Genomic DNA, 67,630 nt, shown 5'->3' on the forward strand with positions numbered 1-67,630 from the left:
TGCTGAAACAACATATCAGTATACAACATTTCATCCTATTTTCCTTCTCTCCTCAAGAACAACATTAATTGCAAGACACTGTTACAGTCGATTGATCCATAAAGTGGCCATTTAGTTTGATCCATAAAGTGGCCATTTAGTTTATACAGTGGCCACAATTGATTGCAATACTTAGTGGAAGTCCTCTTGCTTTCCGCACCCCCCCCACTCCCCGTTCGGACAATATCCTTGCAGTGTGCCAATGTACACCCAAGGAGGCTTTCTTTAAAATGTCTTTGTTTTGGATATTACCCATTTCCTTGATTTCCCATTCCCTTTTATTTATTTATATTAATTACTGTCCCTTGTTTCAATTTCCATGCAAAACTTTTCATTGCAGGTTTTTACTATCTTTTCCTAATCTTTGTGGGAATAGAAATGTTGTTTTTGCAGTGTTACGTTGTTTAGAAGGAAGGAATGTGGTATTGAGATGTGCTTACAGCGATAAGAAAGCTCAGCAGGTGACCTCGTAAAATGCAGACAACCAGCCTCCTTAGAGCAATCAGGTGAAAATCACTGTGTTAAGTCAAGCCAGATAAGGGGAGAAAACATTACCATCTCCAAAACAGGCCGGCAACTGAAGGCCAGGCATTGTCTGTGAAGCATCAGATAGATTGTGAACCTGGATTACCCACTCCAGTGGGGAAACAGGGGAGGGTCCTGTCATCAAAAAGTATATAAACTGTGTTTTGGAACTAGTAGGTGCGCTCTCCTGCTTGTGGGGCGCCCGCCATTGCAATCGCGAATAAATTACTACTTCACTGAGATCCTCGCCTGAGCCTAAGTTATTGGCTACGGAGTGTTTCTCACAATTGGTACGTTGTGAGCAGCGGGGGTCGGTCGCGGCCGATGGCTCCCCGAGAAACTCCTCGGTGCCGGCTGGAGCGTGATCAGTTCGTGAGCCACCTCAGCAGTGCCCATGAGGTCCCATCTGGGTCGCCAAAATGTTAGCGTTCATGAAGACACATAATCCACAAAGTGATTATATGAAGGTGCTTTATTAGGCGCCGGAAGTTAGGGGCATGCCTGCCCAAATCTAACTTCGTCTGATTTGTTCTCTTAGTTCTCTTTTATCTCCTAAGATATTACATATGCATTAGGTTTCACAACTCATCTATGCATATTCATTTCCTAGCTCCGCCTAGCCTCGCTTCGAATGCTAATTATCTTATCAGTCCTTCTGCGCTTGCCTACTACTCTCTGGTGGTCGTCCGGGTGGTCGTCGGGATGAGGTAAGATGTCTTCATCAGAGTTGAACTTTTTAACCTTTCCTTCTCACGCACGCTCTCTGAGCCCTTGGTCTCAGTCCAAACCGCAAGGTTGGTTTGATCCAGTTCCCAGGGTCCAAGAAGCCCCAGTTATCTAGATGTCTTGCAAATGGAGCATTCTTTTAATCCTCCTTACTCCTCCTCATGAATGGGTGCATTCTCTCATGCTGCCCTTGCACATATATTTTGTATCTTCCAAGCGCAGCCCCGGAACAGTACATCGCAAATGTAACATATTAAGCAATATTGTATTATTTCATCTTCTATTACTAACAGAGGGACTCAGCTACTTGGTTTTTCTGGTCGATTCCTTTCCTTGCACAGGCACGGGTACCGCCCAGGGGAGTTGGGTCCCGGTGTCCCAGCACTGCCAGATCCCTGGTGCCGTGGGCAGGCCCCGAGCCCCCGTGACACCCCTCTCCTTTCCCTCTCCCCTCCCCCTTTCATCTCTCTGCAGCACGGTGAGGGCGTTGGTGCCAAAGAGACTCCTCAGCAGCGGTACCAGCGGCTGCAGCACGAGGTGCAGGAGCTGGTCCGGGAGGTGGAGCAGATCCAGGTGAGCACCACCCCTGCCGTTTGGCACCTGCGGGCAGATCGTCCCCGGGGGCTGACACTGCTGCCTGTCCCCCCCTGCACAGAGCGCGGTGAAGGAGTCGGCGGCCGAGGAGGAGCTGACGCCCATGGCCTTGGCCAGGCAGGTGGAGGGCCTGAAGCAGCAGCTGGTCTCCAGCCACCTGGAGAAGCTGCTGGGCCCTGCCGCAGCCATCGACTTCGCAGACCCCGAAGGCGCGCTGGCCAAGTGAGTGTGGGCTCGTGGCCGCAGCTTGGGAAGCGGGGGGCAGCAGGGGGAGGATGCCAGCATCCCCGCGAGGCGGTACCAGGGCAGCGTGCCCACCTTTTCCCCTCGCCCAGGCGCCTGTTGCAGCAGCTGGAGGTGGCGAAGTGCAAGAAGACAGCGGCAGGGAAGAGCCCCGCCAAGGCGCCAGCCCCCACCGGGGACACGCTCACCTTTGAGCTGTACTGGAGGCCAGAGCAGGACCAGTTCTCCCAGGCTGCCAAGGTGAGCGTGCGGAGGGGGAGTCACAGCGTTTGACCCCAAAATGGGCTGTCCTGCCCTCTCAGCCCTCGCTTCCCTCGTTTCCAGATTGCGGAGCTGGAGAAGCGGCTGGCACAGCTGGAGGCGATGGTGCGGTACGAGCCTGACAGCCAGGTAAGGAGCCAGGAGCTCCAGCCCTGCCGCTCCCCTGCCCTCCATCCTGCCCCACTGATGTGATTTTCCTCCCCACAGAACCCGCTGTTGGTCGGGCTGAAGGGGACCAGCCTCGTGGTGAGTCCTAGAATCCTAGAATAGCCTGAGTTGGAAGGGACCCATGAAGACCCTTGGGTCGAACTCCTGGCTCCACACTAAGAATTAAACCATAAATCTGAGAGCGTTGTCCAAATGCTTCTCGAACACCAGCAGGCTTGAGGCCATGACCCCCTGCTTGGGGAGCCTGCTCCACTGCTCGACCACCCTCTCAGTGAAGATTTTCTGTCCTAATACCCAGCCTGAACTTCCCCTGGTGCAGCTTTAAGCCGTTCCCTCATGCCCAGGCACCCCATACACACCCTGTTCTCCTTCCCCAGGAGACCGTGCAGATCCTCCAAGCCAAAGTGAACATCCTGGACGTGGCTGTGCTGGACCAAGTGGAGGCCCGGCTGCAGGTGAGGGCCTGAGGCGGAGGGAGGTGGGGATGAGTCCCGCAGCCCCCAGCCAGCACTGGGCCCGCTGGCCCCACCAGAGGATGGCATGGGGCCATGGGAGGGCACCCGCAGAGGCTATGAAATTGGGGTGGACCCTGCTGGATTTGGGGTGTCACATCTGCTTCCCCCCCTCCGCAGAGCGTCCTGGCGAAGGTGAATGAAATCGCCAAGCACAAGGCCGTTGTGCAAGACGCTGACACCCAGAGCAAGGTAAGAGCAGCAGGGAGGGCCCCCCAAAGCAACCACAGCATGGGGGGCTTATGCGGAATCGCCCTGCAGACTGTGCTTACGCCCTCCTTTCTTGCTTTCCGCCACTTGCCCCAGATCCACCAGGTCTATGAGATGATGCAGCGCTGGGACCCCGTGGCCAGCAGCCTGCCCGATGTAGTGCAGCGACTGCTGACCCTCAGGGACCCGCACGAGCAAGGTGAGGGGCAAGGAATGGGGATGCTGGGGACAGTGGCGTGGCGTGACAAGGGAGATACTGGGGTCTGGGGGCCCTCCAGTGCTGAGTTTTCACCTCCTTCCCAGCCACACAGTTTGGGCAGGTCCTTGTGCACCTGGACACCACGCAGCAGGAGATAGCTGGTGCTCTCAAGGACAACACCGTGCTGCTGGCAGAGGTGAGTCTCAGCAGCATGTGCTGGGGTGGGAGGGGTCCCCATCCTGTCCGCCCTGCTCAATCCCTTCCCCACTGACCCCCCTGCAGGTCCAGAAGACGATGAAGGAAAACCTGGCCATTGTAGAGGACAACTTTGCTGACATAGAAGCCCGCATCAAGCGGCTGCAAAAGTGAGAGCACCCTGGAGCACCTCCCTGAGCATCTGCATTCCCCCCCCCCCCCGACATTGTGATCCCCTGGGAATCACTCCCTCTGCCTGCAAGTAGCAGTCCCTGTTTGTGTATAGCTGGCCGTGCTCCCCTGCGCAGAACGGGGCTGTGGAGGGGCCCTTCCCAGCCCCCCATTAGCACCCAGGGGTGGGTCACTGCTCCCCCAACCTGGATTTACCCCAATAAATGTCCTGGTTCAAAGCGTGTCCGTGCTGGCCTCTCCTTCGGGCTGCGGGACACGAGCAGGGCCCAGCTGGGCTGTTTGAAATGCAGCTTCTACTGCGCATGCAAGCCCTCCAAGCACCCCCAGCGTAGCTCCAGCTACACTTTTCTTACGCTTTTTTTTAGTTTAAAACCATTAGCCCTTGTCCTACCAGTGAAGAAATATTTCTCCTCAACACCTGCAGTACGTTGACGACATCGTCGTGTGGGGCAAAACAGGAGAGGATGCTTTTGAGAAAGGGGAGAAAATAATACAGCTTTGGACGGCTGCTTTCGTCCTGTTAAACAGAGTAAGGTGAAAGGATGGGCGCTGGAAATGCATTTTTTTAGGCATAAATTGGCAAGATGGATGTCATCAGGTCCCCATGGATGCGATCCATGGGGATCCAAGAAGCTGTGGACTTGCCAGCTAGCAAATGCTAACGGCTGTATAATGCCTGCATGGGTTAACAACCCTTCACCTCCCTCCTCTGCGCCCCTTGAGCTGAGGCTGTCGGGGTGTGTCCGGGCGGGGACATACCATATAAGGTCATATGGCGTCATCCCTCCTTTATGACGTCATCCCTCCTTTATGACGTCATCACCCGGACACTATATAAGGCCGCGCTCGCCCAGGCCGGGCCAGTGGCAGAGGCGACCTCTGCTGCTGCGCGGTGCTGGGAGCCGGTGTCTGCTGAGGGCTCAGAGGCTGCTGTCCCTCAGAGGCCCAGGCCGCGCGATCGCTGGTGGCTATTGCTGGCAGCGTTTGGTGAAACCGTCGATTTCGCATTCCTTAAGCCATGATCCGGGGTGGCGTGGGCCAGGGGCCTGTGGCGCGTGGTCGCCCCTTGCCCCGTCGGGGCCCAGCGCGACCCCCCAGCAGGCCTGTGCAGCAGGAGGAGCACAGGCAGGAGCTGGAGGCGCTGCGGGCCCAGCTGGAGGCGCTGCGGGCCCAGCTGGAGGCAGTGCGGGCCCAGCTGGAGGCCAAGCGTCTCCGCTCCCAGGAGCTGCAGCGCCGCTTTGCTGATGAAGCCCGTGAGATGAAGAAGAGGGCAGAGGAGCAGCGGCAGCTCCTGGCCAAGCAGCTACGCTCCAAATGCGAGCAGGAGCGGGCGCGGGAGCTGCAGCGGCTGTGGGAGCAGATCCAGGAGCAGCAGGCAGCGGAGATCCGTCAGCTGCTGTGTGAGGGGAACACCAAGTGGTGCCAGGCTCAGCAGCTGCTCCAGCAGCAGTGGGACGAGGCCGTCCGCCAGGTGCGGGACCTGCAGCGGCAGCTGTTCAAGGTGCCCGTGAACCGTGGCCGGAGCGGCGGCAGCGAGGCCCGCGGCAAGCAGCAGGACGTCAACAGGCAGCTCTGCTGGCGGGCAGATAGCAAGCAGGCCGCCCAAATCCTGGACCTCCAGGAGAAGCTGCAGCTGCGGAGGAAACTCCCCTCTCAGTACATCCCGGAGAAGGCTGAGGGGGGGGCGCCTGCCTCCCACAACGGGGACAGGGCCGCGGCCCAGCACCGCCTGCAGAGTCTCCTGGGCACAGGAGCCACCAGGCCCGGCTCTTCGAAGAGCTCCGGTGCATCTGGTGCTGGTGGTGGAGAAGGGCAGCGGACAACCTGCTCGAGCTCAGAAGACGCTCACCTGCGGGGTGAAGGGCAGAGCAGCAGGAAATCTGTCAGAGACATTGGGGTTCAGGTCCCAGAGCAGCAAGAGGCCTGTCCACCTGGCAGCGGAGACAGCCCGTTCCTGGAGCAGCAGAAAGCGCAGCTGCAGAATGCCCTGAAGGACCTGGCCAGGCAATGGATGGTCCTTCAAGAGGAGACCTGCTTCCTGAAGAACGAGAGCTCCCTGGTGGAAGCGAGGGAGAAGGCGGGGAGGCTCAAGCAGGAGCTTGGTATGCTGGGCCTCCTTACCAAGAATCTGACAGAAAAAACCAGGAAGCTGAAAGAGCTTGCTGCAAAGTCTGGAAAGACTGCTGCAAAGACGGAGCAGGTCGACCAGCAGCAGAGAGGGCAATTGGAAACCGAGGCTGGGAAAAAACTTCAGCTGCAAAAGAAACTGGATCAGGAACGTTCAAGGCTGAAGAACAGGTACGAGGAGCTGAAAGTGTGTCTGACAGAGATGAGAAATGAAAAAGCCAGACGCGCGCAGGAAACTTCTCAGCTCCGCAGGCAGAAGGAGAGGATAGAGGAGATTCAATCTGAAAACGCTGCTCTGAAGCAGAAACTCGTGCAAGCGACAGAGCAGCGAAATGCTGCCGTTGGAGCAGCCAAACGTCTTCAAACGCTCCTGAAGGATCTCGATTGCAAATTGAAAGCCATGAGTCAACCGGCAGAAAGGACGCAACAACAGCAGCAGGACCACGAGGAAACAAAGCTAATGCTGCAGAAAAAAGAAGAGGAAGTTAAGCATTGGCAGAGGGCTTGGGCAGAGCTCAGAAGGACACGTGAGGAAGAGCTGCAAGCCTCTCGAGTGCAGCTGAGAGAATCAGAGCAGCAGTATCAGCACCAATGTCAACAATGGGAGCTGCTCTCTCAGCAACTTGAGCAAGAGAAAAGAAAAAAATCCAGCCCTATCGTCTCAGAACTACCCCAGGCAATGACACCTCCCACAGCACAGGCCTATGCAGAGCAGTCCCATGACCTCTGCAGCCATGAAGACAGCTCTGATGCTTCTGAGAAGGCAGCCAAAATCCTGGGATTCTACACAAGCAGCTCGGCATCTGATGCCACACGCGACGGTCCTGGGTGCTGCACTGTTTCAGATGAGGGCTCTGTAGGTGGGAACGGAGAGTCAGGAGCAGAGCATGTGTCCTTCGTCCCGCAGTCCCTGGGACAAGAATCACCAAAACTTCAAAGACTTGTAGCTCAACAGGGCCACCATCCTGTTGAGGGTCCTAATGAGCGCCCCGAAGCAGAGCTTCCTCATGCTCGGGGAGAATACGTTCACGTCTCTGGAGACGTGGACGAGCATGGCGGGTCTGTGAGGGAGCGGAAGCCTGTCAGAAGACGACTTTTCTCCCCTACTTCGACAGAAGTTTCAGACAGCAGCCAGGTGACAAGTTCAGAGCTATGTTATCCCCTGCAAGACAGTGATATCGAAATAAGTTCTTGCAGCAGAAGGGGAAGGAAGAAACAGAGACAGAATAAATCTTTTTGACCAAGGAATTTGTGTCTGTGTGGTGGTTTTACTTGGGTGGGCGGTCGAGTTCCACCTCAGCCGCTCTCTCACTCCCCCTCCTCAAAGAGAAAGGGGGAGAAAATACGACACAAAGGGCTCAAGGGTTGAGATAAGGAGGGGGAGATCGCTCAAAAATTATCGTGACGGGTAAAACAGACTCAGAGTGGGGAGAGAGTAAGATTTATTGCCTATTGCTAACAAGGTAGGGAAGTGAGAAACAAAGGAAAGAAACCAAAAACACCTTCCCCCCACCCCCCACACTAACATGAAACTGGGCCTCCATACACGTCGTGGTTGGTGGGGAGATGGACATTTCCCTAACGAGAGCTCCCCCCTTCTCCCTCCCCTTCCATGGCTTTTATTGCTGAGCGTTACGTGGTCATATGGACTATCCCTTTGGTCTTTTGGGGTCAGCCGCCCCGGCGATGCCCCCTCCGCACCTCTTGCCCATGGTGGTGGGCAAGCCACTGGATTTGGGGCTGGGGGGTGGCAGAGGGAGGGCGCTGCGGGAGTCCTGGTGCTGTGCCAGCGCCGCTCAGCAGTAGACAAAACACATCGGTGCAATAGCAAGTCAGTTGTAGCCTAGCTACAAGTACAGAGCACAGCGCTGTATGGGCTGCTGTGGGGAAGGCTGAGGCCATCCCAGGCAGAGGCAGCCCACCAAACCCACCGTGGTGGGGACGGGATGACCAGGCAGGGTCTAGAGGGGTGGCTGGATCCCAACCGAAACAGTCGCCCGGGGGCTGGGAAGGATGGGGAAGGTGCTGGGTGGTGCGGTGGGAGCTCCTACGCTCACCCACCTCGGAGGAGCTCGGAGGGACGGTGGCGTCGGGGGGAGTCCTGCCGGGCCCCTCGCAGGGACCACCCGCCCAAAGACCCCGGCCACGCAAGTCCACGAGCAGGGAGGTGAAGGTGGAGGGGTTCAGAGGGGGTCACCCACGGCCTCGCACCCCGGGACATACCATATAAGGTCATATGGCGTCATCCCTCCTTTATGACGTCATCCCTCCTTTATGACGTCATCACCCGGACACTATATAAGGCCGCGCTCGCCCAGGCCGGGCCAGTGGCAGAGGCGACCTCTGCTGCTGCGCGGTGCTGGGAGCCGGTGTCTGCTGAGGGCTCAGAGGCTGCTGTCCCTCAGAGGCCCAGGCCGCGCGATCGCTGGTGGCTATTGCTGGCAGCGTTTGGTGAAACCGTCGATTTCGCATTCCTTAAGCCATGATCCGGGGTGGCGTGGGCCAGGGGCCTGTGGCGCGTGGTCGCCCCTTGCCCCGTCGGGGCCCAGCGCGACCCCCCAGCAGGCCTGTGCAGCAGGAGGAGCACAGGCAGGAGCTGGAGGCGCTGCGGGCCCAGCTGGAGGCGCTGCGGGCCCAGCTGGAGGCAGTGCGGGCCCAGCTGGAGGCCAAGCGTCTCCGCTCCCAGGAGCTGCAGCGCCGCTTTGCTGATGAAGCCCGTGAGATGAAGAAGAGGGCAGAGGAGCAGCGGCAGCTCCTGGCCAAGCAGCTACGCTCCAAATGCGAGCAGGAGCGGGCGCGGGAGCTGCAGCGGCTGTGGGAGCAGATCCAGAAGCAGCAGGCAGCGGAGATCCGTCAGCTGCTGTGTGAGGGGAACACCAAGTGGTGCCAGGCTCAGCAGCTGCTCCAGCAGCAGTGGGACGAGGCCGTCCGCCAGGTGCGGGACCTGCAGCGGCAGCTGTTCAAGGTGCCCGTGAACCGTGGCCGGAGCGGCGGCAGCGAGGCCCGCGGCAAGCAGCAGGACGTCAACAGGCAGCTCTGCTGGCGGGCAGATAGCAAGCAGGCCGCCCAAATCCTGGACCTCCAGGAGAAGCTGCAGCTGCGGAGGAAACTCCCCTCTCAGTACATCCCGGAGAAGGCTGAGGGGGGGGCGCCTGCCTCCCACAACGGGGACAGGGCCGCGGCCCAGCACCGCCTGCAGAGTCTCCTGGGCACAGGAGCCACCAGGCCCGGCTCTTCGAAGAGCTCCGGTGCATCTGGTGCTGGTGGTGGAGAAGGGCAGCGGACAACCTGCTCGAGCTCAGAAGACGCTCACCTGCGGGGTGAAGGGCAGAGCAGCAGGAAATCTGTCAGAGACATTGGGGTTCAGGTCCCAGAGCAGCAAGAGGCCTGTCCACCTGGCAGCGGAGACAGCCCGTTCCTGGAGCAGCAGAAAGCGCAGCTGCAGAATGCCCTGAAGGACCTGGCCAGGCAATGGATGGTCCTTCAAGAGGAGACCTGCTTCCTGAAGAACGAGAGCTCCCTGGTGGAAGCGAGGGAGAAGGCGGGGAGGCTCAAGCAGGAGCTTGGTATGCTGGGCCTCCTTACCAAGAATCTGACAGAAAAAACCAGGAAGCTGAAAGAGCTTGCTGCAAAGTCTGGAAAGACTGCTGCAAAGACGGAGCAGGTCGACCAGCAGCAGAGAGGGCAATTGGAAACCGAGGCTGGGAAAAAACTTCAGCTGCAAAAGAAACTGGATCAGGAACGTTCAAGGCTGAAGAACAGGTACGAGGAGCTGAAAGTGTGTCTGACAGAGATGAGAAATGAAAAAGCCAGACGCGCGCAGGAAACTTCTCAGCTCCGCAGGCAGAAGGAGAGGATAGAGGAGATTCAATCTGAAAACGCTGCTCTGAAGCAGAAACTCGTGCAAGCGACAGAGCAGCGAAATGCTGCCGTTGGAGCAGCCAAACGTCTTCAAACGCTCCTGAAGGATCTCGATTGCAAATTGAAAGCCATGAGTCAACCGGCAGAAAGGACGCAACAACAGCAGCAGGACCACGAGGAAACAAAGCTAATGCTGCAGAAAAAAGAAGAGGAAGTTAAGCATTGGCAGAGGGCTTGGGCAGAGCTCAGAAGGACACGTGAGGAAGAGCTGCAAGCCTCTCGAGTGCAGCTGAGAGAATCAGAGCAGCAGTATCAGCACCAATGTCAACAATGGGAGCTGCTCTCTCAGCAACTTGAGCAAGAGAAAAGAAAAAAATCCAGCCCTATCGTCTCAGAACTACCCCAGGCAATGACACCTCCCACAGCACAGGCCTATGCAGAGCAGTCCCATGACCTCTGCAGCCATGAAGATAGCTCTGATGCTTCTGAGAAGGCAGCCAAAATCCTGGGATTCTACACAAGCAGCTCGGCATCTGATGCCACACGCGACGGTCCTGGGTGCTGCACTGTTTCAGATGAGGGCTCTGTAGGTGGAAACGGAGAGTCAGGAGCAGAGCATGTGTCCTTCGTCCCGCAGTCCCTGGGACAAGAATCACCAAAACTTCAAAGACTTGTAGCTCAACAGGGCCACCATCCTGTTGAGGGTCCTAATGAGCGCCCCGAAGCAGAGCTTCCTCATGCTCGGGGAGAATACGTTCACGTCTCTGGAGACGTGGACGAGCATGGCGGGTCTGTGAGGGAGCGGAAGCCTGTCAGAAGACGACTTTTCTCCCCTACTTCGACAGAAGTTTCAGACAGCAGCCAGGTGACAAGTTCAGAGCTATGTTATCCCCTGCAAGACAGTGATATCGAAATAAGTTCTTGCAGCAGAAGGGGAAGGAAGAAACAGAGACAGAATAAATCTTTTTGACCAAGGAATTTGTGTCTGTGTGGTGGTTTTACTTGGGTGGGCGGTCGAGTTCCACCTCAGCCGCTCTCTCACTCCCCCTCCTCAAAGAGAAAGGGGGAGAAAATACGACACAAAGGGCTCAAGGGTTGAGATAAGGAGGGGGAGATCGCTCAAAAATTATCGTGACGGGTAAAACAGACTCAGAGTGGGGAGAGAGTAAGATTTATTGCCTATTGCTAACAAGGTAGGGAAGTGAGAAACAAAGGAAAGAAACCAAAAACACCTTCCCCCCACCCCCCACACTAACATGAAACTGGGCCTCCATACACGTCGTGGTTGGTGGGGAGACGGACATTTCCCTAACGAGAGCTCCCCCCTTCTCCCTCCCCTTCCATGGCTTTTATTGCTGAGCGTTACGTGGTCATATGGACTATCCCTTTGGTCTTTTGGGGTCAGCCGCCCCGGCGATGCCCCCTCCGCACCTCTTGCCCATGGTGGTGGGCAAGCCACTGGATTTGGGGCTGGGGGGTGGCAGAGGGAGGGCGCTGCGGGAGTCCTGGTGCTGTGCCAGCGCCGCTCAGCAGTAGACAAAACACATCGGTGCAATAGCAAGTCAGTTGTAGCCTAGCTACAAGTACAGAGCACAGCGCTGTATGGGCTGCTGTGGGGAAGGCTGAGGCCATCCCAGGCAGAGGCAGCCCACCAAACCCACCGTGGTGGGGACGGGATGACCAGGCAGGGTCTAGAGGGGTGGCTGGATCCCAACCGAAACAGTCGCCCGGGGGCTGGGAAGGATGGGGAAGGTGCTGGGTGGTGCGGTGGGAGCTCCTACGCTCACCCACCTCTGAGGAGCTCGGAGGGACGGTGGCGTCGGGGGGAGTCCTGCCGGGCCCCTCGCAGGGACCACCCGCCCAAAGACCCCGGCCACACAGGTCCACGAGCAGGGAGGTGAAGGTGGAGGGGTTCAGAGGGGGTCACCCACGGCCTCACACCCCGGGACGGCGGCAACCCACGGGTGCAGCCTTTGCGTGCCCGGAGCACCGGGGCAGAGCCGGCGGCACAGCAGCTCCGGAGCCAGCCCCGGCGCCAGTTCCTGGAGTGGGAACCGAGCTTCAAAGGGCTCGGGGCAGCCGCATCGGTCCGCCCCCACCCATGCCAGCTGCCCACGGGTGTCCCGGGCTGCTCGCATGACCGCAGCACGGCCGGGCTCGGCACCGGGCTCGGCACCAGGCTCGGCACCGGGCTGCCGCCGGCTTTGCCCGGTGCAGAGCAGGGCGGAACGCGGGGGCTGCCCCCACGCATGACTCCCGGCCCCCTGTGGGGGCAGCTCCCAGCGCCGGGGAAGAGGGGCCCCGCACCCCACGGGGGGTGCTCTCCGGGTGGGCTCCCCCCTACCTGGGGACCCCAGGGAGCGTGGTCTCGGGGGATGGGGGGCGGACCCAGGCCCCACGCGTGACCACCGCCCCCCGTGGGACGGGAGCCCTACGGATGGGGACAGCCCACGGGGACCGGACCCATGCGGGGGTCGATGCCTCAGCCCCCCCTGCAGCGGGGGCGCCTCCCACGGCCCCTGCACCCACGCGGGACCCTGGCCCCCCTCGAGCCCCAGCCCCATGCGCTACGGGGAGCCCCCGTACCTGGATTTACCCCAGGAAATGTCCTGGTTCAAAGCGTGTCCGTGCTGGCCTCTCCTGCGGGAGGTGGCCGGTAGCGGGGCAGGCGTGCTGTGCCGCGGAGCGGGGGATCGAGGCGGGCAGGGCTTTTCTGCGGCGTCGAGGCCACCCGAAGCAGCCGAGGGAGCCGCTGGGACCCGGCAGCCATCGCGAGGGAGGCTGACGAGGCGTCGGCGGAGCCAGCAGCGTCCCCTCCCGGGCCTCCCTCGCGACGGGGAGGGAGCGGGGCGAGGCGCGGCCGTTGGTGCGGGCAGGTTGCGCTCGGGCAGGGCAGAGCGTTCTGCCGCGCTCCCGGGAACAGCTCAGCTACCGGCCGCCTACCTACGGGTAAACCGCCACAGTCATCACGAGGCGGAGAGCTCTTTTCAGACGCTCTGCGGCCGCCCAGACTGAGCGCCCGCTCAAACACGCGGCGCTTCAGGCGCTTCAGAAGGGTGGGCGCAGAAGTTTGCACGGCAGTGCGCGCAGGCAGGGCGAGCAGGGAGGGCGGACAGGGCAGAGTTTCCCCCCGCCCATAAGAACAACACCTTTAACGGCTGTCGACTGCTAGCTGGGCTGCGATGGTCTTCACCAGGCAGAGCGCTCTCTCTAGAGAGTCTGTGGCCACCCAGACTGACCACCTGCTCAACAATGCGGCAGTTCAGGTCTCTGGGTGCAGGGACTGTCTGAGCCTGTTGCTGCCATCTGAGGGAGGCAGAGGCACCGTGTGTGTGAGGTGCGAGCAGGTGGATGACCTGGTCCGCCTGGTGGCAGAACTCAAAGAGGAGGTGGAGAGGTTGAGGGCTCTTAGGGAGCGTGAGCGGGAGATAGACTGGTGGAGCGACTCCCTGCAGGGCCTGAAGGAGAGGTAGCAGGGTGAGACACCCCAAATAGGGATGGATCCCCTGCCCTGTTGCTGTCGGGCAGAGGGAGGGGACCTAGAAGTTGAGGAGGGATGGAGACAGGTCCCTGCTCGACCTCTCAGGCAACGCCCCCCCCTACCGGCCCCACCTTCCCAGGTGCCCTTACGTAACAGATTTGAGGCCCTGGAGCTTGAGAGACCGGTGGGTGAGGACGAGGTAGAAAGTCTACCCAGGAGGATGCCTAGGGCGAGGAAGCCGACTCCACGCCTCAAGACTGCCTCCACCAAGAAAGACAGAAGGGTGATCGTAGTAGGCGACTCCCTTCTCAGGGGAACAGAGGGCCCTATTTGTCGACCTGACCCTACCCGTAGGGAAGTCTGCTGCCTCCCTGGGGCCAGGGTCAGGGATGTTGCCAGGAAGCTTCCCAACCTGGTTTGCCCCTCTGACTACTACCCTCTTTTGATAGTCCAGGCTGGCAGTGATGATATTGATGAGAGAAGCCTGAAGGCTATCAAACGGGACTTTAGGGGACTGGGATGGTTAGTGGATGGAGCGGGAGTACAGGTGGTGTTTTCGTCTATCCCTGCAGTAGCAGGGAGGGGTACCGAGAGGACGCGGAAAGCCCACCTGATTAACACGTGGCTCAGAGGCTGGTGCCAACACAGAAATGTTGGGTTTTTTGACCATGGGGCGCTTTACTCGGCACCCGGCCTGATGGCCGCAGACGGGTCCCTATCTCTAAGGGGAAAACGGATCCTAGCCCAGGAGCCGGCAGGGCTCGTTGAGAGGGCTTTAAACTAGGAAAGAAGGGGGATGGGGCTGAAAGAAGGCTTGTTGGAGCTGTGCCGGGGGGAACAATGGCAAAGCCGGGGAAGAAGGCAATGGCCCGACTGAAGTGCATCTACACTAATGCACACAGCATGGGTAACAAACAGGAGGAGCTGGAAGCCATCGTGCAGCGGGAAGGCTATGACTTGGTTGCCATCACGGAAACGTGGTGGGACCACTCTCATGACTGGAGTGCTGCAATGTCTGGCTATAGGCTCTTCAGAAGGGACAGGCAGCACAGAAGGGGTGGTGGTGTGGCTCTCTATATTAGAGAGTGTTTTGACGTTGAGGAACTCGAGGCTGGGAATGATAAGGTTGAGTCCCTATGGGTTAGGATCAGAGGGAAGGCCAACAAGGCAAGCATCCTGGTGGGGGTCTGCTATAGACCACCGAACCAGGATGAGGAGACTGATGAGGAGTTCTACAGGCAGCTGGCAGAAGCCGCAAAATTGTCAGCGCTTGTTCTCGTGGGGGACTTCAACTTGCCAGACATATCCTGGAAGCACAACACAGCCCAGAGAAAGCAGTCTAGGAGGTTTCTGGAGAGCGTGGAAGATAGCTTCCTGACGCAGCTGGTTAGAGAGCCTACCAGGGGAGGTGCCCCGCTAGACCTTCTGTTCACAAACAGTGACGGACTGGTGGGAGATGTGGTGGTCGAGAGCTGTCTTGGGCAGAGTGACCACGAAATGGTTCAGCTCTCTATTCTTGGCGAAGTCAGGAAGGGGACCAGTAAAACCGCTGTCTTGGACGTCCGGAGGGCTGACTTTGAGCTGTTCAGGACACTGGTTGGCAGAGTCCCTTGGGAGGAGGCTCTGAAGGGCAAAGGAGTCCAGGAAGGCTGGGCACTCCTCAAGAAGGAAATCTTAATGGCTCAGGAGCGGTCTGTCCCCACGTGCCCAAAGACGAGCCGACACGGAACTAGACCGGCCTGGCTGAGCAGAGAGTTCTGGCTCGAGCTTAGGAGAAAAAGGAGGGTTTATAATCTTTGGAAAAGAGGGCGGGCTACTCAAGAGGACTATAAGGATGTTGCGAGGCTGTGCAGGGACAAAATTAGAAAGGCCAAAGCTCATCTGGAGCTCAATCTGGCTACTGCCGTTAAAGATAACAAAAAACGTTTTTACAAATACATCAACACAAAAAGGAGGACTAAGGAGAATCTCCATCCTTTACTGGATGCGGGGGGAAACTTAGTTACAAAAGATGAGGAAAAGGCTGAGGTGCTCAATGCTTTCTTTGCCTCAGTCTTTAGCGGCAAGACCGGTTGTTCTCTGGATACCTGGTACCATGAGCTGGTGGAAGGGGATGGGGAGCAGGATGTAGCCCTCGCTATCCAGGGGGAAATGGTTGGCGACCTGCTACAACACTTGGATGTACGCAAGTCGATGGGGCCGGATGGGATCCACCCGAGGGTACTGAGCGAACTGGCGGAGGAGCTGGCCAAGCCGCTTTCCATTATTTATCGGCAGTCCTGGCTATCAGGGGAGGTCCCAGTCGGCTGGCGGCTAGCAAACGTGACGCCCATCTACAAGAAGGGCTGGAGGGTAGACCCGGGGAACTATAGGCCTGTTAGCTTGACCTCAGTGCCAGGGAAGCTCATGGAGCAGATTATCTTGAGTGTCATCACGCGGCACTTGCAGGGCAACCAGGCGATCAGGCCCAGTCAGCATGGGTTTATGAAAGGTAGGTCCTGCCTGACGAACCTGATCTCCTTCTATGACCAAGTGACGCGCTTGGTGGATGAGGGGAAGGCTGTGGATGTGATCTACCTTGACTTCAGTAAGGCTTTTGACACCGTCTCCCACAACATTCTCCTCAAGAAACTGGCTGCTCGGGGCTTGGACTGGCGTACGCTTTGTTGGGTTAAAAACTGGCTGGATGGCCGGGCCCAAAGAGTTGTGGTGAATGGAGCCAAATCCAGTTGGAGGCCGGTTACTAGTGGAGTCCCCCAGGGCTCAGTGCTGGGGCCGGTCCTCTTTAATATCTTTATCGATGACCTGGATGAGGGGATCGAGTGCACCCTCAGTAAGTTTGCAGATGACACCAAGTTAGGTGCGTGTGTCGATCTGCTCGAGGGAAGGAAGGCTCTGCAGGAGGATCTGGATAGGCTGGACCGATGGGCTGAGGTCAACTGCATGAAGTTCAACAAGGCCAAGTGCCGGCTCCTGCATCTGGGGCGTAACAACCCCAAGCAGCGCTACAGGCTGGGAGATGAGTGGTTGGAAAGCTGCCTGGCGGAGAGGGACCAGGGAGTACTGGTTGATAGGCAGCTGAATATGAGCCAGCAGTGTGCTCAGGTGGCCAAGAAGGCCAACAGCATCCTGGCTTGCATAAGAAGCAGTGTGGCCAGCAGGTCTAAGGAGGTGATTGTCCCTCTGTACTCGGCTCTGGTGAGGCCGCACCTCGAGTACTGTGTTCAGTTTTGGGCCCCTCGTTACAAGAAGGACACGGAGGTGCTCGAGAGAGTCCAGAGAAGGGCGACGAAGCTGGTGAGGGGTCTGGAGAACAAGTCTTACGAGGAGCGGCTGAGGGAGCTGGGGTTGTTTAGCCTGGAGAAGAGGAGGCTCAGGGGAGACCTCATCGCTCTCTATAGGTACCTTAAAGGAGGCTGTAGAGAGGTGGGGGTTGGTCTATTCTCCCACGTGCCTGGTGACAGGACGAGGGGCAATGGGCTAAAGTTGCGCCAGGGGAGGTTTAGGTTGGATGTTAGGAAGAACTTCTTTACTGAAAGGGTTGTTAGGCATTGGAATGGACTGCCCATTCCAATGGAGGTGGTTGAGTCACCATCCCTGGAGGTCTTTAAAAGACGTTTAGATGTAGCCCTTAGTGAGATGGTTTAGTGGAGGACTTGTTAGTGTTAGGGCTGAGGTTGGACTAGATGATCTTGGAGGTCTCTTCCAACCTAGACGATTCTGTGATATGCATTAGGTTTCACAACTCATCTATGCATATTCATTTCCTAGCTCCGCCTAGCCTCGCTTCATATGCTAATTATCTTATCAGTCCTTCTGCGCTTGCCTACTACTCTCTGGTGGTCGTCCGGGTGGTCATTGGGATGAGGTAAGATGTCTTCATCAGAGTTGAACTTTTTAACCTTTCCTTCTCACGCATGCTCTCTGAGCCCTCGGTCTCAGTCCAAACCGCAAGGTTGGTTTGATCCAGTTCCCAGGGTCCAAGAAGCCCCAGTTATCTAGATGTCTTGCAAATGGAGCATTCTTTTAATCCTCCTTACTCCTCCTCATGAATCGGTGCATTCTCTCATGCTACCCTTGCACATATATTTTGTATCTTCCAAGCGCAGCCCCGGAACAGTACATCGCAAATGTAACATATTAAGCAATATTGTATTATTTCATCTTCTATTACTAACATTTCCCCCCTTTGAAAGTATTTCACTCCTTTCGAGGAGGGCAAATGCTTTCACTAACTAACTAAAATGTTTTACACTCAGTGCTCACCAATAACATATTCAAGGAAAATTACAACATTACGCATCAAGAAAATTACAAAGATTAGGATTGTCACAACATTTCATAAGTCCACCACTTCTGCTTTATGTTACATTCGCTCTTCTGGTTGGGTTCACTTGATCTGGAACCGATCTTGTCTATTCGGTTTTCATTCCATTTCGCCTCCTGGGTTCCTCAGATTCTTTCTCTGAAATCCGAAGTCGTTATATGCCGGTGGAGGGTATTGCGGATGTGGTTCCATATGCCGAGCAATGGTTTGCATCACTGTCCAATTCCAGGTTGTCTTCCTTAGAATCAGACTTTTCAGCATTATAAATGTTAACTAAATTAGTACCCCTACAATCACCAATATAATTATCGTCTCCAGTAAGGACTTAACCCAATTACTAATATTCCATCCACTAAAAATGTTATCCAACCAGCTTGTTGTCATATCTTTCTCTTCCTGCTCTGCATCTTGTTCCACTCAAGCCAGTTGTTCTATGACATGTTCTACATCAATAGTCACATTTGAAATGTGGATGCAGCAATGATCAATATGATCTTTTAGAAATCCGCATACTCCATGTTCCTTTAATAACAGTGTATCTAATGCCAATCGATTTTGTAGCACCATTTTAGTTGTAGCTTGTAGTTGGATATTAAGGTCTCTAAAGCCTTCTTTCGTGGCTCTCGCGAGCCTACTCACTTGTCCTGTAAGTTTATAAATCATTTCCCTATTTCGATAAGTAGCTACCTGTGCAAATAGAGATTCTAACGCCCAACTGAATTTTACTCCACCCGAGGGTTCATGCCATATATCTTCATCTGCCCCTTCTTCTAAACTTCTTTTTGCCCTACTAATTTGTAGGGTTTCCAACTTTCCCTTAAAAGGAGACTTTTTCCATATTGGACACAGTGTGGGGAGGGAGTCCTAGAGTTATTGCTTTTACTTCCCCATCTATCGGCAGGTGTGTAGTCCAAGTTCCATCACTGGCTGCCCATACAAATTGTCCTGGACTTATGTATGGCACTATAGCTACAATCCACTGCGACTTGACTAGCCTGGCTATTTCTTTCCGAATTGTACTTAATTCCTCGGCAAGCACATCCTGTCCTAAGAGCTATCAATACCGGAAGTAAGTGCCCGATATCTTCATTATTACTGTCGCAAGTATATTTCTTCTCACAAGTCCACCAAGCTACCTTTGTTGACTCTTGTCTACCACTACTATCAACCCGGCTTACTGTATAAAACTGATCAATTCCATTCTGCTTTCCCTGCCATTTGATACACCATGATGTATTCCCTCCATACTGGAATTTCTGCAATAAACTTACTGTCCAATCACTATCCCACTCTTTCATTCCTTTTGGCTCATTTTTCTCTTGACATTCCCAAACAATCTTTTCTCTAGGCCCTTCTACTATACGTAGTTCATCGTAATGATACCGTCCCACATTCTTAAATCTGCGTATCGTTACGAATTGGTAGTTCTTTTCACATTCAGACCTTGATGTTGGGGGGGCTCAGTTTCCTATAGTATTGTGTAACATTTATCCTCTCTAAAACTTTCACTTCTTTACATTGAATTGTTTCATTTCCTTTTACTTGGGGCAGTGGGGAGGTTATTATACCCCACTCAAGCGGGCCCCCTGTTGCTTTTGGAATGGGCATACAAGCAGTAATTCTATCAGTTCCTTTCACTGTGGCAAAATCTTTAATCAATCCTACCAGTAAATTCTCTGATGGTTGCCTGTGTGGGATCTGTACCACTTGTGTCCGTGGTGCCTGGCCCTCTCTTTTTCTTCTAGATCCTTTTCGGTGGGCTACCAATATTCCTTTATCCAATTTCGGATATACCAATATTTCTCTTATCCCGTAATCTATTTTCATGTGTTACCATGCACCGGTAGTTTCCTTTGTTGACTTTAGTAACACTAAACAGGGTTAGGGTGGTAGCTCCTCTCAGGTGTTGGCCCAATTGTAGGGTTTTACTTACGTACGCCTTCCCTTTCCACCCAGCCTTCAATCCTGTATTGTCCTCGGTTGTGTTTACGTATATTTCCTGGCTCTGTCCGGAGTCATTTATTTTTTCCCAGACCACCTGTAGAGAGCTAATTGTTATTGGTTTATCGTCGTGCATTCCACATTCCAAAGTAACATTTTCTCCTTTGAATATTTCCTCTTTCTTATAGTTTTCTGGTATTTCTAGGAACTCAATTACAAGGTATTTACACAAAACAATTACTGTTATCGTTACTGCTCTTAAGAACCCCGACATTGTATGGTTATACGCGCCTCATCTGTAGTTTTGTATCATCTCCGATTGCTCGCACTGACCAAAATTCGGGAACCTTTTTCACCCGAGTATAATGAATCCAAGCATCCACCCCTTCTACCTTTAAAAGTAGTCAATAATACTTGATAAGGTCCAGCCCACCGTTCTCTCAGGGGTTCTTCATTCCAGTTTTTAATGTACACTTGGTCACCTGGCTGAATGTCGTGGACAGGATTTTCCAGTGACAACGGTCGGTTCCACACCAGAACCCTTTGAAGTTGAGCTGAAGTTTTGCCAAGAGACAATACATAATTATAAACATCCTGGCTGCCTGTTATATGCATATTAGGATTTGGTTCTGGGGATTGATAAGGCTTTCCATACGTAATCTCGTATGAGCTTACTGACATTCCACTCCTTGGCTTTATCCTTATTCTCAGTAAAGCTATAGGCAAAGCTTGTGGCCATTGTACTTTGGCTTCCTGGCAGATTTTACTGATCTGTCCCTTTAGAGTCTGGTTCATCCTTTCTACCAGTCCACTAGATTGGGGTCTCCATGCAGTATGTAAATTCCAAGAAATTCCTAAGAGCCGGCTTACGTCTTTAACCACAGATGCAACAAAGTGGGGTCCCCTATCCGAGGATATTCCTAATGGTACCCCAAACCTCGGAATGATTTCCCGCAGTAACCATTTTGCTGTCTCTTTAGCTTGATTGGTGCGACAGGGAAGGGCTTCTGGCCATCCGGAAAAGGTGTCAACCCCTACTAACAAATACCTATATCCCCTAGTCCTAGGTAACTCTACAAAAATCAGCTTGCCAGTAATCTCCTGGTTCTATTCCTACTCTAACTCTTCCCATCTCAGCATGTTTTCTTGCTACTGGATTATTTTTCAGACAAATCTCACACTTTGACATTACTGATTTTGCCATTGTTAACATATGTGTCGAGACAATGCTACGTTTTAAAAATGTTACCATTGCCTCTGCACCCCAGTGACAGTCATTATGTCTTGTCTGAAGTATTTCTCGCATCACCAAGGGGGGTATTACTACCTGGCCCGTAGCGGTTACATACCATCCATCAGAGTTCTTTCGGGCCTTTAGGAGATTTGCTAATTTCTCATCCTCTGGCGAATATCTTGGTTTCTTGGGAAGATTAAGACGAGTGGGGCCTACCTTGAGTGGTACCAAAGCCATTACATTCCACACCTCCCGAGCAATTTGTCAAGCTGCTCGATCTTTGCCAGCAGGTCGAGGGAAGTGATTGTGCCCCTGTACTCGGCTCTGGTGAGGCCGCACCTCGAGTACTGTGTTCAGTTTTGGGCCCCTCGCTACAGGAAGGACATGGACGTGCTCGAGCGAGTCCAGAGAAGGGCGACGAAGCTGGTGAGGGGTCTGGAGAACAAGTCTTACGAGGAGCGGCTGAGGGAGCTGGGCTTGTTCAGCCTGGAGAAGAGGAGGCTCAGGGGCGACCTCATCGCTCTCTACAGTTACCTGAAAGGAGGCTGTAGAGAGGTGGGGGTTGGTCTATTCTCCCACGTGCCTAGTGACAGGACGAGGGGGAATGGGCTAAAGTTGCGACAGGGGAGTTTTAGGTTGGATGTTAGGAAGTACTTCTTTACCGAAAGGGTTATTAAGCATTGGAACGGGCTGCCCAGGGAGGTGGTGGAGTCACCATCCCTGGAGGTCTTTAAAAGACGTTTAGATGTAGAGCTTAGGGATATGGTTTAGTGGAGTACTTAGTGTTAGGTCGGAGGTTGGACTCGATGATCTTGAGGTCTCTTCCAACCTAGAGAAATCTGTGAATCTGTGAATCTGTGATCTGCCAGCCGATTCCCTTCTGATATTTTCGAGGTTCCTCCTTGATGGGCTTTACAGTGCATAATAGCCACTTGTTTTGGTTTTTGTACCGCGTTTATCAAATTTAACACCTCCTCTTGATATCTTATATTGGCCCCTTGTGAGGACAACAGCCCTCTTTCTTTCCATAATGCTCCATGAACATGGTCTACTCCAAAAGCGTACTTTGAATCTGTCCAAATATTTACCATCTTTCCTTTACTCAGTTCCAGTGCTCGAGTTAGGGCTATCAGTTCCGCTCGCTGTGCTGATGTTTCAGGTGGTAAAGGTTTTGCTTCGATTACTGTCTTCAGGGTTGTTACTGCATACCCTGCATACCGTGTTCCATTCTCCACAAAACTACTACTGTTAGCGTTCATGAAGACACATAATCCACAAAGTGATTATATGAAGGTGCTTTATTAGGCGCCGGAAGTTAGGGGCATGCCTGCCCAAATCTAACTTCGTCTGATTTGTTTTCTTAGTTCTCTTTTATCTCCTAAGATACTGTGATATGCATTAGGTTTCACAACTCATCTATGCATATTCATTTCCTAGCTCCACCTAGCCTCGCTTCGTATGCTAATTATCTTATCAGTCCTTCTGCGCTTGCGTATCACTCTCTGGTGGTCGTCCGGGTGGTCGTCGGGATGAAGTAAGATGTCTTCATCAGAGTTGAACTTTTTAACCTTTCCTTTTCACGCATGCTCTCTGAGCCCTTGGTCTCAGTCCAAACCGCAAGGTTGGTTTGACCCAGTTCCCAGAGTCCAAGAAGCCCCAGTTATCTAGATGTCTTGCAAATTGAGCATTCTTTTAATCCTCCTTATTCCTCATCATGAATTGGTGCATTCTCATGTTACCCTTGCACATATATTTTGTATCTTCCAAGCGCAGACTCGGAACAGTACATCGCAAATGTAACATACTAAACAATATTGTATTATTTCTTCTTCTATTACTAACATTTCCCCCCTTTGAAAGCATTTCACTCCTTTCGAGGAGGGCAAATGCTTTCACTAACTAACTAAAATATTTTACACTCAGTGCTCACCAATAATATAATCACGGAAAATTACATCATTAAGAATCAAGGAAATTACAAAGATTAGGATTGTCACAACATTTCATAAGTCCACCACTTCTGCTTTATGTTACATTCGCTCTTCTGGTTGGGTTCACTTGATCTGGAACCGATTTTGTCTATTCGGTTTTCATTCCATTTCGCCTCCTGGGTTCCTCAGATTCTTTCTCTGAAATCCGAAGTCGTTATATGCCGGTGGAGGGTATTGCGGATGTGGTTCCATATGCCGAGCAATGGTTTGCATCACTGTCCAATTCCAGGTTGTCTTCCTTAGAATCAGACTTTTCAGCATTATAAATGTTAACTAAATTAGTACCCCTACGATCACCAATATAATTATCGTCTCCAGTAAGGATTTAACCCAATTACTAATATTCCATCCACTAAAAATGTTATCCAACCAGCTTGTTGTCATATCTTTCTCTTCCTGCTCTGCATCTTGTTCCACTCAAGCCAGTTGTTCTATGACATGTTCTACATCAATAGTCACATTTGAAATGTGGATGCAGCAATGATCAATATGATCTTTTAGAAATCCGCATACTCCATGTTCCTTTAATAACAGTGTATCTAATGCCAATCGATTTTGTAGCACCATTTTAGTTGTAGCTTGTAGTTGGATATTAAGGTCTCTAAAGCCTTCTTTCGTGGCTCTCGCGAGCCTACTCACTTATCCTGTAAGTTTATAAATCATTTCCCTATTTCGATAAGTAGCTACCTGTGCAAATAGAGATTCTAACGCCCAACTGAATTTTACTCCACCCGAGGGTTCATGCCATATATCTTCATCTGCCCCTTCTTCTAAACTTCTTTTTGCCCTACTAATTTGTAGGGTTTCCAACTTTCCCTTAAAAGGAGACTTTTTCCATATTGGACACTGTGTGGAGGGAGTCCTAGAGTTATTGCTTTTACTTCCCCATCTATCGGCAGGTGTGTAGTCCAAGTTCCATCGCTGGCTGTTTGTACTTTGTACTTTGGCTTCCTGGCAGATTTTACTGATCTGTCCCTTTAGAGTCTGGTTCATCCTTTCTACCTGTCCACTAGATTGGGGTCTCCATGCAGTATGTAAATTCCAAGAAATTCCTAAGAGCCGGCTTACGTCTTTAACCACAGATGCAACAAAGTGGGGTCCCCTATCCGAGGATATTCCTAATGGTACCCCAAACCTCGGAATGATTTCCCGCAGTAACCATTTTGCTGTCTCTTTAGCTTGATTGGTGCGACAGGGAAGGGCTTCTGGCCATCCGGAAAAGGTGTCAACCCCTACTAACAAATACCTATATCCCCTAGTCCTAGGTAACTCTACAAAAATCAGCTTGCCAGTAATCTCCTGGTTCTATTCCTACTCTAACTCTTCCCATCTCAGCATGTTTTCTTGCTACTGGATTATTTTTCAGACAAATCTCACACTTTGACATTACTGATTTTGCCATTGTTAACATATGTGTCGAGACAATGCTACGTTTTAAAAATGTTACCATTGCCTCTGCACCCCAGTGACAGTCATTATGTCTTGTCTGAAGTATTTCTCGCATCACCAAGGGGGGTATTACTACCTGGCCCGTAGCGGTTACATACCATCCATCAGAGTTCTTTCGGGCCTTTAGGAGATTTGCTAATTTCTCATCCTCTGGCGAATATCTTGGTTTCTTGGGAAGATTAAGACGAGTGGGGCCTACCTTGAGTGGTACCAAAGCCATTACATTCCACACCTCCCGAGCAATTTGTCGAGCTGCTCGATCTGCCAGCCGATTCCCTTCTGATATTTTCGAGGTTCCTCCTTGATGGGCTTTACAGTGCATAATAGCCACTTGTTTTGGTTTTTGTACCGCATTTATCAAATTTAACACCTCCTCTTGATATCTTATATTGGCCCCTTGTGAGGACAACAGCCCTCTTTCTTTCCATAATGCTCCATGAACATGGTCTACTCCAAAAGCGTACTTTGAATCTGTCCAAATATTTACCATCTTTCCTTTACTCAGTTCCAGTGCTCGAGTTAGGGCTATCAGTTCCGCTCGCTGTGCTGATGTTTCAGGTGGTAAAGGTTTTGCTTCGATTACTGTCTTCAGGGTTGTTACTGCATACCCTGCATATCGTGTTCCATTCTCCACAAAACTACTACCATCAGTAAAAAGTTCCCAGTCATACCTTTCAAGGGGTACACCCTTCAAATCCTCGCGGCTGGCATGGGTATGCTCGATTATTTCCACACATTTGTGTTCCAACGGTCCTTCTTCTGGAACAGTTCCTAGAAATACTGCTGGATTTAACAGGTTAGTTGTTTTCAAGGTTACGTCATCTTGTTCAGTTAGTATTGCCTGATATTTCATCATTCGGCTGGGTGATAACCAGTGGCCCCCCTTTTGTTCTAAAACAGTTGTTACCATATGTGGTACAAAAACTTCAATACGTTTTCCCAAGGTAAGTTTCCTTGCTTCCTGGATTAAGAGAACTGTTGCCGCTACTGCCCGCAAACATGAGGGCCATCCTGCACTTACAGCATCCAGTTGCTTAGAAATGTATCCCACAGGTCTTTTCCAGCTTCCCAGTCGCTGGGTTAGTACCCCTAGTGCTAGTCGTTGTCTTTCATGTACAAATAACTGGAAATCTTTTGATAAATCTGGTAGGCCCAAAGCTGGTGACTTCATTAGGGCGTCTTTAAGTTTCTTGAAAGCTTCTTTCTGTATTTTTCCCCAAATAAAATCCTGTGCCTTCTGAGCTTCATAAAGGGGCTTAGCTATGAGTCCATAATCCATTATCCATAATCTGCACCAGCCAGCCATTCCTAAGAAGGCCCTTAGCTCATGGAGATTTTGAGGTTCCGGGATGGTGCATATAGCTTTTATCCTATTGACACCCAGACTTCTTTGTCCCTGGGAAATCTCACACCCCAAATATGTTACAGTTGAGCAAACTATTTGTGCTTTTTTCCTTTGAAACCTTATAACCACCCGTTCCTAACTGATTTAAAATTTCGATGGTTGTTTGGGTGCAGAGCGACTCATTCTCTGTGGCAATCAAACTATCATCTACATATTGTAACAACAAATACTGACTTCTGGGTACCTGTATTTGTCCTTGCGTTGTCCAGATTTCCAGGTCCTTGGCCAGCTGGCTTCCAAAGAGGGTCGGGCTATTCTTGAAGCCTTGTGGGAGTCTTGTCCAAGTTAATTGTGTCTTTCGTCCACTCTGAGGATTTTCCCATTCGAAGGCAAATAATTTTCTACTATCTTTATCAAGAGGTATGCAAAAGAAGGCGTCCTTTAAATCTATCACAGTAAACCATTTATATTTCTCTCTCACAGATGTTAACAATGTGTAAGGATTAGCCACTACCGGCTGAATGTCCTTTGTTATTTCATTTATTGCTCTAAGATCTTGTACCAATCTATATTTGCCATTCCGCTTCTTTACTGGAAAAATTGGAGTATTGTATTCCGATTTACATTCTTCCAAAATCTGATAGTTGAGAAATTTGTCAATAATTTTCACTATCCCCTGCCTAGCTTCTATCTTAAGTGGATATTGTTTGATTCAAACAGGTTTGGCTCATTCCTTTAATTCCACCTTTACCAGTTGTGCCAGTTTCGACTTCCCTGGTACGTCTGTTTCCCGTACTGTTGCTCTAACTGCATTTTCTACTTCTCTTGGAATATTAACAAAGGGTTTATCTTTGGTCATTAGGATTTGGCCTACTTTGGACTCAGGTACCTTCATTATTAATTCTCCATCCTCAAAGGTTATTGTTGCATCTAATTTAGCTAATAGATCTCGTCCCAAGAGTGGAATCGGGCATTCTGGTACATACAAAAATTCATGGGTTAGTTCCTTACCCCCAAAACGCAAATCAAGGGGTTGTAAGAATGGCCGTTCCTCCTCCTTCCCTGTGGCTCCAATTATTGTAGTTGTCTTAGTTCCTAATCGTCCTTTTAAACTATTTAACACTGAATATGTTGCTCCTATTACATTTACAGACTAATTAACACAGAGAAAGAAGCTCCTGTAACCAACAACAACAAAAAAATTCAAGCCCCTGTCTTCGTTTCCTAGCTTTATTTCAACTAGTGGACCTGCTAGGGTAGATGCCCCAGGTCCCCGTCATTTCTGACTGTTGTAAGTTTATCCTGCAGCCTAAGACAAATTCCTTCTGATATCAGGGGCTGATTGCCCTAGAAAGAGGCTAGCCAATTGCCTCTGTTTGTTTTCTGAAGCCAGGTCCAAATTTTCTGTCTTTTTTTTTTTTTTTTCCCATTGCATTTCAAAGTTGGTCCAGAAATTCAAAAATTCCATAGGGTTTTCTTTTGGACCTTCTTGGAACAGATTCTCAATTCCCAATTTAACCAGATTTTGGTATTTACATAATTTCCAGGGTGGTAAGGGTCTCGGGGGGGGGGGGTGGGGGGGTGGGGAAGGGGTCGGTCAGGGGAATGCAATGGTTGAAAGTTCCCTGAGCGGTCCCATTGGCAATCTGAGCTCACACATGAACTCAGGTTGTTTTAAGAGTTAGCTGCTTTTCTGTTTCCATGACAACTCTCTGGGACCCATCATGGTCCCTCTGCCCCAGAGGGCTCACACCCGTGATTTTGAGATCTCAGCCTCGGGTTGAGGCGGAACTATTAACGTTCCTACATCCTCTTCCCCTGCTCATTCAACTTCAAACAGCTCTGTTAGATACTACATGCCACACAACCTTTAACACCTTCAACAACCCTTTTAACACTTCCTTTATCTTCCTCTAGCCTGTACTTTTCTAATGCCAACACCAAAGGCTCAGTCAGGGGCCAACTTAATTCCATACCTTTTCCCTCCAAGATGCTGAAACAACATATCAGTATACAACATTTCATCCTATTTTCCTTCTCTCCTCAAGAACAACATTAATTGCAAGACACTGTTACAGTCGATTGATCCATAAAGTGGCCATTTAGTTTGATCCATAAAGTGGCCATTTAATTTGATCCATAAAGTGGCCATTTAGTTTATACAGTGGCCACAATTGATTGCAATACTTAGTGGAAGTCCTCTTGCTTTCCGCACCCCCCCCACTCCCCGTTCGGACAATATCCTTGCAGTGTGCCAATGTACACCCAAGGAGGCTTTCTTTAAAATGTCTTTGTTTTGGATATTACCCATTTCCTTGATTTCCCATTCCCTTTTATTTATTTATATTAATTACTGTCCCTTGTTTCAATTTCCATGCAAAACTTTTCATTGCAGGTTTTTACTATCTTTTCCTAATCTTTGTGGGAATAGAAATGTTGTTTTTGCAGTGTTACGTTGTTTAGAAGGAAGGAATGTGGTATTGAGATGTGCTTACAGCGATAAGAAAGCTCAGCAGGTGACCTCGTAAAACGCAGACAACCAGCCTCCTTAGAGCAATCAGGTGAAAATCACTGTGTTAAGTCAAGCCAGATAAGGGGAGAAAACATTACCATCTCCAAAACAGGCCGGCAACTGAAGGCCAGGCATTGTCTGTGAAGCATCAGATAGATTGTGAACCTGGATTACCCACTCCAGTGGGGAAACAGGGGAGGGTCCTGTCATCAAAAAGTATATAAACTGTGTTTTGGAACTAGTAGGTGCGCTCTCCTGCTTGTGGGGCGCCCGCCATTGCAATCGCGAATAAATTACTACTTCACTGAGATCCTCGCCTGAGCCTAAGTTATTGGCTACGGAGTGTTTCTCACAATTGGTACGTTGTGAGCAGCGGGGGTCGGTCGCGGCCGATGGCTCCCCGAGAAACTCCTCGGTGCCGGCTGGAGCGTGATCAGTTCGTGAGCCACCTCAGCAGTGCCCACGAGGTCCCATCTGGGTCGCCAAAATTTTAGCGTTCATGAAGACACATAATCCACAAAGTGATTATATGAAGGTGCTTTATTAGGCGCCGGAAGTTAGGGGCATGCCTGCCCAAATCTAACTTCGTCTGATTTGTTCTCTTAGTTCTCTTTTATCTCCTAAGATATTACATATGCATTAGGTTTCACAACTCATCTATGCATATTCATTTCCTAGCTCCGCCTAGCCTCGCTTCGTATGCTAATTATCTTATCAGTCCTTCTGCGCTTGCCTACTACTCTCTGGTGGTCGTCCGGGTGGTCGTCGGGATGAGGTAAGATGTCTTCATCAGAGTTGAACTTTTTAACCTTTCCTTCTCACGCACGCTCTCTGAGCCCTTGGTCTCAGTCCAAACCGCAAGGTTGGTTTGATCCAGTTCCCAGGGTCCAAGAAGCCCCAGTTATCTAGATGTCTTGCAAATGGAGCATTCTTTTAATCCTCCTTACTCCTCCTCATGAATGGGTGCATTCTCTCATGCTGCCCTTGCACATATATTTTGTATCTTCCAAGCGCAGCCCCGGAACAGTACATCGTAAATGTAACATATTAAGCAATATTGTATTATTTCATCTTCTATTACTAACAGAGGGACTCAGCTACTTGGTTTTTCTGGTCGATTCCTTTCCTTGCACAGGCACGGGTACCGCCCAGGGGAGTTGGGTCCCGGTGTCCCAGCACTGCCAGATCCCTGGTGCCGTGGGCAGGCCCCGAGCCCCCGTGACACCCCTCTCCTTTCCCTCTCCCCTCCCCCTTTCATCTCTCTGCAGCACGGTGAGGGCGTTGGTGCCAAAGAGACTCCTCAGCAGCGGTACCAGCGGCTGCAGCACGAGGTGCAGGAGCTGGTCCGGGAGGTGGAGCAGATCCAGGTGAGCACCACCCCTGCCGTTTGGCACCTGCGGGCAGATCGTCCCCGGGGGCTGACACTGCTGCCTGTCCCCCCCTGCACAGAGCGCGGTGAAGGAGTCGGCGGCCGAGGAGGAGCTGACGCCCATGGCCTTGGCCAGGCAGGTGGAGGGCCTGAAGCAGCAGCTGGTCTCCAGCCACCTGGAGAAGCTGCTGGGCCCTGCCGCAGCCATCGACTTCGCAGACCCCGAAGGCGCGCTGGCCAAGTGAGTGTGGGCTCGTGGCCGCAGCTTGGGAAGCGGGGGGCAGCAGGGGGAGGATGCCAGCATCCCCGCGAGGCGGTACCAGGGCAGCGTGCCCACCTTTTCCCCTCGCCCAGGCGCCTGTTGCAGCAGCTGGAGGTGGCGAAGTGCAAGAAGACAGCGGCAGGGAAGAGCCCCGCCAAGGCGCCAGCCCCCACCGGGGACACGCTCACCTTTGAGCTGTACTGGAGGCCAGAGCAGGACCAGTTCTCCCAGGCTGCCAAGGTGAGCGTGCGGAGGGGGAGTCACAGCGTTTGACCCCAAAATGGGCTGTCCTGCCCTCTCAGCCCTCGCTTCCCTCGTTTCCAGATTGCGGAGCTGGAGAAGCGGCTGGCACAGCTGGAGGCGATGGTGCGGTACGAGCCTGACAGCCAGGTAAGGAGCCAGGAGCTCCAGCCCTGCCGCTCCCCTGCCCTCCATCCTGCCCCACTGATGTGATTTTCCTCCCCACAGAACCCGCTGTTGGTCGGGCTGAAGGGGACCAGCCTCGTGGTGAGTCCTAGAATCCTAGAATAGCCTGAGTTGGAAGGGACCCATGAAGACCCTTGGGTCGAACTCCTGGCTCCACACTAAGAATTAAACCATAAATCTGAGAGCGTTGTCCAAATGCTTCTCGAACACCAGCAGGCTTGAGGCCATGACCCCCTGCTTGGGGAGCCTGCTCCACTGCTCGACCACCCTCTCAGTGAAGATTTTCTGTCCTAATACCCAGCCTGAACTTCCCCTGGTGCAGCTTTAAGCCGTTCCCTCATGCCCAGGCACCCCATACACACCCTGTTCTCCTTCCCCAGGAGACCGTGCAGATCCTCCAAGCCAAAGTGAACATCCTGGACGTGGCTGTGCTGGACCAAGTGGAGGCCCGGCTGCAGGTGAGGGCCTGAGGCGGAGGGAGGTGGGGATGAGTCCCGCAGCCCCCAGCCAGCACTGGGCCCGCTGGCCCCACCAGAGGATGGCATGGGGCCATGGGAGGGCACCCGCAGAGGCTATGAAATTGGGGTGGACCCTGCTGGATTTGGGGTGTCACATCTGCTTCCCCCCCTCCGCAGAGCGTCCTGGCGAAGGTGAATGAAATCGCCAAGCACAAGGCCGTTGTGCAAGACGCTGACACCCAGAGCAAGGTAAGAGCAGCAGGGAGGGCCCCCCAAAGCAACCACAGCATGGGGGGCTTATGCGGAATCGCCCTGCAGACTGTGCTTACGCCCTCCTTTCTTGCTTTCCGCCACTTGCCCCAGATCCACCAGGTCTATGAGATGATGCAGCGCTGGGACCCCGTGGCCAGCAGCCTGCCCGATGTAGTGCAGCGACTGCTGACCCTCAGGGACCCGCACGAGCAAGGTGAGGGGCAAGGAATGGGGATGCTGGGGACAGTGGCGTGGCGTGACAAGGGAGATACTGGGGTCTGGGGGCCCTCCAGTGCTGAGTTTTCACCTCCTTCCCAGCCACACAGTTTGGGCAGGTCCTTGTGCACCTGGACACCACGCAGCAGGAGATAGCTGGTGCTCTCAAGGACAACACCGTGCTGCTGGCAGAGGTGAGTCTCAGCAGCATGTGCTGGGGTGGGAGGGGTCCCCATCCTGTCCGCCCTGCTCAATCCCTTCCCCACTGACCCCCCTGCAGGTCCAGAAGACGATGAAGGAAAACCTGGCCATTGTAGAGGACAACTTTGCTGACATAGAAGCCCGCATCAAGCGGCTGCAAAAGTGAGAGCACCCTGGAGCACCTCCCTGAGCATCTGCATTCCCCCCCCCCCCCCCCCCCCCCGACATTGTGATCCCCTGGGAATCACTCCCTCTGCCTGCAAGTAGCAGTCCCTGTTTGTGTATAGCTGGCCGTGCTCCCCTGCGCAGAACGGGGCTGTGGAGGGGCCCTTCCCAGCCCCCCATTAGCACCCAGGGGTGGGTCACTGCTCCCCCAACCTGGATTTACCCCAATAAATGTCCTGGTTCAAAGCGTGTCCGTGCTGGCCTCTCCTTCGGGCTGCGGGACACGAGCAGGGCCCAGCTGGGCTGTTTGAAATGCAGCTTCTACTGCGCATGCAAGCCCTCCAAGCACCCCCAGCGTAGCTCCAGCTACACTTTTCTTACGCTTTTTTTTAGTTTAAAACCATTAGCCCTTGTCCTACCAGTGAAGAAATATTTCTCCTCAACACCTGCAGTACGTTGAAGACATCGTCGTGTGGGGCAACACAGGAGAGGATGCTTTTGAGAAAGGGGAGAAAATAATACAGCTTTGGACGGCTGCTTTCGTCCTGTTAAACAGAGTAAGGTGAAAGGATGGGCGCTGGAAATGCATTTTTTTAGGCATAAATTGGCAAGATGGATGTCATCAGGTCCCCATGGATGCGATCCATGGGGATCCAAGAAGCTGTGGACTTGCCAGCTAGCAAATGCTAACGGCTGTATAATGCCTGCATGGGTTAACAACCCTTCACCTCCCTCCTCTGCGCCCCTTGAGCTGAGGCTGTCGGGGTGTGTCCGGGCGGGGACATACCATATAAGGTCATATGGCGTCATCCCTCCTTTATGACGTCATCCCTCCTTTATGACGTCATCCCTCCTTTATGACGTCATCACCCGGACACTATATAAGGCCGCGCTCGCCCAGGCCGGGCCAGTGGCAGAGGCGACCTCTGCTGCTGCGCGGTGCTGGGAGCCGGTGTCTGCTGAGGGCTCAGAGGCTGCTGTCCCTCAGAGGCCCAGGCCGCGCGATCGCTGGTGGCTATTGCTGGCAGCGTTTGGTGAAACCGTCGATTTCGCATTCCTTAAGCCATGATCCGGGGTGGCGTGGGCCAGGGGCCTGTGGCGCGTGGTCGCCCCTTGCCCCGTCGGGGCCCAGCGCGACCCCCCAGCAGGCCTGTGCAGCAGGAGGAGCACAGGCAGGAGCTGGAGGCGCTGCGGGCCCAGCTGGAGGCGCTGCGGGCCCAGCTGGAGGCAGTGAGGGCCCAGCTGGAGGCCAAGCGTCTCCGCTCCCAGGAGCTGCAGCGCCGCTTTGCTGATGAAGCCCGTGAGATGAAGAAGAGGGCAGAGGAGCAGCGGCAGCTCCTGGCCAAGCAGCTACGCTCCAAATGCGAGCAGGAGCGGGCGCGGGAGCTGCAGCGGCTGTGGGAGCAGATCCAGGAGCAGCAGGCAGCGGAGATCCGTCAGCTGCTGTGTGAGGGGAACACCAAGTGGTGCCAGGCTCAGCAGCTGCTCCAGCAGCAGTGGGACGAGGCCGTCCGCCAGGTGCGGGACCTGCAGCGGCAGCTGTTCAAGGTGCCCGTGAACCGTGGCCGGAGCGGCGGCAGCGAGGCCCGCGGCAAGCAGCAGGACGTCAACAGGCAGCTCTGCTGGCGGGCAGATAGCAAGCAGGCCGCCCAAATCCTGGACCTCCAGGAGAAGCTGCAGCTGCGGAGGAAACTCCCCTCTCAGTACATCCCGGAGAAGGCTGAGGGGGGGGCGCCTGCCTCCCACAACGGGGACAGGGCCGCGGCCCAGCACCGCCTGCAGAGTCTCCTGGGCACAGGAGCCACCAGGCCCGGCTCTTCGAAGAGCTCCGGTGCATCTGGTGCTGGTGGTGGAGAAGGGCAGCGGACAACCTGCTCGAGCTCAGAAGACGCTCACCTGCGGGGTGAAGGGCAGAGCAGCAGGAAATCTGTCAGAGACATTGGGGTTCAGGTCCCAGAGCAGCAAGAGGCCTGTCCACCTGGCAGCGGAGACAGCCCGTTCCTGGAGCAGCAGAAAGCGCAGCTGCAGAATGCCCTGAAGGACCTGGCCAGGCAATGGATGGTCCTTCAAGAGGAGACCTGCTTCCTGAAGAACGAGAGCTCCCTGGTGGAAGCGAGGGAGAAGGCGGGGAGGCTCAAGCAGGAGCTTGGTATGCTGGGCCTCCTTACCAAGAATCTGACAGAAAAAACCAGGAAGCTGAAAGAGCTTGCTGCAAAGTCTGGAAAGACTGCTGCAAAGACGGAGCAGGTCGACCAGCAGCAGAGAGGGCAATTGGAAACCGAGGCTGGGAAAAAACTTCAGCTGCAAAAGAAACTGGATCAGGAACGTTCAAGGCTGAAGAACAGGTACGAGGAGCTGAAAGTGTGTCTGACAGAGATGAGAAATGAAAAAGCCAGACGCGCGCAGGAAACTTCTCAGCTCCGCAGGCAGAAGGAGAGGATAGAGGAGATTCAATCCGAAAACGCTGCTCTGAAGCAGAAACTCGTGCAAGCGACAGAGCAGCGAAATGCTGCCGTTGGAGCAGCCAAACGTCTTCAAACGCTCCTGAAGGATCTCGACTGCAAATTGAAAGCCATGAGTCAACCGGCAGAAAGGACGCAACAACAGCAGCAGGACCACGAGGAAACAAAGCTAATGCTGCAGAAAAAAGAAGAGGAAGTTAAGCATTGGCAGAGGGCTTGGGCAGAGCTCAGAAGGACACGTGAGGAAGAGCTGCAAGCCTCTCGAGTGCAGCTGAGAGAATCAGAGCAGCAGTATCAGCACCAATGTCAACAATGGGAGCTGCTCTCTCAGCAACTTGAGCAAGAGAAAAGAAAAAAATCCAGCCCTATCGTCTCAGAACTACCCCAGGCAATGACACCTCCCACAGCACAGGCCTATGCAGAGCAGTCCCATGACCTCTGCAGCCATGAAGACAGCTCTGATGCTTCTGAGAAGGCAGCCAAAATCCTGGGATTCTACACAAGCAGCTCGGCATCTGATGCCACACGCGACGGTCCTGGGTGCTGCACTGTTTCAGATGAGGGCTCTGTAGGTGGGAACGGAGAGTCAGGAGCAGAGCATGTGTCCTTCGTCCCGCAGTCCCTGGGACAAGAATCACCAAAACTTCAAAGACTTGTAGCTCAACAGGGCCACCATCCTGTTGAGGGTCCTAATGAGCGCCCCGAAGCAGAGCTTCCTCATGCTCGGGGAGAATACGTTCACGTCTCTGGAGACGTGGACGAGCATGACGGGTCTGTGAGGGAGCGGAAGGCTGTCGGAAGACGACTTTTCTCCTCTACTTCGACAGAAGTTTCAGACAGCAGCCAGGTGACAAGTTCAGAGCTGTTATCCCCTGCAAGACAGTGATATCGAAATAAGTTCTTGCAGCAGAAGGGGAAGGAAGAAACAGAGACAGAATAAATCTTTTTGACCAAGGAATTTGTGTCTGTGTGGTGGTTTTACTTGGGTGGGCGGTCGAGTTCCACCTCAGCCGCTCTCTCACTCCCCCTCCTCAAAGAGAAAGGGGGGGAAAATACGACACAAAGGGCTCAAGGGTTGAGATAAGGAGGGGGAGATCGCTCAAAAATTATCGTGACGGGTAAAACAGACTCAGAGTGGGGAGAGAGTAAGATTTATTGCCTATTGCTAACAAGGTAGGGAAGTGAGAAACAAAGGAAAGAAACCAAAAACACCTTCCCCCCACCCCCCACACTAACATGAAACTGGGCCTCCATACACGTCGTGGTTGGTGGGGAGACGGACATTTCCCTAAGGAGAGCTCCCCCCTTCTCCCTCCCCTTCCATGGCTTTTATTGCTGAGCGTTACGTGGTCATATGGACTATCCCTTTGGTCTTTTGGGGTCAGCCGCCCCGGCGATGCCCCCTCCGCACCTCTTGCCCATGGTGGTGGGCAAGCCACTGGATTTGGGGCTGGGGGGTGGCAGAGGGAGGGCGCTGCGGGAGTCCTGGTGCTGTGCCAGCGCCGCTCAGCAGTAGACAAAACACATCGGTGCAATAGCAAGTCAGTTGTAGCCTAGCTACAAGTACAGAGCACAGCGCTGTATGGGCTGCTGTGGGGAAGGCTGAGGCCATCCCAGGCAGAGGCAGCCCACCAAACCCACCGTGGTGGGGACGGGATGACCAGGCAGGGTCTAGAGGGGTGGCTGGATCCCAACCGAAACAGTCGCCCGGGGGCTGGGAAGGATGGGGAAGGTGCTGGGTGGTGCGGTGGGAGCTCCTACGCTCACCCACCTCGGAGGAGCTCGGAGGGACGGTGGCGTCGGGGGGAGTCCTGCCGGGCCCCTCGCAGGGACCACCCGCCCAAAGACCCCGGCCACGCAAGTCCACGAGCAGGGAGGTGAAGGTGGAGGGGTTCAGAGGGGGTCACCCACGGCCTCGCACCCCGGGACGGCGGCAACCCACGGGTGCAGCCTTTGCGTGCCCGGAGCACCGGGGCAGAGCCGGCGGCACAGCAGCTCCGGAGCCAGCCCCGGCGCCGGTTCCTGGAGTGGGAACCGAGCTTCAAAGGGCTTGGGGGAGCCGCATCGGTCCGCCCCCACCCATGCCAGCTGCCCACGGGTGTCCCGGGCTCCTCGCATGACCGCAGCACGGCCGGGCTCGGCACCGGGCTCGGCACCAGGCTCGGCACCGGGCTGCCGCCGGCTTTGCCCGGTGCAGAGCAGGGCGGAACGCGGGGGCTGCCCCCACGCATGACTCCCGGCCCCCTGTGGGGGCAGCTCCCAGCGCCGGGGAAGAGGGGCCCCGCACCCCACGGGGGGTGCTCTCCGGGTGGGCTCCCCCCTACCTGGGGACCCCAGGGAGCGCAGTCTCGGGGGATGGGGGGCGGGCCCAGGCCCCACGCGTGACCACCGCCCCCCGTGGGACGGGAGCCCTACGGATGGGGACAGCCCACGGGGACCGGACCCATGCGGGGGTCGATGCCTCAGCCCCCCCTGCAGCGGGGGCGCCTCCCACGGCCCCTGCACCCACGCGGGACCCTGGCCCCCCTCGAGCCCCAGCCCCACGCGCTACGGGGAGCCCCCGTACCTGGATTTACCCCAGGAAATGTCCTGGTTCAAAGCGTGTCCGTGCTGGCCTCTCCTGCGGGAGGTGGCCGGTAGCGGGGCAGGCGCGCTGTGCCGCGGAGCGGGGGATCGAGGCGGGCAGGGCTTTTCTGCGGCGTCGAGGCCACCCGAAGCAGCCGAGGGAGCCGCTGGGACCCGGCAGTCATCGCGAGGGAGGCTGACGAGGCGTCGGCGGAGCCAGCAGCGTCCCCTCCCCGGCCTCCCTCGCGACGGGGAGGGAGCGGGGCGAGGCGCGGCCGTTGGCGCGGGCAGGTTGCGCTCGGGCAGGGCAGAGCGTTCCGCCGCGCTCCCGGGAACAGCTCAGCTACCGGCCGCCTACCTACGGGTAAACCGCCACAGTCATCACGAGGCGGAGAGCTCTTTTCAGACGCTCTGCGGCCGCCCAGACTGAGCGCCCGCTCGAACACGTGGCGCTTCAGGCCTCCGGGTGCCCGCAGGGCCTGGGCCTGTTGCCGCCCTCCGAGGGCGGCAGAGACGCCGTGAGCGTGAGGTGCGGGGGCCATGGGAGGCACCCCCGCTGTGGGGGGGGGCTGAGGCAGCTGCTCTAGCAGCAGCGGGACGAGGCCGCCCGCCAGGCGTGGGACCTGCAGCGGCAGCTGCTCAAGGTGCCGGCGAACCTCGGTGCTGGTGAGTGTGAGGTCCAGCCCAGCCCAGATGGGGGTTGAAGTCCCCTGAGAGGACCGGGCCCTGCAAACGTGATGTTTCTCCTACCTATCTGTAGAGGTGTTAGCGTTCATGAAGACACATAATCCACAAAGTGATTATATGAAGGTGCTTTATTAGGCGCCGGAAGTTAGGGGCATGCCCGCCCAAATCTAACTTCGTCTGATTTGTTCTCTCAGTTCTCCTTTATCTCCTAAGATATTACATATTCTATACATATATACATATATACATATCACTTGCCGAGGCGATCGGCTCCGGGGCAGATGCGTTCTGCAGGAGAGCGGGGGATCGGGACAGGCAGGGCTTTTTTTCCGACATCGAGGCCGCTCGAGGGAGCCGCCAGGACCCGGCAGCCTCCGCGAGGGAGGCTGACGAGGCGTAGGCGGAGCCAGCAGCGCCCCCTCCCCGGCCGTTCAAAAGCAGCCCCTAGGGAGCGCGAGCGACCAGGAGCGCAGCGACCAAGGCGGGCAAACAGGGCGGGGCACGTCAGAAGGGTGGGCGCGGCAGTTTGCGCGGAGACGGGGAGGGAGCGGGGCGAGGCGCGGCCGTTGGCGCGGGCAGGTTGCGCTCGGGCAGGGCAGAGCGTTCCGCCACGCTCCCGGGAACAGCTCAGCTACCGGCCGCCTACCTACGGGTAAACCGCCACAGTCATCACGAGGCGGAGAGCTCTTTTCAGACGCTCTGCGGCCGCCCAGACTGAGCGCCCGCTCAAACACGCGGCGCTTCAGGCGCTTCAGAAGGGTGGGCGCAGAAGTTTGCACGGCAGTGCGCGCAGGCAGGGCGAGCAGGGAGGGCGGAAAGGGCAGAGTTTCCCCCCCGCCCATAAGAACAACACCTTCAACGACTGTCGACTGCTAGCTGGGCTGCGATGGTCTTCACCAGGCAGAGCGCTCTCTCTAGAGAGTCTGTGGCCACCCAGACTGACCGCCTGCTCAACAATGCGGCAGTTCAGGTCTCTGGGTGCAGGGACTGTCTGAGCCTGTTGCTGCCATCTGAGGGAGGCAGAGGCACCGTGTGTGTGAGGTGCGAGCAGGTGGATGACCTGGTCCGCCTGGTGGCAGAACTCAAAGAGGAGGTGGAGAGGTTGAGGGCTCTTAGGGAGCGGGAGCGGGAGATAGACTGGTGGAGCGACTCCCTGCAGGGCCTGAAGGAGAGGTAGCAGGGTGAGACACCCCAAATAGGGATGGACCCCCTGCCCTGTTGCTGTCGGGCAGAGGGAGGGGACCTAGAAGTTGAGGAGGGATGGAGACAGGTCCCTGCTCGACCTCTCAGGCAACGCCCCCCCCTACCGGCCCCACCTTCCCAGGTGCCCTTACGTAACAGATTTGAGGCCCTGGAGCTTGAGAGACCGGTGGGTGAGGACGAGGTAGAAAGTCTACCCAGGAGGATGCCTAGGGCGAGGAAGCCGACTCCACGCCTCAAGACTGCCTCCACCAAGAAAGACAGAAGGGTGATCGTAGTAGGCGACTCCCTTCTCAGGGGAACAGAGGGCCCTATTTGTCGACCTGACCCTACCCGTAGGGAAGTCTGCTGCCTCCCTGGGGCCAGGGTCAGGGATGTTGCCAGGAAGCTTCCCAACCTGGTTCGCCCCTCTGACTGCTACCCTCTTTTGACAGTCCAGGCTGGCAGTGATGATATTGATGAGAGAAGCCTGAAGGCTATCAAACGGGACTTTAGGGGACTGGGACGGTTAGTGGATGGAGCGGGAGTACAGGTGGTGTTTTCGTCTATCCCTGCAGTAGCAGGGAGGGGTACCGAGAGGACACGGAAAGCCCACCTGATTAACACGTGGCTCAGAGGCTGGTGCCAACACAGAAATGTTGGGTTTTTTGACCATGGGGCGCTTTACTCGGCACCCGGCCTGATGGCCGCAGACGGGTCCCTATCTCTAAGGGGAAAACGGATCCTAGCCCAGGAGCCGGCAGGGCTCGTTGAGAGGGCTTTAAACTAGGAAAGAAGGGGGATGGGGCTGAAAGAAGGCTTGTTGGAGCTGTGCCGGGGGGAACAATGGCAAAGCCGGGGAAGAAGGCAATGGCCCGACTGAAGTGCATCTACACTAATGCACACAGCATGGGTAACAAACAGGAGGAGCTGGAAGCCATCGTGCAGCGGGAAGGCTATGACTTGGTTGCCATCACGGAAACGTGGTGGGACCACTCTCATGACTGGAGTGCTGCAATGTCTGGCTATAGGCTCTTCAGAAGGGACAGGCAGCACAGAAGGGGTGGTGGTGTGGCTCTCTATATTAGAGAGTGTTTTGACGTTGAGGAACTCGAGGCTGGGAATGATAAGGTTGAGTCCCTATGGGTTAGGATCAGAGGGAAGGCCAACAAGGCAAGCATCCTGGTGGGGGTCTGTTATAGACCACCGAACCAGGATGAGGAGACCGATGAGGAGTTCTACAGGCAGCTGGCAGAAGCCACAAAATCGTCAGCGCTTGTTCTCGTGGGGGACTTCAACTTGCCAGACATATCCTGGAAGCACAACACAGCCCAGAGAAAGCAGTCTAGGAGGTTTCTGGAGAGCGTGGAAGATAGCTTCCTGACGCAGCTGGTTAGAGAGCCTACCAGGGGAGGTGCCACGCTAGACCTTCTGTTCACAAACAGTGACGGACTGGTGGGAGATGTGGTGGTCGAGAGCTGTCTTGGGCAGAGTGACCACGAAATGGTTCAGTTCTCTATTCTTGGCGAAGTCAGGAAGGGGACCAGTAAAACCGCTGTCTTGGACGTCCGGAGGGCTGACTTTGAGCTGTTCAGGACACTGGTTGGCAGAGTCCCTTGGGAGGAGGCTCTGAAGGGCAAAGGAGTCCAGGAAGGCTGGGCACTCCTCAAGAAGGGAATCTTAATGGCTCAGGAGCGGTCTGTCCCCCCGTGCCCAAAGACGAGCCGACACGGAACTAGACCGGCCTGGCTGAGCAGAGAGTTCTGGCTCGAGCTTAGGAGAAAAAGGAGGGTTTATAATCTTTGGAAAAGAGGGCGGGCTACTCAAGAGGACTATAAGGATGTTGCGAGGCTGTGCAGGGACAAAATTAGAAAGGCCAAAGCTCATCTGGAGCTCAATCTGGCTACTGCCGTTAAAGATAACAAAAAACGTTTTTACAAATACATCAACACAAAAAGGAGGACTAAGGAGAATCTCCATCCTTTACTGGATGCGGGGGGAAACTTAGTTACAAAAGATGAGGAAAAGGCTGAGGTGCTCAATGCTTTCTTTGCCTCAGTCTTTAGCGGCAAGACCGGTTGTTCTCTGGATACCTGGTACCATGAGCTGGTGGAAGGGGATGGGGAGCAGGATGTAGCCCTCGCTATCCATGAGGAAATGGTTGGCGACCTGCTACAACACTTGGATGTATGCAAGTCGATGGGGCCGGATGGGATCCACCCGAGGGTACTGAGCGAACTGGCGGAGGAGCTGGCCAAGCCGCTTTCCATTATTTATCGGCAGTCCTGGCTATCAGGGGAGGTCCCAGTCGACTGGCGGCTAGCAAACGTGACGCCCATCTACAAGAAGGGCCGGAGGGTAGACCCGGGGAACTATAGGCCTGTTAGCTTGACCTCAGTGCCAGGGAAGCTCATGGAGCAGATTATCTTGAGTGTCATCACGCGGCACTTGCAGGGCAACCAGGCGATCAGGCCCAGTCAGCATGGGTTTATGAAAGGTAGGTCCTGCCTGACGAACCTGATCTCCTTCTATGACCAAGTGACGCGCTTGGTGGATGAGGGGAAGGCTGTGGGTGTGATCTACCTTGACTTCAGTAAGGCTTTTGACACCGTCTCCCACAACATTCTCCTCAAGAAACTGGCTGCTCGTGGCTTGGACTGGCGTACGCTTTGTTGGGTTAAAAACTGGCTGGATGGCCAGGCCCAAAGAGTTGTGGTGAATGGAGCCAAATCCAGTTGGAGGCCGGTTACTAGTGGAGTCCCCCAGGGCTCAGTGCTGGGGCCGGTCCTCTTTAATATCTTTATCGATGACCTGGATGAGGGGATCGAGTGCACCCTCAGTAAGTTTGCAGATGACACCAGGTTAGGTGCGTGTGTCGATCTGCTCGAGGGAAGGAAGGCTCTGCAGGAGGATCTGGATAGGCTGGACCGATGGGCTGAGGTCAACTGCATGAAGTTCAACAAGGCCAAGTGCCGGCTCCTGCATCTGGGGCGTAACAACCCCAAGCAGCGCTACAGGCTGGGAGATGAGTGGTTGGAAAGCTGCCTGGCGGAGAGGGACCAGGGAGTACTGGTTGATAGACAGCTGAATATGAGCCAGCAGTGTGCTCAGGTGGCCAAGAAGGCCAACAGCATCCTGGCTTGCATAAGAAGCAGTGTGGCCAGCAGGTCTAAGGAGGTGATTGTCCCCCTGTACTCGGCTCTGGTGAGGCCGCACCTCGAGTACTGTGTTCAGTTTTGGGCCCCTCGTTACAAGAAGGACACGGAGGTGCTCGAGAGAGTCCAGAGAAGGGCGACGAAGCTGGTGAGGGGTCTGGAGAACAAGTCTTACGAGGAGCGGCTGAGGGAGCTGGGGTGGTTTAGCCTGGAGAAGAGGAGGCTCAGGGGAGACCTCATCGCTCTCTATAGGTACCTTAAAGGAGGCTGTAGAGAGGTGGGGGTTGGTCTATTCTCCCACGTGCCTGGTGACAGGACGAGGGGCAATGGGCTAAAGTTGCGCCAGGGGAGGTTTAGGTTGGATGTTAGGAAGAACTTCTTTACTGAAAGGAATGGACTGCCCATTCCAATGGAGGTGGTTGAGTCACCATCCCTGGAGGTCTTTAAAAGACGTTTAGATGTAGCCCTTAGTGAGATGGTTTAGTGGAGGACTTGTTAGTGTTAGGGCTGAGGTTGGACTAGATGATCTTGGAGGTCTCTTCCAACCTAGACGATTCTGTGATATGCATTAGGTTTCACAACTCATCTATGCATATTCATTTCCTAGCTCCGCCTAGCCTCGCTTCATATGCTAATTATCTTATCAGTCCTTCTGCGCTTGCGTATCACTCTCTGGTGGTCGTCCGGGTGGTCGTCGGGATGAGGTAAGATGTCTTCATCAGAGTTGAACTTTTTAACCTTTCCTTCTCACGCACGCTCTCTGAGCCCTCGGTCTCAGTCCAAATCGCAAGGTTGGTTTGATCCAGTTCCCAGGGTCCAAGAAGCCCCAGTTATCTAGATGTCTTGCAAATGGAGCATTCTTTTAATCCTCCTTACTCCTCCTCATGAATCGGTGCATTCTCTCATGCTACCCTTGCACATATATTTTGTATCTTCCAAGCGAAGCCCCGGAACAGTACATCGCAAATGTAACATATTAAGCAATATTGTATTATTTCATCTTCTATTACTAACATTTCCCCCCTTTGAAAGTATTTCACTCCTTTCGAGGAGGGCAAATGCTTTCACTAACTAACTAAAATGTTTTACACTCAGTGCTCACCAATAACATATTCAAGGAAAATTACAACATTACGCATCAAGAAAATTACAAAGATTAGGATTGTCACAACATTTCATAAGTCCACCACTTCTGCTTTATGTTACATTCGCTCTTCTGGTTGGGTTCACTTGATCTGGAACCGATTTTGTCTATTCGGTTTTCATTCCATTTCGCCTCCTGGGTTCCTCAGATTCTTTCTCTGAAATCCGAAGTCGTTATATGCCGGTGGAGGGTATTGCGGATGTGGTTCCATATGCCGAGCAATGGTTTGCATCACTGTCCAATTCCAGGTTGTCTTCCTTAGGATCAGACTTTTCAGCATTATAAATGTTAACTAAATTAGTACCCCTACAATCACCAATATAATTATCGTCTCCAGTAAGGACTTAACCCAATTACTAATATTCCATCCACTAAAAATGTTATCCAACCAGCTTGTTGTCATATCTTTCTCTTCCTGCTCTGCATCTTGTTCCACTCAAGCCAGTTGTTCTATGACATGTTCTACATCAATAGTCACATTTGAAATGTGGATGCAGCAATGATCAATATGATCTTTTAGAAATCCGCATACTCCATGTTCCTTTAATAACAGTGTATCTAATGCCAATCGATTTTGTAGCACCATTTTAGTTGTAGCTTGTAGTTGGATATTAAGGTCTCTAAAGCCTTCTTTCGTGGCTCTCGCGAGCCTACTCACTTGTCCTGTAAGTTTATAAATCATTTCCCTATTTCGATAAGTAGCTACCTGTGCAAATAGAGATTCTAACGCCCAACTGAATTTTACTCCACCCGAGGGTTCATGCCATATATCTTCATCTGCCCCTTCTTCTAAACTTCTTTTTGCCCTACTAATTTGTAGGGTTTCCAACTTTCCCTTAAAAGGAGACTTTTTCCATATTGGACACAGTGTGGGGAGGGAGTCCTAGAGTTATTGCTTTTACTTCCCCATCTATCGGCAGGTGTGTAGTCCAAGTTCCATCACTGGCTGCCCGTACAAATTGTCCTGGACTTATGTATGGCACTATAGCTACAATCCACTGCGACTTGACTAGCCTGGTTATTTCTTTCCGAATTGTACTTAATTCCTCGGCAAGCACATCCTGTCCTAAGAGCTATCAATACCGCAAGTAAGTGCTCGATATCTTCATTACTACTGTCGCAAGTATATTTCTTCTCACAAGTCCACCAAGCTACCTTTGTTGACTCTTGTCTACCACTACTATCAACCCGGCTTACTGTATAAAACTGATCAGTTCCATTCTGCTTTCCCTGCCATTTAATACACCATGATGTATTCCCTCCATACTGGAATTTCTGCAATAAACTTACTGTCCAATCACTATCCCACTCTTTCATTCCTTTTGGCTCATTTTTCTCTTGACATTCCCAAACAATCTTTTCTCTAGGCCCTTCTACTATACGTAGTTCATCGTAATGATACCGTCCCACATTCTTAAATCTGCGTATCGTTACGAATTGGTAGTTCTTTTCACATTCAGACCTTGATGTTGGGGGGGCTCAGTTTCCTATAGTATTGTGTAACATTTATCCTCTCTAAAACTTTCACTTCTTTACATTGAATTGTTTCATTTCCTTTTACTTGGGGCAGTGGGGAGGTTATTATACCCCACTCAAGCGGGCCTCCTGTTGCTTTTGGAATGGGCATACAAGCAGTAATTCTATCAGTTCCTTTCACTGTGGCAAAATCTTTAATCAATCCTACCAGTAAATTCTCTGATGGTTGCCTGTGTGGGATCTGTACCACTTGTGTCCGTGGTGCCTGGCCCTCTCTTTTTCTTCTAGATCCTTTTCGGTGGGCTACCAATATTCCTTTATCCAATTTCGGATATACCAATATTTCTCTTATCCCGTAATCTGTGCTATTTTCATGTGTTACCATGCACCGGTAGTTTCCTTTGTTGACTTTAGTAACACTAAACAGGGTTAGGGTGGTAGCTCCTCTCAGTTGTTGGCCCAGTTGTAGGGTTTTACTTACGTACGCCTTCCCTTTCCACCCAGCCTTCAATCCTGTATTGTCCTCGGTTGTGTCTACGTATATTTCCTGGCTCTGTCCGGAGTCATTTATTTTTTCCCAGACCACCTGTAGAGAGCTAATTGTTATTGGTTTATCGTCGTGCATTCCACATTCCAAAGTAACATTTTCTCCTTTGAATATTTCCTCTTTCTTATAGTTTTCTGGTATTTCTAGGAACTCAATTACAAGGTATTTACACAAAACAATTACTGTTATCGTTACTGCTCTTAAGAACCCCGACATTGTATGGTTATACGCGCCTCATCTGTAGTTTTGTATCATCTCCGATTGCTTGCACTGACCAAAATTCGGGAACCTTTTTCACCCGAGTATAATGAATCCAAGCACCCACCCCTTCGACCTTTGCAGCTGTAAAAGTAGTCAATAATACTTGATAAGGTCCGGCCCACCATTCTCTCAGGGGTTCTTCATTCCAGTTTTTAATGTACACTCGGTCACCTGGCTGAATGTCGTGGACAGGATTTTCCAGTGACAACGGTCGGTTCCACACCAGAACACTTTGAAGTTGAGCTGAAGTTTTGCCAAGAGACAATACATAATTATAAACATCCTGGCTCCCTGTTATATGCATATTAGGATTTGATTCTGGGGATTGATAAGGCTTTTCATACGTAATCTCGTATGAGCTTACTGACATTCCACTCCTTGGCTTTATCCTTATTCTCAGTAAAGCTATAGGCAAAGCTTGTGGCCATTGTACTTTGGCTTCCTGGCAGATTTTACTGATCTGTCCCTTTAGAGTCTGGTTCATCCTTTCTACCTGTCCACTAGATTGGGGTCTCCATGCAGTATGTAAATTCCAAGAAATTCCTAAGAGCCGGCTTACGTCTTTAACCACAGATGCAACAAAGTGGGGTCCCCTATCCGAGGATATTCCTAATGGTACCCCAAATCTCAGAATGATTTCCCGCAGTAACCATTTTGCTGTCTCTTTAGCTTGATTGGTGCGACAGGGAAGGGCTTCTGGCCATCCGGAAAAGGTGTCAACCCCTACTAACAAATACCTATATCCCCTGGTCCTAGGTAATTCTACAAAAATCAGCTTGCCAGTAATCTCCTGGTTCTATTCCTACTCTAACTCTTCCCATCTCAGCATGTTTTCTTGCTACTGGATTATTTTTCAGACAAATCTCACACTTTGACGTTACTGATGTTGCCATTGTTAACATATGTGTCGAGACAATGCTACGTTTTAAAAATGTTACCATTGCCTCTGCACCCCAGTGACAGTCATTATGTCTTGTCTGAAGTATTTCTCGCATCACCAAGGGGGGTGTTACTACCTGGCCCGTAGCGGTTACATACCATCCATCAGAGTTCTTTCGGGCCTTTAGGAGATTTGCTAATTTCTCATCCTCTGGCGAATATCTTGGTTTCTTGGGGAGATTAAGACGAGTGGGGCCTACCTTGAGTGGTACCAAAGCCATTACATTCCACACCTCCCGAGCAATTTGTCGAGCTGCTCGATCTGCCAGCCGATTCCCTTCTGATATTTTCGAGGTTCCTCCTTGATGGGCTTTACAGTGCATAATAGCCACTTGTTTTGGTTTTTGTACCGCATTTATCAAATTTAACACCTCCTCTTGATATCTTATATTGGCCCCTTGTGAGGACAACAGCCCTCTTTCTTTCCATAATGCTCCATGAACATGGTCTACTCCAAAAGCGTACTTTGAATCTGTCCAAATATTTACCATCTTTCCTTTACTCAGTTCCAGTGCTCGAGTTAGGGCTATCAGTTCCGCTCGCTGTGCTGATGTTTCAGGTGGTAAAGGTTTTGCTTCGATTACTGTCTTCAGGGTTGTTACTGCATACCCTGCATATCGTGTTCCATTCTCCACAAAACTACTACCATCAGTAAAAAGTTCCCAGTCATACCTTTCAAGGGGTACACCCTTCAAATCCTCGCGGCTGGCATGGGTATGCTCGATTATTTCCACACATATGTGTTCCAACGGTCCTTCTTCTGGAACAGTTCCTAGAAATACTGCTGGATTTAACAGGTTAGTTGTTTTCAAGGTTACGTCACCTTGTTCAGTTAGTATTGCCTGATATTTCATCATTCGGCTGGGTGATAACCAGTGGCCCCCCTTTTGTTCTAAAACAGTTGTTACCATATGTGGTACAAAAACTTCAATACGTTTTCCCAAGGTAAGTTTCCTTGCTTCCTGGATTAAGAGAACTGTTGCCGCTACTGCCCGCAAACATGAGGGCCATCCTGCACTTACAGCATCCAGTTGCTTAGAAATGTATCCCACAGGTCTTTTCCAGCTTCCCAGTCGCTGGGTTAGTACCCCTAGTGCTAGTCATTGTCTTTCATGTACAAATAACTGGAAATCTTTTGATAAATCTGGTAGGCCCAAAGCTGGTGACTTCATTAGGGCGTCTTTAAGTTTCTTGAAAGCTTCTTTCTGTATTTTTCCCCAAATAAAATCCTGTGCCTTCTGAGCTTCATAAAGGGGCTTAGCTATGAGTCCATAATCCATTATCCATAATCTGCACCAGCCAGCCATTCCTAAGAAGGCCCTTAGCTCATGGAGATTTTGAGGTTCCGGGATGGTGCATATAGCTTTTATCCTATTGACACCCAGACTTCTTTGTCCCTGGGAAATCTCACACCCCAAATATGTTACAGTTGAGCAAACTATTTGTGCTTTTTTCCTTTGAAACCTTATAACCACCCGTTCCTAACTGATTTAAAATTTCGATGGTTGTTTGGGTGCAGAGCGACTCATTCTCTGTGGCAATCAAACTATCATCTACATATTGTAACAACAAATACTGACTTCTGGGTACCTGTATTTGTCCTTGCGTTGTCCAGATTTCCAGGTCCTTGGCCAGCTGGCTTCCAAAGAGGGTCGGGCTATTCTTGAAGCCTTGTGGGAGTCTTGTCCAAGTTAATTGTGTCTTTCGTCCACTCTGAGGATTTTCCCATTCGAAGGCAAATAATTTTCTACTATCTTTATCAAGAGGTATGCAAAAGAAGGCGTCCTTTAAATCTATCACAGTAAACCATTTATATTTCTCTCTCACAGATGTTAACAATGTGTAAGGATTAGCCACTACCGGGTGAATGTCCTTTGTTATTTCATTTATTGCTCTAAGATCTTGTACCAATCTATATTTGCCATTCCGCTTCTTTACTGGAAAAATTGGAGTATTGTATTCCGATTTACATTCTTCCAAAATCTGATAGTTGAGAAATTTGTCAATAATTTTCACTATCCCCTGCCTAGCTTCTATCTTAAGTGGATATTGTTTGATTCAAACAGGTTTGGCTCTTTCCTTTAATTCCACCTTTACCAGTTGTGCCAGTTTCGACTTCCCTGGTACGTCTGTTTCCCGTACTGTTGCTCTAACTGCATTTTCTACTTCTCTTGGAATATTAACAAAGGGTTTATCTTTGGTCATTAGGATTTGGCCTACTTTGGACTCAGGTACCTTCATTATTAATTCTCCATCCTCAAAGGTTATTGTTGCATCTAATTTAGCTGATAGATCTCGTCCCAAGAGTGGAATCGGGCATTCTGGTACATACAAAAATTCATGGGTTAGTTCCTTACCCCCAAAACGCAAATCAAGGGGTTGTAAGAATGGCCGTTCCTCCTCCTTCCCTGTGGCTCCAGTTATTGTAGTTGTCTTAGTTCCTAATCGTCCTTTTAAACTATTTAACACTGAATATGTTGCTCCTATTACATTTACAGACTAATTAACACAGAGAAAGAAGCTCCTGTAACCAACAACAACAAAAAAATTCAAGCCTCTCTCTTCGTTTCCTAGCTTTATTTCAACTAGTGGACCTGCTAGGGTAGATGCCCCAGGTCCCCGTCATTTCTGACTGTTGTAAGTTTATCCTGCAGCCTAAGACAAATTCCTTCTGATATCAGGGGCTGATTGCCCTAGAAAGAGGCTAGCCAATTGCCTCTGTTTGTTTTCTGAAGCCAGGTCCAAATTTTCTGTCTTTTTTTTTTTTTTTTTTTTCCCATTGCATTTCAAAGTTGGTCCAGAAATTCAAAAATTCCATAGGGTTTTCTTTTGGACCTTCTTGGAACAGATTCTCAATTCCCAATTTAACCAGATTTTGGTATTTACATAATTTCCAGGGTGGTAAGGGTCTCGGGGCGGGGGGGGGGGGGGGTGTCGATCAGGGGAATGCAATGGTTGAAAGTTCCCTGAGCGGTCCCATTGGCAATCTGAGCTCACACAGGAACTCAGGTTGTTTTAAGAGTTAGCTGCTTTTCTGTTTCCATGACAACTCTCTGGGACCCATCATGGTCCCTCTGCCCCAGAGGGCTCACACCCGTGATTTTGAGATCTCAGCCTCGGGTTGAGGCGGAACTATTAACGTTCCTACATCCTCTTCCCCTGCTCATTCAACTTCAAACAGCTCTGTTAGATACTACATGCCACACAACCTTTAACACCTTCAACAACCCTTTTAACACTTCCTTTATCTTCCTCTAGCCTGTACTTTTCTAATGCCAACACCAAAGGCTCAGTCAGGGGCCAACTTAATTCCATACCTTTTCCCTCCAAGATGCTGAAACAACATATCAGTATACAACATTTCATCCTATTTTCCTTCTCTCCTCAAGAACAACATTAATTGCAAGACACTGTTACAGTCGATTGATCCATAAAGAATAGAAATGGGAATAGAAATGTTGATAGAAATGAGATATAGAATGTTGATAGAAATGAGAATAGAGATAGAAATGATGATTAGCATATGAAGCAAGGCTAGGCGGAGCTAGGAAATGAATATGCATAGACGAGTTGTGAAACCTAATGCATATGTAATATCTTAGGAGATAAAAGAGAACTAAGAGAACAAATCAGACGAAGTTAGATTCAGGTCTAAGACGAAGTTAGATTCAGGTCTAACATTCAGGCCAGAGTTGATCCTTTCCAGGTCTGAATCAGGACCCAATTTCCCATGGGTCCTGAGAGATGACAAAGAAGAGGACAACCCCAGAATACAGTTCTTAAGAAAACTTTCTCGTTTCGAATTGTGGTATCTCATCCTTTCTGCCCAGATAGGGTAATCCAAACAGCATCTCATACAGTGAAATTCCTATATCATTTCTTGGTGCTGTTTGAACCTGTAGGAGTGCTAAAGGTAAGCATTTTACCCAAGGAAATTGGGTTTCTAACACTAACTTAGTTAATTGCTTCTTTAATGTCTGGTTCATTCGCTTTACCTTCCCAGAAGAGGAGGGGTGCCAGGGGGTGTGAAAATCCCACTCTCTAAGGCCCGCATTGACCCTTGCAGTACTTGTGAAGTGAAATTAGTTCCTTGATCTGAATCAATGTTTTCAGCTATCCCATATCTAGGGACTATTTGCTCCAGTGATACCTTAGCCACCATGTTTGCAGTGGCAGATACGGAGGGGAAAGCTTACACCCATCCAGTCACGTGGTCAATTAGGACAAACAAGTACTTAAATCTCCCTGCTGTAGGTAACTCAGTAAAGTCTACCTGTCTACTTTGGAAAGGTCGAATCCCTGGCTCCCGTCCCCCTCTAGGTGAGTTACAAATGACCTTTTCATTTGCCTTTTGACATATGGTACATCCTCTGCATATTTGCTTCACTAAAGTGTATATTCCTACACAGACATACTTTCTTAGCACAACATCACACATTGCTTGCATCTCCCAATGACTCTCTTGATGTAAAACATCATATTTGCCTCATTGGTGCTTTATTCAGCATTTCTCTCCCATCAGGGAGTATCCATTTTCCCTCAGACTTCGTGGCTCCTGATTCCTTAAAGAAATCTCTCTTAAAACGTTTTAGTTCCTTCTTATTTTTCAACAATTCCCTGAATCCTCTCTGGATTTATTCTCCGTTTTCCCTCAGACATTAGATGCCTTAAATACCTGACTTCTCTTTCTACGTATAGTAATTTATTTTTCAATACTCCCAAGCCCTGCTTTCCCAGAAAGTTGAATAGCTTGTTAGCAGCTCCCTTCACAACTGTTTTCTCCTGTCCTGACAATAAACGATCATCCACATTTTGTAACAGTAATTCCTCCTTGGGAGGTTGGAATTGCTCCAAAATCTGTTCTAGAACTTTGCCCGAATAAATCGGTGGCCCTGTAAGCCCCTGAGGTAAAACTGTCCATATGTATTGTTGCTTCCGCCCCCACTTCAGAGTCTTTCCAGTCAGAGGTGAATATATCTTTGCTCTCAGGGCCTGAGAGCACTCCATTAATAACACTGTTATTCCAGTCTAACAATTTACTATTTGAATGCCCAGTTTCATCACCAAATCCCTTCCCAACGAGTTAGTCCCTGCCTTGGGTACATACAATAATTGCCCAGTGATCATTTTATCCCCTAGTCTCAGCTTGGTACCCCCCAAAGGTGGCACTGTTATCCCAGCCCCTTCTACCCCCATCACTTTTTAGGGTTTCATTAGTTAATTTAAACCCTGATACTTTACAGGCCAGCAATGACCTAGCTGCCCAAGTGTATTGGGTTTGATGGCAAGGTTTGGGGGGGGCTGCAGTGGCAGCCCCCCACGTGGAGAATCCAGAAACCTCCCCGTAGCAGATAAGGGACAACTTCATCCGGCCCCAGAGGGGCCCACCGCTGCCCAGAGCCAAGCCATGAGCAACACAGTCCGTGCCTCTGTGAGAGCACATCCACGAAAACAAACAAACGAACAAACAAAAACCTGCTGCTCAACAGCAGCTGGGAGAGCGAGGAGCGAGAAACCTCCCCGCAGACACCAAAGTCAGCACAGAAGGAGGGGGTGGAGGCGCTCCAGGCGCCGGAGCCGAAGCCCCCTGTGGCCTGTGGAGAGGCCCCTGGTGGAGCAGGCTGCCCCCCCCCGTCCCCCCCCCCCCCCTTCTCAATACTTGGGAAACTGACCAAACACCACAGCAAATATACCAAAACTTCTAGACTGTTACTTAGATAATGCCTACATCCTCTTTCCCTGCTCATTCAACTTTCCCAACTCATTCAAAGAACAGCTCTGTCAAACATTACATACCACACCTTTAACACCTTCAATAACCCTTTTTAACACTTCTTCTTATCTTTCTTCAGCCTGTACTTTCACCAAAGTCTCAGTCATTGGCCAACTTAATTCCATACCTTTCTCCCTCATCCCATTTTCCTTCTCTCCTCCTTCTTCCACTCCGGATATTCCTACCTGAAGTGGCCAGCCTGCCCACACTTAAAACATCCCATCAAAGCCTGTCCCTGCTAAGATTCAGGCCGCAACACGGGTAGCTTTCCTTGCCTGCCATTCCTTCATCTCTCTTCCTCTCCTTTCCATCCTGGCCCTGACTGACTCCCCCTGAAGATTTTCTTCCTCTTTCTCCAACCCTCTGCCTGACTACCTGCTACACTGTCAATACCATTAGTTTCACTCTCTGCTTTTCCTTCTCATCTCCCCTCCTGACACATACCTTCAGGGCCTCCCGCAGGAGGGCCCCCCAGTGACTGTTCACTACATCCCCCCCACCTTCTGGAGCATTTTCTGTGCATCTTGCCAGGCTTCAATCACAAAATGAACTTTCAAGAGCCCTTGGGATACCGGGTCCTCAGGATTCATCCCCAAGTACTTTCTCATTCTGACCCCAAGTCTCTCATATGATTTCTGTGTTGCACACTATTATTCTTCCAGCCAGGATCGGCAAGTGGTTATTTCTGCCCTGCCGGTATTACCCCTGGTCCTGGAGGATGAGTCCTTTCCCATTTTTGTATAGCAGCTCTCCTCCTGATCGTTCCCATTCCCATTTCTTTCCCTGTAAACAACATATTTATATACATAATTTCCCCTCCCCAAGAGTATAAGTTAGGTCCTAGGAAACTCCTAACCTCTCTGCTGGTAAGGAGGGGGGGAAGTTCACTTAAGAGGATACACAGTTAGTGTTAGTACTGTTAGTATCAGGGAAGGCAAAATTCTCAGTACCTCTTCTACCTTGTTTTAATTCTTGCCAGAGCCTAGAGTACGCTCTTCTCTAGGGACAGTGTTAATTGCAGTCCCTGTCTCCTTTCCTGGAGCGACTGCTGCTGCCACCGGTGCAATATTAGGATTATAGGGAGCATAACTTGGCTCCTCCTCCAAAAAAAAAGGAATCTTATTGTTTACACATAAATTTCAAGCCTGAATTTTCATCAGGCCCGTATTTTGGCCAAAATACTGCTGTTTCCTTAATTGGTTCTTTTGTCCAGACTAATACACAATATTTAACCATATTTATTTATTTATTTATTTATTACCATCTCCTCCAATTTTGAGATTATTTTTCCAATTTCTTACAATTCTTCAGGAAGAACTTTCGGTAGGCACTCCCCCAGGGATATCTCCCTGTCCCCTGGAACTCATATTTCCCATTTTTCCTATTCAGGAAAATGGGGGTGTACTGCCAAGCACTTCCCCGTGCAAGGGCTACTGTACACCAAATTTCCCTGGTGTACTGCCAAGCACTTCCCCGTGCGAGGCTTACCGCACACCAAATTTCCCTGGTGTATTGCCAAGCACTTCCCTGTGCAAGGGCTTACCATACACCAAATTTCCCGAGACTCTTCCTTTCTCTCCCTTATCTCACGCTTCGTCCGTCTCTGGCCTCGCCCCTCGCGGAGCTACGGAACCGCGGATCAGGACTCCACACTCGCTTCGTACAAAAGTACGTCTCAATCACACATCACACAGAGTCTCACCCGACCCCCGAGGCAATGCTTAATATTTCTTACCTTGGTCTCTGCACAGAGTTACCGGATCAATTCTTAAAACCCGGAGTGCCTACCTTCTTCCTTTCCCCACTACTTCACAGATCCTGCCTCTTTAATCAGTCTCGGGCCCTCTGTCAGCTCTCCGCAGAACCGCCACCGTCGATGCACAGGACCGCTGAAATCAGCAGGGCATGCCTTCCTGCTGCTGCGGCGGTGGGGCTCCCCGGTAGGTGACTGGCTCCCGGACGAGCCCCAAATTGTGAGAAACACTCCGTAGCCAATAACTTAGGCTCAGGCGAGGATCTCAGTGAAGTAGTAATTTATTCGCGATTGCAATGGCGGGCGCCCCACAAGCAGGAGAGCGCACCTACTAGTTCCAAAACACAGTTTATATACTTTTTGATGACAGGGCCCTCCCCTGTTTCCCCACTGGAGTGGGTAATCCAGGTTCACAATCTATCTGATGCTTCACAGACAATGCCTGGCCTTCAGTTGCCGGCCTGTTTTGGAGATGGTAATGTTTTCTCCCCTTATCTGGCTTGACTTAACACAGTGATTTTCACCTGATTGCTCTAAGGAGGCTGGTTGTCTGCATTTTACGAGGTCACCTGCTGAGCTTTCTTATCGCTGTAAGCACATCTCAATACCACATTCCTTCCTTCTAAACAACGTAACACTGCAAAAACAACATTTCTATTCCCACTATTCTTTCAGTCCTTCTGCGCTTGCCTACTACTCTCTGGTGGTCGTCCGGGTGGTCGTCGGGATGAGGTAAGATGTCTTCATCAGAGTTGAACTTTTTAACCTTTCCTTCTCACGCATGCTCTCTGAGCCCTCGGTCTCAGTCCAAACCGCAAGGTTGGTTTGATCCAGTTCCCAGGGTCCAAGAAGCCCCAGTTATCTAGATGTCTTGCAAATGGAGCATTCTTTTAATCCTCCTTACTCCTCCTCATGAATGGGTGCATTCTCTCATGCTACCCTTGCACATATATTTTGTATCTTCCAAGCGCAGCCCCGGAACAGTACATCGCAAATGTAACATATTAAGCAATATTGTATTATTTCATCTTCTATTACTAACAGAGGGACTCAGCTACTTGGTTTTTCTGGTCGATTCCTTTCCTTGCACAGGCACGGGTACCGCCCAGGGGAGTTGGGTCCCGGTGTCCCAGCACTGCCAGATCCCTGGTGCCGTGGGCAGGCCCCGAGCCCCCGTGACACCCCTCTCCTTTCCCTCTCCCCTCCCCTTTCATCTCTCTGCAGCACGGTGAGGGCGTTGGTGCCAAAGAGACTCCTCAGCAGCGGTACCAGCGGCTGCAGCACGAGGTGCAGGAGCTGGTCCGGGAGGTGGAGCAGATCCAGGTGAGCACCACCCCTGCCGTTTGGCACCTGCGGGCAGATCGTCCCCGGGGGCTGACACTGCTGCCTGTCCCCCCCTGCACAGAGCGCGGTGAAGGAGTCGGCGGCCGAGGAGGAGCTGACGCCCATGGCCTTGGCCAGGCAGGTGGAGGGCCTGAAGCAGCAGCTGGTCTCCAGCCACCTGGAGAAGCTGCTGGGCCCTGCCGCAGCCATCGACTTCGCAGACCCCGAAGGCGCGCTGGCCAAGTGAGTGTGGGCTCGTGGCCGCAGCTTGGGAAGCGGGGGGCAGCAGGGGGAGGATGCCAGCATCCCCGCGCGGCGGTACCAGGGCAGCGTGCCCACCTTTTCCCCTTGCCCAGGCGCCTGTTGCAGCAGCTGGAGGTGGCGAAGTGCAAGAAGACAGCGGCAGGGAAGAGCCCCGCCAAGGCGCCAGCCCCCACCGGAGACACGCTCACCTTTGAGCTGTACTGGAGGCCAGAGCAGGACCAGTTCTCCCAGGCTGCCAAGGTGAGCGTGAGGAGGGGGAGTCACAGTGTTTGACCCCAAAATGGGCTGTCCTGCCCTCTCAGCTCTCGTTTCCCTCGTTTCCAGATTGCGGAGCTGGAGAAGCGGCTGGCACAGCTGGAGGCGATGGTGCGGTACGAGCCTGACAGCCAGGTAAGGAGCCAGGAGCTCCAGCCCTGCCGCTCCCCTGCCCTCCATCCTGCCCCACTGATGTGATTTTCCTCCCCACAGAACCCGCTGTTGGTCGGGCTGAAGGGGACCAGCCTCGTGGTGAGTCCTAGAATCCTAGAATAGCCTGAGTTGGAAGGGACCCATGAAGACCCTTGGGTCGAACTCCTGGCTCCACACTAAGAATTAAACCATAAATCTGAGAGCGTTGTCCAAATGCTTCTCAAACACCAGCAGGCTTGAGGCCATGACCCCCTGCTTGGGGAGCCTGCTCCACTGCTCGACCACCCTCTCAGTGAAGATTTTCTGTCCTAATACCCAGCCTGAACTTCCCCTGGTGCAGCTTTAAGCCGTTCCCTCATGCCCAGGCACCCCATACACACCCTGTTCTCCTTCCCCAGGAGACCGTGCAGATCCTCCAAGCCAAAGTGAACATCCTGGACGTGGCTGTGCTGGACCAAGTGGAGGCCCGGCTGCAGGTGAGGGCCTGAGGCGGAGGGAGGTGGGGATGAGTCCCGCAGCCCCCAGCCAGCACTGGGCCCGCTGGCCCCACCAGAGGATGGCATGGGGCCATGGGAGGGCACCCGCAGAGGCTATGAAATTGGGGTGGACCCTGCTGGATTTGGGGTGTCACATCCCCTTACGCCCTCCTTTCTTGCTTTCCGCCCCTTGCCCCAGATCCACCAGGTCTATGAGATGATGCAGCGCTGGGACCCCGTGGCCAGCAGCCTGCCCGATGTAGTGCAGCGACTGCTGACCCTCAGGGACCCGCACGAGCAAGGTGAGGGGCAAGGAATGGGGATGCTGGGGACAGTGGCGTGGCGTGACAAGGGAGATACTGGGGTCTGGGGGCCCTCCAGTGCTGAGTTTTCACCTCCTTCCCAGCCACACAGTTTGGGCAGGTCCTTGTGCACCTGGACACCACGCAGCAGGAGATAGCTGGTGCTCTCAAGGACAACACCGTGCTGCTGGCAGAGGTGAGTCTCAGCAGCATGTGCTGGGGTGGGAGGGGTCCCCATCCTGTCCGCCCTGCTCAATCCCTTCCCCACTGACCCCCCTGCAGGTCCAGAAGACGATGAAGGAAAACCTGGCCATTGTAGAGGACAACTTTGCTGACATAGAAGCCCGCATCAAGCGGCTGCAAAAGTGAGAGCACCCTGGAGCACCTCCCTGAGCATCTGCATTCCCCCCCCCCCCCGACATTGTGATCCCCTGGGAATCACTCCCTCTGCCTGCAAGTAGCAGTCCCTGTTTGTGTATAGCTGGCCGTGCTCCCCTGCGCAGAACGGGGCTGTGGAGGGGCCCTTCCCAGCCCCCCATTAGCACCCAGGGGTGGGTCACTGCTCCCCCAACCTGGATTTACCCCAATAAATGTCCTGGTTCAAAGCGTGTCCGTGCTGGCCTCTCCTTCGGGCTGCGGGACACGAGCAGGGCCCAGCTGGGCTGTTTGAAATGCAGCTTCTACTGCGCATGCAAGCCCTCCAAGCACCCCCAGCGTAGCTCCAGCTACACTTTTCTTACGCTTTTTTTTAGTTTAAAACCATTAGCCCTTGTCCTACCAGTGAAGAAATATTTCTCCTCAACACCTGCAGTACGTTGAAGACATCGTCGTGTGGGGCAACACAGGAGAGGATGCTTTTGAGAAAGGGGAGAAAATAATACAGCTTTGGACGGCTGCTTTCGTCCTGTTAAACAGAGTAAGGTGAAAGGATGGGTGCTGGAAATGCATTTTTTTACGCATAAATTGGCAAGATGGATGTCATCAGGTCCCCATGGATGCGATCCATGGGGATCCAAGAAGCTGTGGACTTGCCAGCTAGCAAATGCTAACGGCTGTATAATGCCTGCATGGGTTAACAACCCTTCACCTCCCTCCTCTGCGCCCCTTGAGCTGAGGCTGTCGGGGTGTGTCCGGGCGGGGACATACCATATAAGGTCATATGGCGTCATCCCTCCTTTATGACGTCATCCCTCCTTTATGACGTCATCACCCGGACACTATATAAGGCCGCGCTCGCCCAGGCCGGGCCAGTGGCAGAGGCGACCTCTGCTGCTGCGCGGTGCTGGGAGCCGGTGTCTGCTGAGGGCTCAGAGGCTGCTGTCCCTCAGAGGCCCAGGCCGTGCGATCGCTGGTGGCTATTGCTGGCAGCGTTTGGTGAAACCGTCGATTTCGCATTCCTTAAGCCATGATCCGGGGTGGTGTGGGCCAGGGGCCCGTGGCGCACAGTCACCCCTCATCCCGTCGGGGCCCAGCGCGACCCCCCAGCAGGCCTGTGCAGCAGGAGGAGCACAGGCAGGAGCTGGAGGCGCTGCGGGCCCAGCTGGAGGCGCTGCGGGCCCAGCTGGAGGCAGTGCGGGCCCAGCTGGAGGCCAAGCGTCTCCGCTCCCAGGAGCTGCAGCGCCGCTTTGCTGATGAAGCCCGTGAGATGAAGAAGAGGGCAGAGGAGCAGCGGCAGCTCCTGGCCAAGCAGCTACGCTCCAAATGCGAGCAGGAGCGGGCGCGGGAGCTGCAGCGGCTGTGGGAGCAGATCCAGAAGCAGCAGGCAGCGGAGATCCGTCAGCTGCTGTGTGAGGGGAACACCAAGTGGTGCCAGGCTCAGCAGCTGCTCCAGCAGCAGTGGGACGAGGCCGTCCGCCAGGTGCGGGACCTGCAGCGGCAGCTGTTCAAGGTGCCCGTGAACCGTGGCCGGAGCGGCGGCAGCGAGGCCCGCGGCAAGCAGCAGGACGTCAACAGGCAGCTCTGCTGGCGGGCAGATAGCAAGCAGGCCGCCCAAATCCTGGACCTCCAGGAGAAGCTGCAGCTGCGGAGGAAACTCCCCTCTCAGTACATCCCGGAGAAGGCTGAGGGGGGGGCGCCTGCCTCCCACAACGGGGACAGGGCCGCGGCCCAGCACCGCCTGCAGAGTCTCCTGGGCACAGGAGCCACCAGGCCCGGCTCTTCGAAGAGCTCCGGTGCATCTGGTGCTGGTGGTGGAGAAGGGCAGCGGACAACCTGCTCGAGCTCAGAAGACGCTCACCTGCGGGGTGAAGGGCAGAGCAGCAGGAAATCTGTCAGAGACATTGGGGTTCAGGTCCCAGAGCAGCAAGAGGCCTGTCCACCTGGCAGCGGAGACAGCCCGTTCCTGGAGCAGCAGAAAGCGCAGCTGCAGAATGCCCTGAAGGACCTGGCCAGGCAATGGATGGTCCTTCAAGAGGAGACCTGCTTCCTGAAGAACGAGAGCTCCCTGGTGGAAGCGAGGGAGAAGGCGGGGAGGCTCAAGCAGGAGCTTGGTATGCTGGGCCTCCTTACCAAGAATCTGACAGAAAAAACCAGGAAGCTGAAAGAGCTTGCTGCAAAGTCTGGAAAGACTGCTGCAAAGACGGAGCAGGTCGACCAGCAGCAGAGAGGGCAATTGGAAACCGAGGCTGGGAAAAAACTTCAGCTGCAAAAGAAACTGGATCAGGAACGTTCAAGGCTGAAGAACAGGTACGAGGAGCTGAAAGTGTGTCTGACAGAGATGAGAAATGAAAAAGCCAGACGCGCGCAGGAAACTTCTCAGCTCCGCAGGCAGAAGGAGAGGATAGAGGAGATTCAATCCGAAAACGCTGCTCTGAAGCAGAAACTCGTGCAAGCGACAGAGCAGCGAAATGCTGCCGTTGGAGCAGCCAAACGTCTTCAAACGCTCCTGAAGGATCTCGACTGCAAATTGAAAGCCATGAGTCAACCGGCAGAAAGGACGCAACAACAGCAGCAGGACCACGAGGAAACAAAGCTAATGCTGCAGAAAAAAGAAGAGGAAGTTAAGCATTGGCAGAGGGCTTGGGCAGAGCTCAGAAGGACACGTGAGGAAGAGCTGCAAGCCTCTCGAGTGCAGCTGAGAGAATCAGAGCAGCAGTATCAGCACCAATGTCAACAATGGGAGCTGCTCTCTCAGCAACTTGAGCAAGAGAAAAGAAAAAAATCCAGCCCTATCGTCTCAGAACTACCCCAGGCAATGACACCTCCCACAGCACAGGCCTATGCAGAGCAGTCCCATGACCTCTGCAGCCATGAAGACAGCTCTGATGCTTCTGAGAAGGCAGCCAAAATCCTGGGATTCTACACAAGCAGCTCGGCATCTGATGCCACACGCGACGGTCCTGGGTGCTGCACTGTTTCAGATGAGGGCTCTGTAGGTGGGAACGGAGAGTCAGGAGCAGAGCATGTGTCCTTCGTCCCGCAGTCCCTGGGACAAGAATCACCAAAACTTCAAAGACTTGTAGCTCAACAGGGCCACCATCCTGTTGAGGGTCCTAATGAGCGCCCCGAAGCAGAGCTTCCTCATGCTCGGGGAGAATACGTTCACGTCTCTGGAGACGTGGACGAGCATGACGGGTCTGTGAGGGAGCGGAAGGCTGTCGGAAGACGACTTTTCTCCTCTACTTCGACAGAAGTTTCAGACAGCAGCCAGGTGACAAGTTCAGAGCTGTTATCCCCTGCAAGACAGTGATATCGAAATAAGTTCTTGCAGCAGAAGGGGAAGGAAGAAACAGAGACAGAATAAATCTTTTTGACCAAGGAATTTGTGTCTGTGTGGTGGTTTTACTTGGGTGGGCGGTCGAGTTCCACCTCAGCCGCTCTCTCACTCCCCCTCCTCAAAGAGAAAGGGGGGGAAAATACGACACAAAGGGCTCAAGGGTTGAGATAAGGAGGGGGAGATCGCTCAAAAATTATCGTGACGGGTAAAACAGACTCAGAGTGGGGAGAGAGTAAGATTTATTGCCTATTGCTAACAAGGTAGGGAAGTGAGAAACAAAGGAAAGAAACCAAAAACACCTTCCCCCCACCCCCCACACTAACATGAAACTGGGCCTCCATACACGTCGTGGTTGGTGGGGAGACGGACATTTCCCTAAGGAGAGCTCCCCCCTTCTCCCTCCCCTTCCATGGCTTTTATTGCTGAGCGTTACGTGGTCATATGGACTATCCCTTTGGTCTTTTGGGGTCAGCCGCCCCGGCGATGCCCCCTCCGCACCTCTTGCCCATGGTGGTGGGCAAGCCACTGGATTTGGGGCTGGGGGGTGGCAGAGGGAGGGCGCTGCGGGAGTCCTGGTGCTGTGCCAGCGCCGCTCAGCAGTAGACAAAACACATCGGTGCAATAGCAAGTCAGTTGTAGCCTAGCTACAAGTACAGAGCACAGCGCTGTATGGGCTGCTGTGGGGAAGGCTGAGGCCATCCCAGGCAGAGGCAGCCCACCAAACCCACCGTGGTGGGGACGGGATGACCAGGCAGGGTCTAGAGGGGTGGCTGGATCCCAACCGAAACAGTCGCCCGGGGGCTGGGAAGGATGGGGAAGGTGCTGGGTGGTGCGGTGGGAGCTCCTACGCTCACCCACCTCGGAGGAGCTCGGAGGGACGGTGGCGTCGGGGGGAGTCCTGCCGGGCCCCTCGCAGGGACCACCCGCCCAAAGACCCCGGCCACGCAAGTCCACGAGCAGGGAGGTGAAGGTGGAGGGGTTCAGAGGGGGTCACCCACGGCCTCGCACCCCGGGACGGCGGCAACCCACGGGTGCAGCCTTTGCGTGCCCGGAGCACCGGGGCAGAGCCGGCGGCACAGCAGCTCCGGAGCCAGCCCCGGCGCCGGTTCCTGGAGTGGGAACCGAGCTTCAAAGGGCTTGGGGGAGCCGCATCGGTCCGCCCCCACCCATGCCAGCTGCCCACGGGTGTCCCGGGCTCCTCGCATGACCGCAGCACGGCCGGGCTCGGCACCGGGCTCGGCACCAGGCTCGGCACCGGGCTGCCGCCGGCTTTGCCCGGTGCAGAGCAGGGCGGAACGCGGGGGCTGCCCCCACGCATGACTCCCGGCCCCCTGTGGGGGCAGCTCCCAGCGCCGGGGAAGAGGGGCCCCGCACCCCACGGGGGGTGCTCTCCGGGTGGGCTCCCCCCTACCTGGGGACCCCAGGGAGCGCAGTCTCGGGGGATGGGGGGCGGGCCCAGGCCCCACGCGTGACCACCGCCCCCCGTGGGACGGGAGCCCTACGGATGGGGACAGCCCACGGGGACCGGACCCATGCGGGGGTCGATGCCTCAGCCCCCCCTGCAGCGGGGGCGCCTCCCACGGCCCCTGCACCCACGCGGGACCCTGGCCCCCCTCGAGCCCCAGCCCCACGCGCTACGGGGAGCCCCCGTACCTGGATTTACCCCAGGAAATGTCCTGGTTCAAAGCGTGTCCGTGCTGGCCTCTCCTGCGGGAGGTGGCCGGTAGCGGGGCAGGCGCGCTGTGCCGCGGAGCGGGGGATCGAGGCGGGCAGGGCTTTTCTGCGGCGTCGAGGCCACCCGAAGCAGCCGAGGGAGCCGCTGGGACCCGGCAGTCATCGCGAGGGAGGCTGACGAGGCGTCGGCGGAGCCAGCAGCGTCCCCTCCCCGGCCTCCCTCGCGACGGGGAGGGAGCGGGGCGAGGCGCGGCCGTTGGCGCGGGCAGGTTGCGCTCGGGCAGGGCAGAGCGTTCCGCCGCGCTCCCGGGAACAGCTCAGCTACCGGCCGCCTACCTACGGGTAAACCGCCACAGTCATCACGAGGCGGAGAGCTCTTTTCAGACGCTCTGCGGCCGCCCAGACTGAGCGCCCGCTCGAACACGTGGCGCTTCAGGCCTCCGGGTGCCCGCAGGGCCTGGGCCTGTTGCCGCCCTCCGAGGGCGGCAGAGACGCCGTGAGCGTGAGGTGCGGGGGCCATGGGAGGCACCCCCGCTGTGGGGGGGGGCTGAGGCAGCTGCTCTAGCAGCAGCGGGACGAGGCCGCCCGCCAGGCGTGGGACCTGCAGCGGCAGCTGCTCAAGGTGCCGGCGAACCTCGGTGCTGGTGAGTGTGAGGTCCAGCCCAGCCCAGATGGGGGTTGAAGTCCCCTGAGAGGACCGGGCCCTGCAAACGTGATGTTTCTCCTACCTATCTGTAGAGGTGTTAGCGTTCATGAAGACACATAATCCACAAAGTGATTATATGAAGGTGCTTTATTAGGCGCCGGAAGTTAGGGGCATGCCCGCCCAAATCTAACTTCGTCTGATTTGTTCTCTCAGTTCTCCTTTATCTCCTAAGATATTACATATTCTATACATATATACATATATACATATCACTTGCCGAGGCGATCGGCTCCGGGGCAGATGCGTTCTGCAGGAGAGCGGGGGATCGGGACAGGCAGGGCTTTTTTTCCGACATCGAGGCCGCTCGAGGGAGCCGCCAGGACCCGGCAGCCTCCGCGAGGGAGGCTGACGAGGCGTAGGCGGAGCCAGCAGCGCCCCCTCCCCGGCCGTTCAAAAGCAGCCCCTAGGGAGCGCGAGCGACCAGGAGCGCAGCGACCAAGGCGGGCAAACAGGGCGGGGCACGTCAGAAGGGTGGGCGCGGCAGTTTGCGCGGAGACGGGGAGGGAGCGGGGCGAGGCGCGGCCGTTGGCGCGGGCAGGTTGCGCTCGGGCAGGGCAGAGCGTTCCGCCACGCTCCCGGGAACAGCTCAGCTACCGGCCGCCTACCTACGGGTAAACCGCCACAGTCATCACGAGGCGGAGAGCTCTTTTCAGACGCTCTGCGGCCGCCCAGACTGAGCGCCCGCTCAAACACGCGGCGCTTCAGGCGCTTCAGAAGGGTGGGCGCAGAAGTTTGCACGGCAGTGCGCGCAGGCAGGGCGAGCAGGGAGGGCGGAAAGGGCAGAGTTTCCCCCCCGCCCATAAGAACAACACCTTCAACGACTGTCGACTGCTAGCTGGGCTGCGATGGTCTTCACCAGGCAGAGCGCTCTCTCTAGAGAGTCTGTGGCCACCCAGACTGACCGCCTGCTCAACAATGCGGCAGTTCAGGTCTCTGGGTGCAGGGACTGTCTGAGCCTGTTGCTGCCATCTGAGGGAGGCAGAGGCACCGTGTGTGTGAGGTGCGAGCAGGTGGATGACCTGGTCCGCCTGGTGGCAGAACTCAAAGAGGAGGTGGAGAGGTTGAGGGCTCTTAGGGAGCGGGAGCGGGAGATAGACTGGTGGAGCGACTCCCTGCAGGGCCTGAAGGAGAGGTAGCAGGGTGAGACACCCCAAATAGGGATGGACCCCCTGCCCTGTTGCTGTCGGGCAGAGGGAGGGGACCTAGAAGTTGAGGAGGGATGGAGACAGGTCCCTGCTCGACCTCTCAGGCAACGCCCCCCCCTACCGGCCCCACCTTCCCAGGTGCCCTTACGTAACAGATTTGAGGCCCTGGAGCTTGAGAGACCGGTGGGTGAGGACGAGGTAGAAAGTCTACCCAGGAGGATGCCTAGGGCGAGGAAGCCGACTCCACGCCTCAAGACTGCCTCCACCAAGAAAGACAGAAGGGTGATCGTAGTAGGCGACTCCCTTCTCAGGGGAACAGAGGGCCCTATTTGTCGACCTGACCCTACCCGTAGGGAAGTCTGCTGCCTCCCTGGGGCCAGGGTCAGGGATGTTGCCAGGAAGCTTCCCAACCTGGTTCGCCCCTCTGACTGCTACCCTCTTTTGACAGTCCAGGCTGGCAGTGATGATATTGATGAGAGAAGCCTGAAGGCTATCAAACGGGACTTTAGGGGACTGGGACGGTTAGTGGATGGAGCGGGAGTACAGGTGGTGTTTTCGTCTATCCCTGCAGTAGCAGGGAGGGGTACCGAGAGGACACGGAAAGCCCACCTGATTAACACGTGGCTCAGAGGCTGGTGCCAACACAGAAATGTTGGGTTTTTTGACCATGGGGCGCTTTACTCGGCACCCGGCCTGATGGCCGCAGACGGGTCCCTATCTCTAAGGGGAAAACGGATCCTAGCCCAGGAGCCGGCAGGGCTCGTTGAGAGGGCTTTAAACTAGGAAAGAAGGGGGATGGGGCTGAAAGAAGGCTTGTTGGAGCTGTGCCGGGGGGAACAATGGCAAAGCCGGGGAAGAAGGCAATGGCCCGACTGAAGTGCATCTACACTAATGCACACAGCATGGGTAACAAACAGGAGGAGCTGGAAGCCATCGTGCAGCGGGAAGGCTATGACTTGGTTGCCATCACGGAAACGTGGTGGGACCACTCTCATGACTGGAGTGCTGCAATGTCTGGCTATAGGCTCTTCAGAAGGGACAGGCAGCACAGAAGGGGTGGTGGTGTGGCTCTCTATATTAGAGAGTGTTTTGACGTTGAGGAACTCGAGGCTGGGAATGATAAGGTTGAGTCCCTATGGGTTAGGATCAGAGGGAAGGCCAACAAGGCAAGCATCCTGGTGGGGGTCTGTTATAGACCACCGAACCAGGATGAGGAGACCGATGAGGAGTTCTACAGGCAGCTGGCAGAAGCCACAAAATCGTCAGCGCTTGTTCTCGTGGGGGACTTCAACTTGCCAGACATATCCTGGAAGCACAACACAGCCCAGAGAAAGCAGTCTAGGAGGTTTCTGGAGAGCGTGGAAGATAGCTTCCTGACGCAGCTGGTTAGAGAGCCTACCAGGGGAGGTGCCACGCTAGACCTTCTGTTCACAAACAGTGACGGACTGGTGGGAGATGTGGTGGTCGAGAGCTGTCTTGGGCAGAGTGACCACGAAATGGTTCAGTTCTCTATTCTTGGCGAAGTCAGGAAGGGGACCAGTAAAACCGCTGTCTTGGACGTCCGGAGGGCTGACTTTGAGCTGTTCAGGACACTGGTTGGCAGAGTCCCTTGGGAGGAGGCTCTGAAGGGCAAAGGAGTCCAGGAAGGCTGGGCACTCCTCAAGAAGGGAATCTTAATGGCTCAGGAGCGGTCTGTCCCCCCGTGCCCAAAGACGAGCCGACACGGAACTAGACCGGCCTGGCTGAGCAGAGAGTTCTGGCTCGAGCTTAGGAGAAAAAGGAGGGTTTATAATCTTTGGAAAAGAGGGCGGGCTACTCAAGAGGACTATAAGGATGTTGCGAGGCTGTGCAGGGACAAAATTAGAAAGGCCAAAGCTCATCTGGAGCTCAATCTGGCTACTGCCGTTAAAGATAACAAAAAACGTTTTTACAAATACATCAACACAAAAAGGAGGACTAAGGAGAATCTCCATCCTTTACTGGATGCGGGGGGAAACTTAGTTACAAAAGATGAGGAAAAGGCTGAGGTGCTCAATGCTTTCTTTGCCTCAGTCTTTAGCGGCAAGACCGGTTGTTCTCTGGATACCTGGTACCATGAGCTGGTGGAAGGGGATGGGGAGCAGGATGTAGCCCTCGCTATCCAGGGGGAAATGGTTGGCGACCTGCTACAACACTTGGATGTATGCAAGTCGATGGGGCCGGATGGGATCCACCCGAGGGTACTGAGCGAACTGGCGGAGGAGCTGGCCAAGCCGCTTTCCATTATTTATCGGCAGTCCTGGCTATCAGGGGAGGTCCCAGTCGACTGGCGGCTAGCAAACGTGACGCCCATCTACAAGAAGGGCCGGAGGGTAGACCCGGGGAACTATAGGCCTGTTAGCTTGACCTCAGTGCCAGGGAAGCTCATGGAGCAGATTATCTTGAGTGTCATCACGCGGCACTTGCAGGGCAACCAGGCGATCAGGCCCAGTCAGCATGGGTTTATGAAAGGTAGGTCCTGCCTGACGAACCTGATCTCCTTCTATGACCAAGTGACGCGCTTGGTGGATGAGGGGAAGGCTGTGGGTGTGATCTACCTTGACTTCAGTAAGGCTTTTGACACCGTCTCCCACAACATTCTCCTCAAGAAACTGGCTGCTCGTGGCTTGGACTGGCGTACGCTTTGTTGGGTTAAAAACTGGCTGGATGGCCAGGCCCAAAGAGTTGTGGTGAATGGAGCCAAATCCAGTTGGAGGCCGGTTACTAGTGGAGTCCCCCAGGGCTCAGTGCTGGGGCCGGTCCTCTTTAATATCTTTATCGATGACCTGGATGAGGGGATCGAGTGCACCCTCAGTAAGTTTGCAGATGACACCAGGTTAGGTGCGTGTGTCGATCTGCTCGAGGGAAGGAAGGCTCTGCAGGAGGATCTGGATAGGCTGGACCGATGGGCTGAGGTCAACTGCATGAAGTTCAACAAGGCCAAGTGCCGGCTCCTGCATCTGGGGCGTAACAACCCCAAGCAGCGCTACAGGCTGGGAGATGAGTGGTTGGAAAGCTGCCTGGCGGAGAGGGACCAGGGAGTACTGGTTGATAGACAGCTGAATATGAGCCAGCAGTGTGCTCAGGTGGCCAAGAAGGCCAACAGCATCCTGGCTTGCATAAGAAGCAGTGTGGCCAGCAGGTCTAAGGAGGTGATTGTCCCCCTGTACTCGGCTCTGGTGAGGCCGCACCTCGAGTACTGTGTTCAGTTTTGGGCCCCTCGTTACAAGAAGGACACGGAGGTGCTCGAGAGAGTCCAGAGAAGGGCGACGAAGCTGGTGAGGGGTCTGGAGAACAAGTCTTACGAGGAGCGGCTGAGGGAGCTGGGGTGGTTTAGCCTGGAGAAGAGGAGGCTCAGGGGAGACCTCATCGCTCTCTATAGGTACCTTAAAGGAGGCTGTAGAGAGGTGGGGGTTGGTCTATTCTCCCACGTGCCTGGTGACAGGACGAGGGGCAATGGGCTAAAGTTGCGCCAGGGGAGGTTTAGGTTGGATGTTAGGAAGAACTTCTTTACTGAAAGGAATGGACTGCCCATTCCAATGGAGGTGGTTGAGTCACCATCCCTGGAGGTCTTTAAAAGACGTTTAGATGTAGCCCTTAGTGAGATGGTTTAGTGGAGGACTTGTTAGTGTTAGGGCTGAGGTTGGACTAGATGATCTTGGAGGTCTCTTCCAACCTAGACGATTCTGTGATATGCATTAGGTTTCACAACTCATCTATGCATATTCATTTCCTAGCTCCGCCTAGCCTCGCTTCATATGCTAATTATCTTATCAGTCCTTCTGCGCTTGCGTATCACTCTCTGGTGGTCGTCCGGGTGGTCGTCGGGATGAGGTAAGATGTCTTCATCAGAGTTGAACTTTTTAACCTTTCCTTCTCACGCACGCTCTCTGAGCCCTCGGTCTCAGTCCAAATCGCAAGGTTGGTTTGATCCAGTTCCCAGGGTCCAAGAAGCCCCAGTTATCTAGATGTCTTGCAAATGGAGCATTCTTTTAATCCTCCTTACTCCTCCTCATGAATCGGTGCATTCTCTCATGCTACCCTTGCACATATATTTTGTATCTTCCAAGCGAAGCCCCGGAACAGTACATCGCAAATGTAACATATTAAGCAATATTGTATTATTTCATCTTCTATTACTAACATTTCCCCCCTTTGAAAGTATTTCACTCCTTTC

At 53.5% G+C, this 67,630-nt stretch overlaps 7 protein-coding genes and 1 long non-coding RNA gene across 8 annotated transcripts; 7 read left to right on the forward strand and 1 right to left on the reverse strand.

Annotated features, from left to right (window-relative positions):
• The first annotated feature begins 888 nt into the window (after positions 1–888).
• Positions 889–4,085, forward strand: LOC136787981 (dynactin subunit 2-like). Its single transcript, XM_066985424.1, has 11 exons — positions 889–936; positions 1,702–1,863; positions 1,946–2,106; positions 2,220–2,367; positions 2,452–2,517; positions 2,596–2,634; positions 2,934–3,011; positions 3,189–3,260; positions 3,375–3,477; positions 3,582–3,673; positions 3,760–4,085. The coding sequence occupies exons 1-11, from the start codon at positions 889–891 to the stop codon at positions 3,844–3,846; spliced, it is 1,056 nt and encodes a 351-aa protein (XP_066841525.1). The 3' UTR covers positions 3,847–4,085.
• A 797-nt stretch (positions 4,086–4,882) lies between these two features.
• Positions 4,883–7,231, forward strand: LOC136787982 (RIMS-binding protein 3-like). Its single transcript, XM_066985425.1, has one exon. It carries the CDS (start codon positions 4,883–4,885, stop codon positions 7,229–7,231), a length of 2,349 nt encoding a protein of 782 aa, XP_066841526.1.
• A 1,242-nt stretch (positions 7,232–8,473) lies between these two features.
• Positions 8,474–10,822, forward strand: LOC136787983 (RIMS-binding protein 3-like). The gene has a single exon (XM_066985426.1). It carries the CDS (start codon positions 8,474–8,476, stop codon positions 10,820–10,822), a length of 2,349 nt encoding a protein of 782 aa, XP_066841527.1.
• Positions 10,823–22,118: 11,296 nt separating this feature from the next.
• Positions 22,119–27,185, reverse strand: LOC136788034 (uncharacterized). Its single transcript, XR_010827045.1, has 2 exons — positions 25,865–27,185; positions 22,119–25,058 (listed from the first exon to the last, which is right to left on the reverse strand). It is a non-coding gene; the product is annotated as an uncharacterized lncRNA (long non-coding RNA).
• Positions 27,186–28,524: 1,339 nt separating this feature from the next.
• LOC136787984 (dynactin subunit 2-like) lies at positions 28,525–31,730 on the forward strand. Its single transcript, XM_066985427.1, has 11 exons — positions 28,525–28,572; positions 29,338–29,499; positions 29,582–29,742; positions 29,856–30,003; positions 30,088–30,153; positions 30,232–30,270; positions 30,570–30,647; positions 30,825–30,896; positions 31,011–31,113; positions 31,218–31,309; positions 31,396–31,730. Exons 1-11 carry the CDS (start codon positions 28,525–28,527, stop codon positions 31,480–31,482), a joined length of 1,056 nt encoding a protein of 351 aa, XP_066841528.1. The 3' UTR covers positions 31,483–31,730.
• An 816-nt stretch (positions 31,731–32,546) lies between these two features.
• LOC136787985 (RIMS-binding protein 3-like) lies at positions 32,547–34,829 on the forward strand. Its single transcript, XM_066985428.1, has one exon. It carries the CDS (start codon positions 32,547–32,549, stop codon positions 34,827–34,829), a length of 2,283 nt encoding a protein of 760 aa, XP_066841529.1.
• A 19,320-nt stretch (positions 34,830–54,149) lies between these two features.
• Positions 54,150–56,803, forward strand: LOC136787986 (dynactin subunit 2-like). Its single transcript, XM_066985429.1, has 10 exons — positions 54,150–54,154; positions 54,601–54,745; positions 54,828–54,988; positions 55,102–55,249; positions 55,334–55,399; positions 55,478–55,516; positions 55,816–55,893; positions 55,973–56,195; positions 56,300–56,391; positions 56,478–56,803. The coding sequence occupies exons 1-10, from the start codon at positions 54,150–54,152 to the stop codon at positions 56,562–56,564; spliced, it is 1,044 nt and encodes a 347-aa protein (XP_066841530.1). The 3' UTR covers positions 56,565–56,803.
• Positions 56,804–57,600: 797 nt separating this feature from the next.
• LOC125181749 (RIMS-binding protein 3-like) lies at positions 57,601–59,883 on the forward strand. Its single transcript, XM_066985430.1, has one exon. It carries the CDS (start codon positions 57,601–57,603, stop codon positions 59,881–59,883), a length of 2,283 nt encoding a protein of 760 aa, XP_066841531.1.
• Positions 59,884–67,630: the final 7,747 nt, after the last annotated feature.

This window comes from Anser cygnoides, chromosome 32 (assembly GCF_040182565.1).
Source record: "Anser cygnoides isolate HZ-2024a breed goose chromosome 32, Taihu_goose_T2T_genome, whole genome shotgun sequence".
In the NCBI taxonomy this organism is placed as follows: domain Eukaryota; kingdom Metazoa; phylum Chordata; class Aves; order Anseriformes; family Anatidae; genus Anser; species Anser cygnoides.

What these genes read in the sequence shown, in the direction of transcription:
- LOC136787985 (XM_066985428.1), top strand. Translation starts at nt 32,547, where the DNA reads ATGATCCGGGGTGGCGTGGGCCAGGGGCCTGTGGCGCGTGGTCGCCCC.
- LOC136787983 (XM_066985426.1), top strand. Translation starts at nt 8,474, where the DNA reads ATGATCCGGGGTGGCGTGGGCCAGGGGCCTGTGGCGCGTGGTCGCCCC.
- LOC136787984 (XM_066985427.1), top strand. Translation starts at nt 28,525, where the DNA reads ATGGCTCCCCGAGAAACTCCTCGGTGCCGGCTGGAGCGTGATCAGTTC. An exon ending in TGAAGGGGACCAGCCTCGTG is followed by an intron (nt 30,271 to 30,569) that starts GTGAGTCCTAGA and finishes CTCCTTCCCCAG; the next exon opens with GAGACCGTGCAGATCCTCCA. An exon ending in ACACCGTGCTGCTGGCAGAG is followed by an intron (nt 31,310 to 31,395) that starts GTGAGTCTCAGC and finishes ACCCCCCTGCAG; the next exon opens with GTCCAGAAGACGATGAAGGA.
- LOC136787982 (XM_066985425.1), top strand. Translation starts at nt 4,883, where the DNA reads ATGATCCGGGGTGGCGTGGGCCAGGGGCCTGTGGCGCGTGGTCGCCCC.
- LOC136787981 (XM_066985424.1), top strand. Translation starts at nt 889, where the DNA reads ATGGCTCCCCGAGAAACTCCTCGGTGCCGGCTGGAGCGTGATCAGTTC. An exon ending in GGGAGGTGGAGCAGATCCAG is followed by an intron (nt 1,864 to 1,945) that starts GTGAGCACCACC and finishes CCCCCTGCACAG; the next exon opens with AGCGCGGTGAAGGAGTCGGC. An exon ending in CCCGAAGGCGCGCTGGCCAA is followed by an intron (nt 2,107 to 2,219) that starts GTGAGTGTGGGC and finishes CCCCTCGCCCAG; the next exon opens with GCGCCTGTTGCAGCAGCTGG.
- LOC136787986 (XM_066985429.1), top strand. An exon ending in CCCGAAGGCGCGCTGGCCAA is followed by an intron (nt 54,989 to 55,101) that starts GTGAGTGTGGGC and finishes CCCCTTGCCCAG; the next exon opens with GCGCCTGTTGCAGCAGCTGG. An exon ending in AAGTGGAGGCCCGGCTGCAG is followed by an intron (nt 55,894 to 55,972) that starts GTGAGGGCCTGA and finishes GCCCCACCAGAG; the next exon opens with GATGGCATGGGGCCATGGGA.
- LOC125181749 (XM_066985430.1), top strand. Translation starts at nt 57,601, where the DNA reads ATGATCCGGGGTGGTGTGGGCCAGGGGCCCGTGGCGCACAGTCACCCC.